Source organism: Camellia sinensis, chromosome 9 (assembly GCF_055761805.1).
Source record: "Camellia sinensis isolate YWXY chromosome 9, ASM5576180v1, whole genome shotgun sequence".
In the NCBI taxonomy this organism is placed as follows: Eukaryota; Viridiplantae; Streptophyta; class Magnoliopsida; order Ericales; family Theaceae; genus Camellia; species Camellia sinensis.
Window position 1 is genome coordinate 192,061,228 of NC_138969.1, and position 72,089 is coordinate 192,133,316.

The following is a 72,089-nucleotide window of genomic DNA, read 5'->3' on the forward strand; positions in this document are numbered from 1 at the left end:
ATCATCATTCTATATGCAAAACATAAACAAATAACAGTCCAAACAAGACCATTTTTTCTTTTATTTCATGTTAGTTCTCACCGAATCACTCCATCCAAACAGACTGTCAGTGTAAAAACTAATGTTTAGCAGTAGAATACAAGGAAAATATGCTCATTAAAATTTACAATTAGCACCTGCCAAGCAACATTTTAGACAAAAGCACAACTTTCTATGGTTTAGAAATTTCTCTGCTTCAAATATGACTTGGTCTATGTTGGGTAGACTTTCAATCTTCATACATAAGGACACTACTGGATACATGCTTTGATGTTTTGGGGCTCCAATATGACATTCAAAATTTTACTGGAAACATAAATTTTCTTTCTAATATTTCTACTGTCCAAATACTTGGAGAGTTTTTGATCGATTGAAGCCAGTTGGAAAGCGTCGTCCTCTATACATGTTTCTTCAACCTGTATTGTGTGACTACCCTAACCTTCAAACTAGTACATTTTATAATTTAAATGAATTTAATTGCATGATCATGTGCTTAATTGTGTGAATACATGTTTAATTCTATAATTATCTGTTGATATATGGAATATCTGTTTAAATTGACAACTTAGAGTCGGAAATTGAAAGCCTAAATGGCTTCAGAAACTGAAATTAACTAGCCCAATAGGCTAATTAGAATATTTAGAATTTTATGGAAACTTTAATTGATATCTGATTTGGATAAAAAATAATTAGAATAAACTGATTGAATTAGTTAGAATTAAGCCTAATTAATCAATCTTAATCACATTTGATTAGGCTAACTTAATCACGCCCTATATAAGGCCCTAATTAAGCTCATAGGCTCATTTTTATAACTCTTAGCTGAGAAAGAGAGAAGGGAGGAGAGCTCAACATATTAAAAAGAAAAAAAAAAAAAGAGCTTGTAGAGAATTGTGGAAGCTTGAAGGGTTGGAGCTATAATACACTTGAATTCACACATTAGATATGAGATTCATCCTAAATTCTTAGAATTGAATCATGTAGAAACTACGTTCATGGAGTTATAGGATCATTTGGTTGAATTTGAATAGGTTGAGCATGAGTTGTTATGAATAGGATGAATTGGAGTTGAATTATACACATGCATGCATAATTTGAGTTAGAATTCATGAAATTCCTACATGCATCACACATTTACACCTTAATTTGGAAAATCCTTCATGTTTTCATGCTTCTCATGTCACTTGATCATATTTTGAACATGTTTTGAAGAAATGTACACTCAAATTGAGTTAAACTTATTTTATAAATTGAGGTTGGAGTCATTGGTTGGGAAATTACCATGATTTTGAATAAATGGGTTCAAATTGGAAGTGTTTTCTTGTTATATAGTGACTCTCCATGTTTTTATACCAAAAACACAAGATTTGAAGCTTTGAGTACCATGTTTGAACTTCAAACACAGTTCTGGAAATTTCAAAATCCATGCTGTCCGCTCGAGCGAGGGAAGCTACGCTCGAGCGTGGAATTCGGGCTCCCAGAAGTTTGTGAAATTTTACAGTCCGCTCGAGCGACCAAAGTGGCACTCGAGCGAGGGCCCCTTTTTCTCAGTCTTCCGCTCGAGCGACCATCAAGCGGGAACTTCATGTAACCAGTATTTTTACAGACCGCTCGAGCGACAGAAGTTACGCTCGAGCGACCACCTTTGTTTTTGAACCTCTGCTCGAGCGTAGGAAGTTGTGCTCGAGTAGAGAATTTATTTTCAGCAAAATTTTACCAACTCTTTTAAGTGCATATTTGCATCCTCATGCCACTCCAAGCATTCTTAGGCACTATTTGGACTTCGATAATCATACAATAAGTTAGAGATACATAAAGAGAATTGAATTAAAATGAAATGGAGTTTCATTTGTACTTTGTTATGTGCTTTGTTTAGGTGGACGTCCGAGGCTTAGTGTCACCGCGAACCACTGTGAGTAATAACCTTATAAAGATATGTTCACATTATCTTTACTTTCGAAAATGTTATTGTTATCAAAATGGATATGTGATTGCTTGAATGAATTCTTAAAATAATTTGATAATTGACAGCATGACTTATTGAAATGTTATGTCCTTTAATGAATGAAGTTCTGTTTTGAAACGGTATTGTGGCATCCATTGAATATAGGCCGTTGCTTGGGGGTAACAATAAGATGGCTAGGCCCTTGCCTGGGGGTAACAATGCCATGGCCAGTATGATCCGTTATCATTGGAATATTATTGTCACTTCATGGATGTACCACATATAATGTTACAAATGGATTTTGTTACTGTAAAGAGATGCTATTATTGCTAATCAAAATGTTTTGTTGTGAATTTGATCTAATATGGCAAATGCCTCCCTTTAAAAATGATTTAAGATTCATTTCGAAATTGTAAGGCATGTTTTTGTACTATTGTCGAACTTCATTCATTTAACCTCTTTATTCTGTTATTACTCATTGGGCTCTAGCTCACTATTTATTTATATATGTAAATGCAGGTGGGCAAGCTGAACATCAGAGTTAGATAGCCTCGAGTTTACCCAAGTTAGCCTTTTGTGGAGCTTCCAAGTGAAGCAATCAGGCTCGGGTGGAGCCATGCTTGTCAACCCCCCCTTTTGTGTGGTTTAATGGTTTTGTATTTGTATATAGTTGGGGTTGTATTTTATAAGACATGAATTTGTACTTTTGTTGGATGTAACTTTGAAACAAAAACCTTGCTTAACATATTCGCTCTCCTCATATATGTACGGCTTAATGGATGAATTCTATGACATTTTAGACTTCTGCTAAGCCCCGCACACTACATTAAAGGTTTATTTGTATGGAGGCCGTAGGTAATCTATGATTTCTGGTCGTTCATGACGCTAAACCTATAGGGGCGGGTTTGGGTCGTGACATATTGTACCCCTCGTTTTCCCATTAATTTGAAATAAGCAGGATCATCCTACAAAGTCTCGTAATAAATGATAGAAAATTCATTAATTAAGTTCGACAGAAAATGAGTAAATTCTTCATAGCCTAAACAAATCTATCCTCTTCTTTTAATAATAAAAATAAATAAATTAAAAAAAAGAAGAAGAAAAAAGAAGATGAATTTCAAGTTCTAATAACTGACCAAGATCCCAGCCAAAACCATATATAAAAAGATACAAAATAGCTGGCAAGTTTTTGCATTAATTTGGAGATACAAGTGGTGTCTCCTCATCACTCCAACTTCTATACATTCAAGCCATACGTGCAGAAACTTGCCAAAACTGTCACGACCCAAACCCGGTACCCAAAGGTTTAATGTCGTAACAAGATAAATAAAATAAAATAAAGTGATTCGGATAATTCTGTAGTTACAGCGCAAGCGGATAAATTAAATAAATTAAAATAAATAACTGGGTACCAACCGTTTACTTAAAAGGTAATAAAACATAGTCATTGGAGCTTCACTGTATTACAAGAGTTTAATAATAGAAGACAGAAATCTTAAAAAATAAAAAATAAATAAAAATAAAATAACATAGCGATTCATTTTCTATCTTGATCCCGCTAAACCTCGTCACCTAAAAGGGGTAACAGCTATAAGCACATAACAGAGTGAGAAATATTATACTATGAGGGCACAAAATGGCCATGGATATTTATTTAAACTAAAACATTATAAATTGAGTTGAGTTGAATACACAATTTAATTAAGTGCCAGAAACTGAAATAATCATTATAACCACGGTACATCACTAAGTGACTAGCGCTATACTGGTCAATGGATCCATGACAAACATTGGGCCACAGAGTGGTCAATCACTAAGTCAATGGTTATTTAAGTCCCCCAAGGCATGGGACTCCCGTGGTGGTATTCACAAAACATATTTTCACATAAGGTTATAGCCAATTATTCTTTAAAATAAAAACAAACATATCCATGGGTTTCCTTTTAAGCAAATAGTGTTTAGAAATAAAACCACGTAACTGAAACTTTTATAAAACATAACTTTTATTAATATACTAATAAAATATAACTTGTATAAAATAGATTTTGGTAAGTCAAAACATAAATAAAATACATTTTGGTAACTCAAGGTATAATATAACTCACCTTAATAGTGACCCTTAGCCTTACTCCACTAACCCAACTTATTTATGTACCTCTCCCTCTCTCTTTTCTTTCCTTTTCTTTCTTTTCTTTTTCCTTTCTTTCCTCACTGATTTCCAATCATTCTTATGCTTCTGTTTAGCTCTTACCAATTTATAGCGAAGTAGAAATGCCCCGAGGCCGACGCGTGGCGATCTAATCCAATTTCATAATCCACTCCAATCTCCTTCATTAAAACTTAGATTGTCACTTATCCATTAAATATATATATATATATATATATATATATATATAAGATATTTACATTTTAGCCCAGATTCTTAATATTACTATATAATTAAATTAATTCTTAATTAAATTACATTCTATCATATATCAATAGAAAATTAAATATTTATTTTACTACCACACTCATTATTATTATAATATTATTATTTATTCCCTTTTTTTTTAAACTTTAATTTGTATTATAAATTTTATATTTGTGTTAATTTAGCCTTAAATAATAATCCATAATTAATAACCCAACGCCATTTTAGATTTATACATTTATTCATTTAATAATCTATCATCACGTGCAACCATAATTATATATAAATAAAAATATTTATTTAGACTTGACTAAACGTTCGGGGTGTCGCATTTCTCCCCTTCCAAACAGAAGTTTGTTCTCAAACTTGACGTACCTTAACCTTCGAAGAGGTGCGGGTATTTAGCTCGTATTTGTGCTTCAGTTTCCCACGTAGCTTCTTCGATATGATGATTTTGCCATAAGACCTTTACTAATGGTATGGTCTTATTTCGGAGAACTTGATTACGATGATCGAGAATTTGCACTGGTTGTTCTTCATAGGTGAGATCTTCTCGAACCTCCAAGTTCTCATAATCGATGACATGTTCTGGATCTTGGAGATACCGTCGGAGCATTGAAACGTGAAACACGTTGTGGATATTAGATAGCTCAGGAGGTAGTGCAAGGCGATAGGCTACAAGACCAATTCTTTCCAGTATCTCGATTGGCCCGATGTAACGTGGGTTTAGTTTCCCGCGTTTTCCGAACCGGATTACTCCTCTTGTTGGGGAGATTTTGAGAAACACATGGTCCTCTACTTGAAATTCCAAGTCTCGTCTCCGAGTATCTGCATAACTTTTCTGGCGGCTCTGAGCGGTGCGAATTCGCTATTGAATGAGTTGGATTTTCTCACTAGTGACTTGCACGATTTCGGGGCCTAACAATTTCCTGTCCCCGACCTCCATCCAGCACAGAGGTGATCGACATCTTCTCTCATATAGAGCTTCGTACGGCGCCATTCCAATGCTTGCCTGGTAACTGTTGTTATAGGCGAATTCCACCAAAGGTAGGTGCTCATCCCAGTTACCCTTGAGGTCCAACACGCATACACGTAACATGTCTTTCAACGTTTGGATTGTTCTTTCAGATTGCCCATCGGTTTGTGGATGATAGGCCGTGCTGAATTTCAGTGTAGTTCCCAAAGCTTCTTGTAATCTATTCCAGAAAGGAGACACGAAACGAGGATCTCGGTCAGACACGATTGATACTGGGATACCATGCAACCGAACAATGTCCTTGATATATAAAGTGGCAAACTTATTTAGAGGGTACATGATTTTGATTGGTAGAAAGGGTGCTGACTTTGTTAATCGGTCTACTATAGCCCATATTGCATCATTCTTTGAAAAAGATTGTGGTAGCCCGACCACGAAGTCCATAGTAATGTGTTCCCACTTCCATTCAGGAATCGGGAGTGGTTGCAACATTCCTGCAGGTCTCTGATGTTCCGCTTTAACTTGTTGACAACGCAGGCATTTGGAGACATGGCTTGCTATGTCTTTCTTCATTCCAGTCCACCAGAAGTATTCCTTCAGATCGTGATACATCTTCGTATTGCCAGGATGGATTGCAACCCTCGAGTTATGAGCTTCTACCAATATCCTTTTCTTGAGTTCTGGAAGGTCGGGTACGCAAATTCGATTTCGAAATTTTAGTATCCCATTGCTAATTGTAAACTCAGGATTAGGTGTGTTTCCTTGTTCCTCGTACTTTTTCTTCAAAAGTTTGTCTTTACATTGGCGGGCTCTAATTTCTTCCATCAACTCGGGTTCCACGATTATGTTGGCGAGCAATCCATGGATCTTGCGGGGAACGAGTGTACATACCAAACTTTTGGTCATTTTTCGACTTAGTGCGTCTGCTACTACATTAGCTTTGCCGGGATGATGATGAATCTCTATATCGTAGTCCTTCATGAATTCTAGCCATCGTCGTTGCCTCATATTCAATTCCTTCTGTGTAAACAGATATTTGAGACTTTTGTGATCAGTGTAGATTTTGCAGGCTACTCCACAGAGATAATGACGCCAGATTTTGAGGGCGAAGATCACCGCAGCCAATTCTAGATCATGAGTTGGATAGTTCCTTTCGTGAGTTTTTAGTTGGCGAGAGGCATAAGCAATGACCTTCCCGTTTTGCATAAGAACGCAACCCAAACCATTGTATGAGGCATCGCTGTAAATTATAAACCCTTCTGCTTCCATGAGGAGCGCTAGTATTGGAGCCGTCACGAGTCTGTCCTTCAATTCTTGGAAGCAACGTTCCTGCTTGTCCGTCCATTGAAAGGGTGTGTTCTTTTGAGTTAGCTGGGTCAATGGTGAAGCTATCTTCGAGAAGTCTTGCACAAAGCGCCGGTAGTAGCTGGCTAGGCCCAAGAAACTTCGAATCTCGGATACGTTAGTAGGTCGTGGCCAATCCATGATTGCTGTAACCTTTTGGGGATCAACTGAAATGCCATCTTTGTTAATGACGTGACAGAGGAAGCGTACACTAGTGATCCAGAATTCGCATTTCTTCAACTTGGCATAAAGTTTGTGATCACGTAATGTCTGTAGAACTTTTCGCAAGTGGTGTTCATGATCTTCTGGCGATTTAGAGTATATGAGAATGTCGTCTATGAAGACAATGATGAACTCGTCAAGATAGGGTTTGAACACTCGATTCATGAGATCCATAAAGGCCACTGGAGCATTGGTGACGCCAAATGACATGACAAGGAACTCGTAGTGCCCATAACGGGTCTTAAAGGCAGTCTTTTCGATGCTTTCCGTTTTGACTTTTAGTTTATGGTAACCAGAACGCAAATCAATTTTTGAGAACACTTGGGCGCCTTGCAGTTGATCAAACAAGTCGTCGATTCGTGGCAAGGGGTACCGATTTTTGATGGTGACTTTATTTAGCTCTCGGTAGTCGATACATAACCTCATTGTACCATCCTTTTTCTTTACGAACAGCACCGGAGCTCCCCATGGTGAAGTACTTGGTCGGATGAAGCCTTTATTCAGTAATTCTTGGAGTTGAGTTTTTAGTTCTTTCAATTCTGCCATGGACATGCGGTAAAGGGTCTTTGAGATTGGTTGGGTACCAGGTTGAGTTTCAATGGTGAACTCGATTTCCCGATCAACTAGGGTGCCAGGCAGGTCTTCAGGAAACATGTTCGGAAATTCTCGAACTACGGGGATCGCATCAAGTGTGGGGGTCTCTTATTGAGTATCAATCACATAACAGATACAACCACAACAACCCTTTCCTAACAGTCGTTGGGCTGTTATGAAGGATATAATACAAGGAGAGGGAAAGGCTCTAGTTCCTTCGAAGACAAGCTCGAGTTGGTTTGGTGACTTGAGGAACACCTTTTTGGCTTTACAATCGATAGAGGCACGATTAGCAGCTAGCCAATCCATTCCAAAGATTACATCAAAGGTACTAATGCCAAGGGGTATCAAGTCTACGTGTAAGGTTTCACCTTTTAAGGATACAGTGCAAGATTTGTACACATTAGTACTAAAGGTGGAATTTCCAGAGGGAAAAGACACAGATAGTATGTATCCTAAGGGTTCGGGTATTGGCGTTAACTTGGTAGCAAAGTGTGGTGTAACAAAAGAATGGGTTAAACCAGAGTCAAAGAGAACATGGGCTAAGTGACCACAAATAGAGAGTGTACCTGACACAACATTTTCAGTAACTTCTGGGTTTCCAGGCACCAGGGCAAAAGCTCTTCCTTGGCGTTTTTGGTCTTTTCTCGCTCTTTCAGGTGCTGCGGGTTTTCGGATTGGTTCCAAAGGGCGGACGAGCTTTGGACAATTTCTTAGTAAATGGCTGTCACGACCCAAACCCGGCCCTATGGGTTTAGCACCGTAACCGGCCAGTAATCCGAGATTACCGAAGGCCTGCAGAACAGTTGAATAATAAAACAGAGTACAGGGCCTGGCGGAAGCCAATACAGTAAATAAATAATGTCCATTGAGCTGTGACAGTCTGCATGCCAAAAAGATTTTTCATGCATTCATACATACAACAGTACAGTCTATACAATAATTTACAGTCACACAGTACAGGGACCTAATCCCTTGATAACAGTACAGTAAACATTCAGTCTATACAGAACAGTAGACGGTACAGAAGGGGGAATTGTAAAACACCCCGAAGCCTGAACACGATAGGCTCGGAACCTCGCAGTGAGGCACAAAGGCTGGCTTGACAAAACTGGAGTCTAACCCGCGCTCCTAGCTCCGATCTGGTGGCTGAGCACTTACATATATATATATAAACAGTGAGCTAAAGCCTAGTGAATAACATGATGCGTAAAGGGTTTAAGAATGAATGTCCTTACAGTAATGAAAACAGTCCATTAAATCAGTATTTCAGTCAGTACAGTCATATGTGGTACATCCATTAGCATAACAGTACAGTAAACAGTAGGTCTTAAAAGACCAAACAGTAAATGATGGCCATCAATCAGTAAACAGTAGTGGTTCCACGAGGGAACCGACAGAGATCTCTGTAACAGTAACAGTAACAGTCAGTAACGGTAGTTGCTAAGGATGCCACAATACAGTTCAGAATAGAGGACATACATTCATTCAATTAACAGTAACAGTTCAGAAAGCAGTGCAGTTCAATTGTTCAGAAGATAATCATTTTGAACATATCTTTACACAGTTGTTACTCACAGAGTTTGGGTTACAGTATGCTAGAGCGTGCCTCTCCAGTCGCCAACCCTACACAGTTAACAGATTGAACACACACTAAGCTACACAGTTGGGAGATAACATAATTTAACCCCTAATGCCTCGGTGTGTTCTACATCTATCCTCAACAGGATGTCTTAAACTAGGCCTAAGAATGCCTAGAATAGAATGAGGATGTACAGATGTGATCAGAAGACTGTTTCAAGATTTTCAGAAAACAGGGTCCCGCTCGAGCGCAGGTTTCCCCGCTCGAGCGGTCATGTGACAAAGGTGCACGCTCGAGCGTCAACTTTCCCGCTCGAGCGTATTGTAAAAGTACTGGATGGGTGAAATCTCCGCTCGACGCCCGCTCGAGCTTGAGACATGACTCCGCTCGAGCTCCCAATCCTCCGCTCGAGCGGACTGTAAAACAGTGCAGAGATACTGGATGCTCGGATTCCACGCTCGCGGCGCTTCCCCCGCTCGAGCGGAAGTGCAGAATCTGGGAATTTCAGATTGCACTTCCAAGCTCAAACTCGCATTCAAATGCATCAAAACCAATCCTCTTGGGCCCATTTTCTGGAAAACATTTATAAACACATAGAATAACATGTTTCAAAGCTCAATTTTAAGAAATCAAAGCCCAAAAGCCATTTTTCAAGCACAAGATGAACATGCAAACATGCATGAATTCAAACCATTTTGAAGCTCCAATTTGATGCTCTAAGGAGCCAATTGATCCAAAAACAAGTTGAAAACATGGACCATTACAAAATTATGGACATGCATGCACCATTTTGCCATGAACTCAACTCCAAATTCAACCAAGAACACATGCAAGCATGAATTATGCTCTATATCAACATGTATGAACTAAAACATGACTTAGCTCTACAATTTAACATAGACCATGCAAGAATTAGTTCAAACACAAGAATGAGAAGGTGAAATTCATACCTAAGTTCCTTGAATGCAAGTCTAGGGGTTCAATATAGCAATCCACACTTCAATTAGCAAGCAATACACCAAGCAATTCAAGCCAATTCAACAAAATGAACTCAATTCTCTCCTCTAGTCTCTCTCTCTAGTCGGCAAGGCAAGGAAGAAGGCTGAGGTACACGTTTTTGGCTCAAGTGTAATGAACTCAAAAGTGTATAGGTAATGGCCCACTCAAGGGCAAGGTTGTAATTAAGGCCAACTCTGTATTTTATCAATATTTAATCTAATTTAATCATACCTAATCAGTTTTCAAATAATTATACCATAAAATCACATTAATTATGACGATCATAGGACACCAATCGGTTTCTAATTCGGCCGTCAATAAGGCCTTCAATTAGCGGTTTAAATACAAAGACATGAACAGATAATTAATCAATCAAACAGATAGAATATGTAACACAATAGATATACTTGGCTAATTCAGTTTCAATTTCAGTCAGTCGGTTCAGTACTTTTAATCAGTTCAATCATCAGTCATAATCATTCCAGTTTAACGGTAATCGGCGGTTATTCGGTAAACAGTAACGAGGGTTGTTACAGTCTTCCCTCCTTATAAAGAGTTTAGTCCTCTAAACTCGAGTTACCTTCATTCTGGAAGAAAACAGGATTCAGTGGAAACAGTTCAGGGTATCTTTTGGCCATGCCATCTTCCCTTTCCCAAGTGGCATACACGCCACCATGGTTCTGCCAGTCGACTTTCACCAACGGGATCTCTTTGTTTCTCAACTTCTTGATTCGTCTATTTACAATCTGTATAGGCCGTTCCTCGTAAGTGTAGTCATCACTCAACACTACTCGAGTAGGCTCAATCACATGGAAGGGATCCCGAAGATAATCTCTCAACATCGAAATGTGGAAAACATTATGCATGTGCTCCATTTCAGGAGGAAGCGCGACTTGATACGCCACCGGATTAATTTTCTCAATAATCTCATATGGTCCGACGTATCTTGGCGCTAACTTGCCTTTGACTCCAAAACGAGTCTGGCCCTTCATTGGTGTCACTTTCACAAAAACGTGATCACCCACTTCATACTCTCTGTCCCGTCTTCTGACATCCGCATAACTTTTCTGACGGCTCTGTGCAATTTTTAATCTCTGTTGTATCAGTTTCACTTTCTCAGTTGTTTCATAAACAATCTCGGGCCCAAGCAAAGGCCCATCTCCAACTTCTGCCCAGCAAATCGGAGATCTACACTTTCTGCCATACAATGCCTCGAAAGGCGCCATACCAATACTCGAATAGTAACTGTTGTTGTAGGCGAATTCAACTAAAGGCAGATGACTTTCCCAATCTCCCTGAAAATCAAGGACACATATTCTCAGTAAATCCTCCAGAGTTTGGATGGTCCTTTCTGACTGTCCATCTGTCTGAGGATGATAGGCACTACTTAGCCTCAATTCAGTACCCAATGCGGTCTGTAGACTTTGCCAAAACCTCGATGTAAACTTCGAATCCCTGTCAGAAACAATAGACACAGGCACTCCATGCAGTCTCACAATTTCATCAATATAGATAACGGCCAATTTGTCCGCATTATAGATTGTTTTGACAGGTAAGAAGTGAGCAGATTTGGTCAGTCTATCAACAATAACCCAAATTGAATCCATACCTTTTCTGGAGCGAGGTAACCCAACGATAAAATCCATCGTGATACGCTCCCATTTCCACTCTGGTATGGGTAGAGGTTGCAATAATCTGGCAGGTCATTGATGTTCAGCTTTGACCTGTTGGCAATGAAGACATTTGGACACAAAGTCGACAATTTCTTTCTTCATCCCCGGCCACCAGAAATTTTGTTTCAGATCTTGGTACATTTTCGTATTCCCCGGGTGGATAGACAATTTCGAATTGTGGCCTTCTTGTAGAACTCTTCTTTTCAGTTCAGTATCATTTGGTGCACACAGTCTTTCATGAAATTTCAGTACATTGTTCTCAAATTTGAATCCCGGTCTCGGTTTAGATTCTCTTTCTTCGATGATCTTCTTCAAGAAGTCATCCAGTTGCTGTTTCTCTTTAAGCTCTTCAATCAGTGCCGGTTGGGCAGAAATAGCAGCTAAGGTTCCACCTTGTTCTCGTAAAACAATTTCGAATTCAGATTTTTCAAGGTCACCAAGCAACTCTTTCTGTCCGGTAAGCAAACATGCCACGTTTCCAATTGATTTCCGACTCAATGCATCGGCAACGGTATTGGCTTTTCCCGGATGGTACAAAATCTGCAGGTCATAGTCTTTAATCAGTTCTAGCCATCTCCGCTGTCTCATGTTCAGTTCTTTCTGTGTGAAGAAATATTTTAAACTCTTGTGGTCGGTATATACTTCACATGTCACCCCATACAGATAGTGACGCCAGATTTTCAGTGCAAATACTACTGCAGCAAGTTCCAGATCATGGGTCGGGTAGTTCTTTTCATGTGGTCTCAACTGTCGGGAAGCATAAGCAATAACTCTCCCATTCTGCATTAAAACACATCCCAAACCCTTATGAGAAGCATCACTAAATACAGTATAACCATCCGTACCTGAGGGTAAGGTAAGAACCGGTGCAGTCATTAATTGAGTTTTCAACTCTTGGAAAGCAGATTCTCTTTGGTCAGTCCAGTCAAATGGTATCCCCTTCTGAGTCAATTGAGTCAACGGTAAAGCAATCTTGGAGAAATCTTTGACAAATCTTCTGTAATATCCAGCCAATCCCAAAAAGCTTCGGACTTCAGTCACGTTTGTTGGTCTAGGCCAGTTCACTACAGCTTCAATTTTCTGCGGATCAACAGAAATTCCATCTTTGCTAACAACATGCCCCAAAAACATAACATGGTCAAGCCAAAATTCACATTTAGACAGTTTAGCATACAGTTTCTGTTCTCTTAAGGTTTGTAGGGCAAGTTTCAGGTGATATTCATGTTCTTCTATGCTCTTGGAGTAAATCAATATGTCATCAATAAATACAACAATAAAATTGTCAAGGTATGGTTTAAAAATTCTGTTTATAAGGTCCATAAATGCAGCAGGGACATTCGTGACTCCGAATGGCATAACTAAAAATTCATAATGGCCATACCTTGTTCTAAAAGCAGTTTTATCAATGTCCTCTGATTTAACTTTCAACTGATGGTATCCCGATCTGAGATCTATCTTAGAAAACACTTGAGCACCCTGCAACTGATCAAATAAGTCATCAATGCGCGGTAATGGGTATTTATTTTTCACAGTTACCTTGTTCAGTTCACGGTAATCTATACACAATCTCAATGAGCCATCTTTCTTCTTTACAAACAAAACAGGAGCGCCCCACGGTGAAGTGCTAGGCCTGATAAACTTCTTATCCAGCAGTTCCTGCAGTTGCACTTTCAATTCTTTCAGTTCAGTTGGAGCCATTCTGTAAGGAGCTTTTGATATCGGCTGTGTACCCGGAATCACATCAACGGTAAATTCAATCTCCCTGTTAATCAAATCCCCTGGCAGATCATTTGGAAATACATCTGGGAATTCCCTGACTATAGGAATGCAATTCACATCAGTTTTAACACTATCGTCAGTAGACACAGTCAACACAGAACACAGATATCCTTTGCACCCCTTTCTAATTAATTTAACAGCTTTCACCGACGAAATCAAATACGGAGGAGGTACTACTCTACTCCCATTAAACACGAATTCAGGCAAACCAGGTGGACGGAAAACAACTTGCTTGGTCACACAATCAATAGTGGCATGATATTGTTGTAACCAATCCATCCCCAATATTACATCAAAATGATCAATGTTCAATGGTAGTAAATCAATAAACAGATGCATATCCCCAACAATGATTTCACATGCGGGGTACATATAAGCACATGTCATGGATCCTCCTACGGGTGATGATACGGCTAGCAGATAGTTCATGGGTTCTAAGGGTCTATTCAATTTCCGTGAGAAAGCATGCGATACATAAGAATGTGTAGACCCTGAATCAATCAATACATATGCATTTTGTGTACAAATAGAGAGGATACCTGACACAACGGTCTCTGTATTTTGCACGTCTCCCGGTACTAGGGCGAACACTCTGCCCTGCCTCATGGGCTCTTTCCCAGTAGCTTTGGGGTTAGGCTTTGGTGCTACAGTTGATACTGCTGCGCTTGGTGCAGCTTTACTACTGGCTTGTGGCGCAGAGGGGCAGTCTTTAACCATGTGGCCCACCTTGCCACACCTGTAGCAGGCTCCAGATATTTTGTAGCAGACCCCTTTGTGCTTCTTGCCACACTCAGAACAGGGTGGTATGAAACCACTCCCTTGGCTGGGGCTAGTTGTTGACCCCGTATTCTGTTTCTTGTTGGCCGGGTTGTGCTTGCCTTTCTTGAATTTGAAACCTTGCCTCTTACTACGCCATTCCGACGTTGGTGTTTTAGTTTTCAGTGCTTCAATGTTTGATTCAGCCATCAAGGCTCGGTCAAGAACACCCACAAAAGTCGGTAGTTTCAAAACATTTATTCGGTCAAGTATTGCAACATTAAGGCCACCCTCAAATTTTCTGGCCTTCTTGTAGTCAGTGTCCACCATGTGTGGTGCATATCTGGCAAGTTCGGTAAATTTTGTTTCATATTCCGCAATGGACATCGTGCCCTGTTTCAGCTGTTCAAATTCAGTCACTTTTCTATCCCTGACACACTGAGGGAAATACTTTTCAAAGAAGGACTCCTTGAACTGAGCCCAAGTCATAACAGTATTTGTATCGCGGATCAACATCCACCACCTTCTAGCTTCTTCTTGTAGGGTGAAGGTAGCTAGCAATACTTTATTCGCTTCTGAGCACGGGAACACCTCAAATAGTTTTTCTGTTTCAAGCACCCAAGCTTCAGCCTTTAGCGGTTCCAGTCCTCCCTGAAAGGACGGCGGTTTCATTTTGCTGAATTTATGGGTGAGAGCAATAATATCCCCATCATTCATATTCGCATTAGGTTCCGGCTGTACCGGAGGAGGAGGAGGTGGGGGCTGTTGGTTCTGTTGTTGTTCAAGTCTAGCGGTTATCAGTTCCATCATTCTTTCCATTTTTCCACTCTTGCCTCAGTAGATGAGGATTCAGGTTCATTTGCATTGTCCATTTCACTATAAGCAGTTATAACAGTTATAAATTGTAACATAAACAGTTGTATATTTAGACAGTTATCACATTAACATGTATTCAGTCATAACATAGCCACACACTTTTCAAGTTCATGAGATGCCCTAATTACCTTTCTAGGACACCCTATAGCTCATTTGGACACGTGTGTGCGGTATAACTCGTGGTTAACTATCGCTCTGATACCACTCTGTCACGACCCAAACCCGGCCCTATGGGTTTAGCACCGTAACCGGCCAGTAATCCGAGATTACCGAAGGCCTGCAGAACAGTAGAATAATAAAACAAAGTACAGGGCCTGGCGGAAGCCAATACAGTAAATAAATAATGTCCATTGAGCTGTGACAGTCTGCATGCCAAAAAGATTTTTCATGCATTCATACATACAACAGTACAGTCTATACAATAATTTACAGTCACACAGTACAGGGACCTAATCCCTTGATAACAGTACAGTAAACATTCAGTCTATACAGAACAGTAGACGGTACAGAAGGGGGAATTGTAAAACACCCCGAAGCCTGAACACGATAGGCTCGGAACCTCGCAGTGAGGCACAAAGGCTGGCTTGACAAAACTGGAGTCTAACCCGCGCTCCTAGCTCCGATCTGGTGGCTGAGCACCTACATATATATATAAACAGTGAGCTAAAGCCCAGTGAATAACATGATGCGTAAAGGGTTTAAGAATGAATGTCCTTACAGTAATGAAAACAGTCCATTAAATCAGTATTTCAGTTAGTACAGTCATATGTGGTACATCCATTAGCATAACAGTACAGTAAACAGTAGGTCTTAAAAGACCAAACAGTAAATGATGGCCATCAATCAGTAAACAGTAGTGGTTCCACGAGGGAACAGACAGAGATCTCTGTAACAGTAACAGTAACAGTCAGTAACAGTAGTTGCTAAGGATGCCACAATACAGTTCAGAATAGAGGACATACATTCATTCAATTAACAGTAACAGTTCAGAAAGCAGTGCAGTTCAATTGTTCAGAAGATAATCATTTTGAACATATCTTTACACAGTTGTTACTCACAGAGTTTGGGTTACAGTATGCTAGAGCGTGCCTCTCCAGTCGCCAACCCTACACAGTTAACAGATTGAACACACACTAAACTACACAGTTGGGAGATAACATAATTTAACCCCTAATGCCTCGGTGTGTTCTACATCTATCCTTAACAGGATGTCTTAAACTAGGCCTAAGAATGCCTAGAATGGAATGAGGATGCAAAGATGTGATCAGAAGACTGTTTCAAGATTTTCAGAAAACAGGGTCCCGCTCGAGCGCAGGTTTCCCCGCTCGAGTGGTCATGTGACAAAGGTGCACGCTCGAGCGTCAACTTTCCCGCTCGAGCGTACTGTAAAAGTACTGGATGGGTGAAATCTCCGCTCGACGCCCGCTCGAGCTTGAGACATGACTCCGCTCGAGCTCCCAATCCTCCGCTCGAGCGGACTGTAAAACAGTGCAGAGATACTGGATGCTCGGATTCCACGCTCGAGCGGCACTTCCCCCGCTCGAGCGGAAGTGCAGAATCTGGGAATTCCAGATTGCACCTCCAAGCTCAAACTCGTATTCAAATGCATCAAAATCGATCCTCTTGGGCCCATTTTCTGGAAAACATTTATAAACACATAGAATAACATGTTTCAAAGCTCAATTTTAAGAAATCAAAGCCCAAGGGTGTTTAATTCAAACTCAATTTAAACCATTTTTCAAGCACAAGATGAACATGCAAACATGCATGAATTCAAACCATTTTGAAGCTCCAATTTGATGCTCTAAGGAGCCAATTGATCCAAAAACAAGTTGAAAACATGGACCATTACAAAATTATGGACATGCATGCACCATTTTGCCATGAACTCAACTCCAAATTCAACCAAGAACACATGCAAGCATGAATTATGCTCTATATCAACATGTATGAACTAAAACATGACTTAGCTCTACAATTTAACATGGACCATGCAAGAATTAGTTCAAACACAAGAATGAGAAGGTGAAATTCATACCTAAGTTCCTTGAATGCAAGTCTAGGGGTTCAATATAGCAATCCACACTTCAATTAGCAAGCAATACACCAAGCAATTCAAGCCAATTCAACAAAATGAACTCAATTCTCTCCTCTAGTCTCTCTCTCTAGTCGGCAAGGCAAGGAAGAAGGCTGAGGTACACGTTTTTGGCTCAAGTGTAATGAACTCAAAAGTGTATAGGTAGTGGCCCACTCAAGGGCAAGGTTGTAATTAAGGCCAACTCTGTATTTTATCAATATTTAATCTAATTTAATCATACCTAATCAGTTTTCAAATAATTATACCATAAAATCACATTAATTATGACGATCATAGGACACCAATCGGTTTCTAATTCGGTCGTCAATAAGGCCTTCAATTAGCGGTTTAAATACAAAGACATGAACAGATAATTAATCAATCAAACAGATAGAATATGCAACACAATAGATATACTTGGCTAATTCAGTTTCAATTTCAGTCAGTCGGTTCAGTACTTTTAATCAGTTCAATCATCAGTCATAATCAGTCCAGTTTAACGGTAATCGGCGGTTATTCGGTAAACAGTAACGAGGGTTGTTACAATGGCCAACTTGGCCACATCTAAAGCATGCTCTCGTATCTTGACGGCATGGTCCCCAATGAGTCCTTCCACAGGTAGAGCAAGCTGGAATGATGCCACCTTTAAGGTCTGTAGGACTTTGATTGCTTGGACCGGTTGAACTGGTTGTGCTTGTATTTATTCTCTTGGGAGGTGCGACACTGGGCCTTCTGTTATCTCTTTTCCAAAATCACTTCCTCTGACTTGGCTCCCCAGATCGCAAAGCTTTAATTCCTTTTTCCGCAATGTACGCTCGATCTACCACCGCCGCGTAGGTTGGTAGTTTTAGAACCTCCAGCCTGTCCTTAATTTCAGGATCCAACCCTGCTTCAAATTTCCTGGCTTTTTGGGCTTCGGTGGGAATGACATATGTCGCGAACCGTGCCAGCTGTGTGAACTTACTTTCATATTCGGCCATTGTCATGGTTCCTTGCCTTAGATGTATGAATTCTGACGCTTTTTGTTCCGTAGTGAATCTGGAAAGTACTTTTCATAGAATACTTCTAAAAACCTCGCGCAAGTCACAATATCTTCCTTTTCCAAGGTAAGGAGCCACCATTCCTGTGCATCGTCTTTGAAGGTGAAGGTGGCAAAAGTCACCTTCTGTCTTTCTGTGCAAGGTAGTGCGCGGAAGATTTTCTCCATGTTCTTGACCCAAGCCTCTGCTACTAGTGGGTTTGGACTGCCGATAAACGTGGTGGGTTTCAGATCTTGAAATTGTTTGATCGTAGTTGATCCTTCTCGTCTTTCTACTGTCCCATTGGTTATGCTGCTTTGCAAGGCCTGTAAAAAGTTGGTGACTGCCCTTTCCATGATCTGTTCCGTTGGGATGGTACCGCTGACTGATGATCTGTTTTCATTTCCTTCGTTGGCCATTACTACAAGGTAAAATGATGTAAGCGTGATATCATATTGAAACAATTTTGATACAACGTCATATGTAACATATTAGTTCTATTATTACCACATTTGTATACATCATATTAGTTTTGCTATTAATATCACCACTTTCATATATAATATAATAACTTTACCATCATGTTAACATTACCACATATACATCACATTAATACCAGATACATCATTGTTACCATATATAAGGTGTCAGTCTGGCGGTCACAAATCAATGTCTAATCCTACTAATACAAAAAGATTAGACTACTCATGGTCAGCTCACAAAAAGGGTCTTCTGGTCAGATATCTAAAATGACCCATTAGGCCACTAGGAGAACTGGCCTCGGAGAACTGGTCCATGAAACAACCCCGGAAACTCACTTTGCATGATGGACTCAAACTCCCACCCACTAAGCTCAACTCCGAAGCAGCTCCATACTATCTGAACCACGTAAACAGGAGCACCGTGATCATAACCCCATAATTCCCGTCCAGTAATCCGTATCGGTGTCTCCAGGTATGATGCACCGTCGGTAAAGTCCACAGCTAGGGTATAAACAATGTGCTGGGGAGGTGGTGTCGTGGTGCGAAGGTGGCTACTAGGATATGCAGGTCCCCTCCTCTCTGCAAAGCCTACGGGTAGAGGTGCGACTAGAAAATGTGGTGGTTCTATATCTGGAGCAAGACCAACAACGTGGGTTGGTCCTATGTACCTTTCGCGGTTGCTATCTCGGCTAAGTCTCCAGAATAATAAGTCCTCATCAGGGTCAGCCTGTAAGTAAACGGATCTTTCCATGAGATGGTCAAGTGTTGGATGGGCTTGCTTGACCAGACTCTCTGAGTCACCTCAGCCCTCTAACTGGTTCGGGAGGAGATGAGCTTCTGGGGGCTCATACCAGAATAGCTCCAATAGGTTTGCCATGTCCTACAACACAAGAAAACTTAGCCTAGACATATATATAACATGACTTATATGCGTTAGACATATCACATAATAATGCAAGTTTAATACATTTTTTTTTTGGAAAATTATATAAAATTTTAAAAACTTGTACTATATATATATATATATATATATATATATATATATTTTATTTATTTATTTTATTTTTTTAAAACAAACATTGCTCTGATACCACTTTTTGTCACGACCCAAACCCGGTACCCAAAGGTTTAATGTCATAACAAGATAAATAAAATAAAATAAAGTGATTCGGATAATTCTGTAGTTACAACGCAAGCAGATAAATTAAATAAATTAAATAAATAACTGGATACCAACCGTTTACTTAAAAGGTAATAAAACATAGTCATTGGAGCTTCACTGTATTACAAGAGTTTAATAATAGAAGACAGAAATCTTAAAAAATAATAAAAAAAAAAATAACATAGCGATTCATTTTCCATCTTGATCCCGCTAAACCTCGTCACCTGAAAGGGGTAACAGCTATAAGCACATAGCAGAGTGAGAAATATTATACTATGAGGGCACAAAATGGCCATGGATATTTATTTAAACTAAAACATTATAAATTGAGTTGAGTTGAATACACAATTTAATTAAGTGTCAGAAACTGAAATAATCACTATAACCACGGTACATCACCAAGTGACTAGCACTATACTGGTCAATGGATCCATGACAAACACTGGGCCACAGAGTGGTCAATCACTAAGCCAATGGTTATTTAAGTCCCCCAAGGCATGAGACTCCCGTGGTGGTATTCACAAAACATATTTTCACATAAGGTTATAGCCAATTATTCTTTAAAATAAAAACAAACATATTCATGGGTTTCCTTTTAAGCAAATAGTGTTTAGAAATAAAACCACGTAACTGAAACTTTTATAAAACATAACTTTTATTAATATACTAATAAAATATAACTTGTATAAAATAGATTTTGGTAAGTCAAAACATAAATAAAATACATTTTGGTAACTCAAGGTATAATATAACTCACCTTAATAGTGACCCTTAGCCTTACTCCACTAACCCAACTTATTTACGTACCTCTCCCTCTCTCTTTTCTTTCCTTTTCTTTTTCCTTTCTTTCCTCACTGATTTCCAATCATTCTTATGCTTCTGTTCAGCTCTTACCAATTTATAACGAAGTAGAAATGCCCCGAGGAAGACGCGTGGCGATCTAATCCAATTTCATAATCCACTTCGATCTCCTTCATTAAAACTTAGATATATAAGATATTTACATTTTAGCCCAGATTCTTAATATTACTATATAATTAAATTAATTCTTAATTAAATTACATTCTATCATATATCAATAGAAAATTAAATATTTATTTTACTACCACACTCATTATTATTATTATTATTATAATATTATTATTTATTCCCTTTTTTTTTTTAACTTTAATTTGTATTATAAATTTTATATTTGTGTTAATTTAGCCTTAAATAATAATCCATAATTAATAACCCAACGCCATTTTAGATTTATACATTTATTCATTTAATAATCTATCATCACGTGCAACCATAATTATATATAAATAAAAATATTTATTTAGACTTGACTAAACGTTCGGGGTGTCACAAAAACAATCAAAAAACTTGATCTTTCATGAAATTGAGGTAAATGTGACTTGTGTGCAACTTTCTAGATTCACTCTAATTTCATCTTGACAGATGTTTAAGAACTCAAAATACAAATCTTTTTCAGCTCGTGGTCTGGAATATGGAATGAAACAGTAATATTTTATGACTTTGAACATACTTGATCTTTCAAGATAAAATTGAAGTAAATGTGACTTGTGTGCAACTTTATAGATTCACTCTAATTTCATCTTGACAGATGTTTAAGAACTCAAAATACAAATCTTTTTCAGCTCGTGGTCTGCAATATCGAATAAAACAGTATGTTTTATGACACATAAGCATAGTCAATCTTTCTACCCAGACAAGCAGCAAGGGGACATAGTCATTCTTTCCACCCACCCACCCATGCGCGCACATGCGCACACTCACACAGAGATTTACTTGATGCGAAAGATGAACCACACACAATGTTAAATTCAAGAAAAATAGAAGCCTGTACCTTTGGAAAAGGCTCGTATGCCAATGAATTTGAGTGTCCTAGGCAAGACCAAAGCTCCTCAGCTATGTGAGGAGCATATGGTGAAAGCAATAACAAATGGTTTAATGGCTGACCTTGGAAGTTTATCCCACTACAGATGCGAAAATGCATAAAACTGATTAGATAATTTACCAAAAAAATTATATAATTAATGGACAAATAAAACATAATTCAGGCCATTAAATAATGTGAACAAATCAAACATATGGTAGAGCACACCAAGACTACCAAACAAGCAACTAGTTCACATGTAGACGATGCTTTCTTTCTCAAAATGTGTGTACTCAATGAAGAAGACTCCCGCTTACAGGGAAAGGTAATAAGTAGCCTTACTCTCACTTTCTTTTGACTTTTTTAATTTTTTTTTTTTTTTTTTGGGTTCCTTGGGTTGGGAGGTGAAGTGTCAAGTTGAATTGCATGTTTCAAAAGGGTATTGTTGTGAACAAGAGCAATAAGACTGAGAACCCAAACTCTTTCATTTCAGCGATCACTTTCACCTACTTCTTCATTTTTTATTTTGCTTTTGCGCTTCTAGAATAATTTAAATGCGCATAAGAAGCATGGACACTTCTAAGAATGTGACGTATCCGTGTCGGACACCGACACTCTTTGGACACGTGTCCGACACTCTTCAAAACGTGTCCTAGTTTTAATTTTTTTTAAAGACCCAAACACTCTTTGGACACTTGGAAGGCACACGTGTCAATCGTTTAAACACACGTGTCTATCGATCAGACACATGTGAAACTAATTATAAGTTTGAACAAAACAACTTAAGATACAATAATAAAACAAAACTCATATAAATTTATAGGAATTAGTATCATATTGCATTTTTTATTATCTTTAAATGATATATTTATATATTTCATGCGTGTCCCCCACGTGTTGTGTCCTGCATTTTTTGAAATTAACGTGTCAGCGTGTCCATGTCGCATCCGTATCGTGTCACGTGTCCGTGTCCATGGTTTTTAGAATGCCCCATATTCCTGATGCGAAGTGTCTCACACCTTCAAGCAAACAAACCTTCCAGTACAACTAATTTATCAATGGGATGCTACTAAAAGTGTAAAACAAGTTACTGTATCAATATCCCAACATATTACCAACCACCTAGGGAAAGTACCAATTGCAGTAAATCACATGCCCATATCAAGAAGAAGAAGAGCTTGTTAAGGAGCCAAATGACAGAGATAGATAATAGAGACCTTATATGCTGCATTAATGAACTCCATCATTGCAGAGATTCCAGTGTTGAACCATGTCCCTTCAATCTCTTCTGTGACCTACAAGTCAAACCAACTAATTGTTCAAAGCTTCATATTATGTTCAAACTACAACACCTAGGGGCGTGACGACATCTAACAGACGTATTTGCATTAGAAATGCACCAAACACTAAATTGAAAGCACTTGTATAAACTGTCTTACTTTTCATTTCTCCATTTAAACATCAAAATCCGCTTTGGTAACATAATAATAATTATTATTATTTTAAATCTTTGCTCCCCTTCACACATATTACGCGTTTTGTATCATGCAGCTCTTTAATTTCAATTTCCAAAAATTCAAAATTTTCAAATTTGATTAGTCTCACGCATAGTTGTCAAATCAGGATTTGAATCGTGAATAGTAAAGATTCAATTACTTTTTCTAAATTACTTAGAAAATATAACTATACACTTTGATGTTAAATATATCTTATGAATATGAAATATTTAGACTTAAATTAACGAAAATGTTGTTTTGAATGATGACTACATAGTTTAATAGTCAAGAAATTAATAAAGGTTCCTATGATCATCATCTTACCTTCCTTTTTTTAGATATTTCTTATCAATCATTTTTAATAAAGACAGTAAATATAGATAAACCCTCAATTTCTAAAGTAATAATAATTTAACAACCATATTGATATTTGGACAATAAGCATACATACTTTCCCAATTAACAATGACCAAATAATAAGAAAAAATTATTTAGGATATTTTATTTAAAGCCTAAAACATTATAAAAAGTATAACTAACCTCACTCATATAATATTCAACTATATTTAATTTAATAAAATAGTAATAGATAATTTATGGTGTAAATTACTTTAATCTTAAACATCTTTAGAAGATATATTATCATTTTTTAAGGAAAAAACTGAGAAAAAAAGTTAAAAACATGTTGGGTCTGACTGAATCTGATTGGATCCTATTAAAAACACCATGATCAGTAGAATAACAACAGAACATGTATTTATATTAGTTATTTTGGTATAAAATGCTATTAGAAGTTGTATTATGTCATTTTCACTACGAAGATGGAGAAAAAAAAGAGACAAAAATATGTCGGATACAATAGTTTTAAGAATTGCATGAATTGTAAAAAGTGAATCGAATCGTGAATCGATTGTGAATCGCGCGATTCACTAGAGATTCGCTTCCAAAATAGATTCACCCATAGATTCGTATTGATTTTGCAAAAATTGCGAATCAAATCGCAAATTGTAAGATTCTGATAACAGAGGTCTGACACTATAGACCCACCTCAAATTTTACCACCCTTACCCATGCCAATACAACATGTTAATATGCATTGGTAAACAGTGTCCATTAGCATGGCTAAAAAGGGGTGACCCAGTGCTTGAGGCTCCGGCTAATGTGGGGCTTGGGTAGAGCATGCAGCATGGCTGCCAGATAGAAATTTGATTACAGAATTTAAAAAAATAATAATAAATAAAAAATAAAATTTTGTGCTCTCAACAAGATTATAGTAGCAAAGTTCTATAATAAACTTAAAGTCAAATATCAGAAACTTAACAAATATACAGAACTGTTCTCAAGATCACAAGCATGAAGTTATCTGAATAGAGATTAACAAAAAGTAACTAGCTTTGCAATGATCACCTTAACATGGCAATTCACTGTATCCCCAGAATTATGCTCGGGTCAAAAACTAGGTGTGACCCACGGACAGCAGCCAAACCAGTTATAACACTACAACATCTCATGGTAAGAAACTAGGGCATGCAGCCAATGAGAATGGGAAGGAACAAATATTGTGGCCGCTGTACAAATGGGATTTAAAAAAATTTTGAAGAGAGAGAGAGAGAGAGAGCAACAAACTACAATGCAAAAAATGGATAACTAGATCACTAGCTTGGTGAGTTGTGACAGCAATGACCAAAATGGATGTAAATAATAAGCTTATTATTTTTAACTTTAACATTAAAAGGCCACGCACAAAATCTAAAAATAGCTCCCTTCTAAATTTAGAAAATAATACACACTGCTATATATATTATTTTGTTTTAACATTGACTGCTTCCTTTATTTTATAAAAACGACATGATGTATATATGAGCAGCTTCTTTCCGTAATTTTTTTTTAAATTTTTATTTCAATTAATTATTTGTAGACTTAAAAAACATGGTTCCTATATCTTCAGATATGGTGGTTAGGTGACTTTAGATGTAGAACCATACAAATCTTCGACATTGATGAGAGACATCACTTAGGATAAACAAGCTTCAACAATATTACACAGCCTTTAGAGAGCATCTTTTAAACATGTTAACAGAGACCCCTCTTCTCCCCTGTTTTGGCTCTTCTTCTCTATTTTCTGCAGAAAAAATCAGATCAGATTTTGTGTGTTTTAGATTGATTCCTTTGCAATTTAAACACACATTTGCTTCCAAAACACCCAACATAAAGTGGTATCAGAGCCTAGTTTGAAGTGGAAGCTTGGATTCGAAAAAGAGGGCTGAAAATAGAAGGTGTGTGAAGAAGAAAAATGGGTTTTGCAGAAAATCTCCATGGTTGACTCAAGCAATCAAAGTATAGGTATCCAACAACCATCTATCCCATTTTTGCTGGAGAAAATTATGATTATTGGTGTGTGAGGATGAAGACCTTATTTCAGTCCCAAGGTTTATGGAATTTGATACAAAATGGGTATGATGAACCCGATTCAACAACTACATTAACCTCAGCACAAGAGCAACAGCTAGAGGAAACCAGGAAAAAGGAAGCTAAAGCACTCTTCTTCATCCAACAAGCACTCTCTGATGAGTTGTTTCCAAGAATCATTGAAGCCAAGAAATCAAACGAAGCATGGGACATTTTACAACAAGAATTTCAAGGAGACAAAAAGGTAAGAATCATCAAACTCCAAACTCTTAGAAGGGAGTTAAAATATTTGAAGATGAAAGAATCTGAAACTTTAACTGATTATTTCTCTAAACTAATGGAGATTGTCAATCAAATGAAATCATATGGTGAAAGAGTTGAACAAAAGAGAATTGTTGAGAAAATTCTGGTTAGTTTACCAGAAAAATATAACACAATGGTGGGAATAATTGAAGAGACAAAGGATATCTCTGAAATGAGTGTCCAAGAATTGATGGGTTCTTTGAAAGCTCATGAACAAAGGTTATTAAAACAATTGGAGAAGCCTTTGGAGAGTGCATTCCAATCAAAAGTTAATTTAAATTCTAAAAGTCATGGAGAATCATCAAGTAATGAACAAACAAGAGGGGAATCATCAAGAGGTGGTAGACAAGGAAGATGAAGATGTAGAGGAAGAAACTCATCAAGGGGAAGAGGTAGAAGCAGCATTCATAGAAGTTCAAGTGTGGAAGAAAATACAAGAAAGTGCAGAATTTGTGAAAAGGGAAATCATCTAGAGAAGGATTGTTGGTTCCGAGGGAAACCACAATGTTATAAATGCAAGAATTTTGGCCACCTCCAAAAGGATTACAAAGCCAAGAGCAATCAACAAGCTAATTTTTCAGAGGAGAAAGATGGAGAAGGAAATTTATTTTACGCTTGTCAAGCAGCTTTAGAACAAAAAAAATGATGTTTGGTACCTTGATAGTGGGTGTAGTTATCATATTACAAGTGATAAGTCTATTTTCTTGGACATGGACACTTCAATTTGCTCTCAAGTTAAAATGGAAAATGGAGTGTTGTAAATACAAAGGGAAAAGGAACAATAAGAGTTGAAACAAAGAAGGGGACTAAGTTTATTCATGATGTGTTGCTTGTTCCAGACTTGGAGCAAAATTTGCTAAATGTTAGACAATTTGTGGAACATGGATATGCAGTCCATTTTGAAGTTAACAGCTGCACCATTCATGATATAAATGCAAAGCAAGTGGTAGCAAAAATTCAAATGGAAATGAATTGAAGCTTCCTACTCACATTCAACTATGCTAGAAATGTTGCTTTGAAAGCTCATACGAATGATGAGTCATGGTTGTGGCATAGAAAACTTGGGCATTTGAATTTTCATAGTCTTAAGGTGCTTCACCAAAAGAATATGGTCCGTGGACTTCTAAGTATTGAAGAAATACATGATGTTTGTGAGGGGTGTGCACTTTGAAATGATCATCGACAACCTTTTCCTAAAGGAGTTGCATGGAGAGCCAAAGAAATGTCAGAGTACTCCTTCCCATGCCCAAAACAAGTACTTTATTCTCTTTATTGATGACTATACAAGGATGACATGGGTGTATTTCATAAGGGAAAGATCCAAAGTGTTCACTATTTTCAAGAGATTCAAGAGGATGGTGGAAAAGCAAAGTGGGCACTACATAAAGACTTTGAGAAGTGATAATGGAAAAGAATACAACTCTAAGGAGTTTGACAAATTTTGTGAAAATGAAGGTGTAGAAAGGCAACTAATAGTGGGTTATACTCTACAACAAAATGGAGTATCTGAAAGAAAAAATCAAACCGTGATGGAAATGGCCAAATCTATGATGCATGAAAAGGGGCTACCAAAGAGTTTTTGGGTTGAAGCTGTTTACACAGCAGTGTACTTGATAAATAGGTGTCCTACCAAAGCCGTTTGGAACGAAACTCCCATAGAAGCTTGGAGTGGGAGAAAGCCATCAGTAAAGCATCTCAAAGTATTTGGATGTGTTTGCTATGCTCAAACTCCAAAGGAAAGAAGAAGCAAATTAGATGAAACAAGTGAGAAATGTATCTTTGTGGGATATAGCAGCAAATCCAAGGGTTATCAATTGTATAGCTTGAATAAAAATTAGATAATAATCAGCCGGGATGTGTTATTTGATGAGAATGCTTCATGGAATTGGAAAGAAGGTAAAATTGAGAAGCAATCTGTCCTAGTTGATGAGGAGCAAGAAAATTCAACACATGAATATGAAAATGATGAAGATTCACACCAATTCTCACCAAGGACAGGTTCATCATCATCTTCCAGCTCTTCTCCAAGTTCAAGCTCAAATTCTACTTCATCCTCACCTAGCTCAACTCCAAAAAATTAAGGAGTTTGAGTGATGTGTATGCTAGATGCAATTTTTGTGTAGTGGAACCTGGAAGTTTTGAAGAAGTAATTAAAGAGGAAGCATAGAAGAAAGCAATGGAAGAAAAAATTGAAGTCATTGAGAAGAACAACACATGGGAATTGGTTGAAAGATCACATGGCAAGGAAATCATTGGGGTGAAGTGAATTTATAAAGTAAAGTTAAATTCGGATGGTTCATTCCAAAGAAACAAGGCAAGACTGGTCATAAAAGGGTACACACAACAGCCTGGAATCGATTTTCAAGAAACATTTGCATCGGTTGCACGACTTGACACCATTCAAGCTCTCATTGCTTTAGCATCCCCAAAAGGTTGGTCATTGTATCAACTTGATGTTAAATTTGTGTTTTAAATGGAGAATTGAAAGAGGAAGTATATGTTGAATAATCCAAAGGGTTTTTAATGAAAGGAGATGAAGACAAGGTGTATAAATTGAAGAAAGCATTGTATGGGCTAAAGCAAGCTCCAAGAGCATGGTATAGCCAAATTGATTTCTATTTCATCAACAAGGGTTTCAAGAAGAGCAAGAGTGAGCTAATCTTATATGTGAAAAATCAAGGTATGTCAATTCTTATTGTTGCTTTGTATGATGATGATTTGTTATTTTCCGGTAATGATGAGATAATGATTGAAGAATTCAGAAATGACATGATGAGAAGATATGAAATGAGTGACATGGGTTTGTTGAATCATTTTCTTGGAATTGAAATCTATCAAGTTGAAGATGGAGTATTTATTTCTCAAAAGAAATATGCTAAAAATATTTTAATGAAATTTGGAATGAGTGGTTGTAAGCTCATGGCCACACCACTAGTTGTGAATGAAAAACTTACAAAGGAAGATGGTGAGAAAAAAGTCGACGGTTCGTTGTATAGAAGCTTGGTTGGAAATTTGTTGTATCTTATAGCTACAAGGCCGGATATAATGTATGCTGTAAGTTTGTTTTCTAGATTTATGAATAATCCTAGCCAAAATCATCTTGGTGCTGCAAAACGAGTTTTGAGATATGTTTGAGGCACAACCAGCTATGATATCAAGTATTGCAAAGATTCAACTGTGAAATTGTTTGGTTTTTGTGATAGTGATTGGGGTGGCTGTACTGATGATATGAAAAGCACCTCCGAGTATGCATTTTCCTTGGGTTCTAGAGTATTTTCTTAGGCATCAAAGAAGCAACAGAGTGTGGCACAATCATCTGCAGAAGCTGAATATGTTTCAGTGGGTTTGGCAACTTTCTAAGCAATTTGGTTAAGGAGAATACTTGAAGATGTTTGCGAAAAGCAAGAAGATAGTACAAAAATTTTTTGTGACAACAAATCAGCCATTGCAATGGCTAAGAATCCTGTATTTCACATTTGTACCAGTCATATTGCAATTAAACATCATTTTATTCAGGAAACAATTAAAGGAGGTGAAGTACAGCTCAAATTTTGCAGGCCAGATCAACAAATTGCAAATATATTCACTAAGGCTCTTCCCAAAGAAAAGTTCTAGCATTTCAGAGAGTTACTTGGAGTTATGGAGCAGCACATTAGGGGGGAGCAATGTTGATATGATGTGCTTGTTTAATTTTGTATCCAAACAATCACTTATGCTTATTTAATTCTAGTTATGTTTTGGGTTGGGTTGGGTTTTGTTAATTAGAGTTAATGTATGTGGCAATTTGTCCAGATGATTTATTGGTACTTGGGTTGATATAATTTTATATATAAAGCTTGTAAGGGAAGCTAAAAAGTTAATAGAAAAATCTGCAAAAGGGGCTGTTAACAGAGACCCCTCTTCTCCCCTGTTTTGGCTCTTCTTCTTCTCTATTTTCTGCAGAAAAAATCAGATCAAATTTTGTGTGTTTTAGATTGATTCCTTTGTAGTTTAAACACACATTTGCTTCCAAAACACCGAACAAAACACACACGCGCGCACACTTTCACACGCATAATGTAATAAACAAAACACACTAGTCGTGAGCTTTATTGTTTATTCTTTTGTTTGGTTATAAAATTGCTTATTTACCCAAAATAAATAAATAAACAATTCAAAAATTCATAACATATAGGCGCACTATTGCATTCCAATTTCTAACTAAACTAGACCTCAAAAGAGTAGAAGAGGCAAGGAAGAAAAACTAATAGCATAAAAAAATTGAAAAATAATAATAATAATACCTTATCAATGCATTTATAGAGAGAACGAAGTTGTTCCAATAAAGGCTCATTGTCAATTGCCACTGTTCCATCTCTGAATGTGTAGGGGGGGTTCAAGGTTAGAGAGGTGATTAGAGAAGCTAAACTATGTTAATGGTCCAACAGTGATGGAAGTGGCTGAAGAATGAATGCCAGCAACTGTATGGGAATTGAAGAGTGTGTAGCTGGGTGAAGGTGAAGCAAGTAGCTCAAGGAGAAGTGTATGGCAGTGCCAAAATGGGCAACATCTCCCCCAATCCCCAAAATTCCTCCTGTTGAACCTTGGGAAATGAGTCCTATTTATAGGCTTTTCCTTGGTGCCAAGAGGACACCAAGTGACCAAATAGAGAGAAGACATGTGTCCCAGATGATCACATGGAATATTCTGCCTTGAGCCACCAGGCTGAAGGTGCCACGTGTCCCTTTGCATGTACTGTGTACTATTTGTTTGCCTCCGCAACTACCTTTTTGAGCCTTAGCAAGTGTAGTTGTGACGGGAGTGTTTGGTGCTGTAACTCCCTTTTGAGCCTTAGCAAGTGCAGTTGCAGCAGGAATGTTTACCTTTATACTTGCCTTCTCAGCTTGAACCTCAACAAGTGCACTTGCAGCGGTGAACCTTGTCGTTGCACTTGCCTTTTCAGTTCTATTTGGCCAGTACATGCATTCTCTCGACTCCATTAGTTTGCTATCGACTACATTCATGCTCACCTCAGCGAAACCTCCACCCATAGCCACCTAACCACAAACTCCCCAACTTCCCAGGGCGAAAGCCACAGCCCAGCCTGCTATTGGCCATGCTGTGCCTTAATACCAAGCCCAAAGGGGCTTCCTTAGTCTTACCTGTGTGACTAAGGCAGGTCCATGACCTGGGTAAATAGGAGAGGAGTCCCTTATGTTCGGGCTACCCTGCTCCCATCTTCGCGGGATTGTCGCGGTAAATTGGTATCTCTAGGCCTGCTATCAGCTCCAACCAATAAACTTTGGGGCCTGCTATTAGCCCTAGGCTAGTAATGTCTTGGGACCTGCTATCAGCGCCAAGCATCAGCCTCTACTTGCAGAGGGAAGCCTCTCTCAAAGGCTGCTATCACCTTGGTAGAACATCCCCTCTGCAACTTAGTTCCTGTGGTAGTAGTTGCTGCGGTAGCCATTTCCCGTGGCAAGTTCAGATGGTAGAACCGAAGATATTAGAGATGGCGGCGCCGACAGAATGCCTCTGCAACTTGGGCGCTGCAAGTATTGCCTTTGCAACTTTGTTGTTTTGGCTTTCTCTTTTCCTCAACAACTCCAGATGGTTATGGCACCGACATTACTTGTAATGGCAGCGGCACCGAAGATACTTGGAATGGCGGCGCTGAGACAAAGTGCCTCCACAACTTCGCCGTCGCAAGTGTTGCCTCTATAACTTAGTTGCGTCGACTTTCTCTTTCCCTCAGCAACTTCTGATGGCGGCGAAACTGAAGATATTGGGAATGGCGGTGCTGAGGCATTTACCACTGCACATGTTCCCTTGGCAACTTCATCGCTGCAGGTGTTGCCTCTGCAACTTGACTTGGGCATTTTTCTTCGCGGAGTCTATCTGGAGCCCTGGTGGGTCAGACTTGCCTTGGCCCACTTGTTGGCCCACTTCCCTTGGGCTTTGGCCCATGCTCCTTTCTTATCCTTGGTCGCCTCTTTGGGGCGATCTCAGTGCTTAGGTCCATACTTAGTTTGGGGTTTAATTTCTGACCCTCTACATTTTTTCTAGCGACTCCGTTGGGGAGGCTACTTTGTTGATGGTTCATACCCGCAGTGGCTTATACACTTCGCTAGAAAAGATGGCAGAAGATGAAGTTAAACAACCTTCACGGCAACAAGGCTCTTCCAACGGCGGAGCAGCATATGCAGAGGACCATGACCATAATGTTGTGATTGAGGCAGTTCAGTCACTCTAGGATACGCAGAGGGAGATTCTGGCAACTTTGCAAACTCTCACTGAGGCTATTATGGCCATGGCTTCTAGGCCAACTCTAGTGCAAGCACCTTCGCCTGTAGCAATCCCAAACCCAGTGCCTAACTTATTCCCTAAGGTTCGGGCGTAGATTTAGGTGCCTCTGGTGGTACCTCAGGCGAACGGTACGGCTGCTGGTTCAGTTACTCAGGAGTAGATTGGACCATTCCAGCCCACTCACGTTGTTACTCTAGCTGATGTACAAGCTATGCTGAAGCAAGAGCGTAGCAAGAAACAACTGCTATCTCTCCCAGACCCAGATGTGAAGCCCCTATACTCTCAGGAGATATTAACCATGCCATACCCAACTGGATATACAGTGCCCAAGTTTATTAAGTTTGATGGTAAACAAGGCAATACCAGAGAACATGTGGTGAGGTTCATTGAAATTCTTGGCGTTCATGGCAGTGACCACTCTCTACGCCTTTCGGGAGTTCTCCAAATCACTTACTAAAAGGGTTTATAGCTGGTATGTGAACTTGGCTCCCAACTCGATCAAGAGTTAGGAGGAGATGGTGAACAAGTTCCACACGAAGTTCTTCCAAGTCCAAGAGAAAGTTACAACCCTCACACTTGGGCGAGATGTCCAAAAAGAAGGTGAAAATATACTGGACTATGTTAAGCGGCTCGAAGATAAGGCTATTGACTGTCATGAACCTGTAGATGTGGCTCACTTAGTCAGCATATGTGTGGAGGGTGCCATACGAGACTACAAAATTTTCTTGGTGAACCATAATCTACCTACCTTTTTAGCCTTGGTTGAGGCAGCTAGGAACCTCAGTACCACTGGTCTCTTACACAGATCTCGTGATAGCCATCCCTACTCCTGCAGTAGTATAGTTGTTGCAGTAGCCTCTACAGGAGGGAGCCGCTCGTAAGCAGAGGCCTCGTCCTCTTGAAAGAGAAAGAGTTATGAGGACAAAAATCCATATCCTTGTAGCCTTGAGAATGTTAAGGCCTTGGTTAAAGAATGGGTCACTGATGGTGAACTTATTTTACCTCCAGTTGATGTCACTCCAACCAAGAAGGACAAAGAAAGCCCAGATTACTGTGCCTATCACAGAACCACCAGACATCCTACTAGGGACTGTTAGACGTTGAAAAGTATCTTCAAGAAGAAAGTTGACGCAAACGAGCTGAAGTTCAAAGATGCCGGTAATCGTGATGTAAGGAAGGACCCCTATCCTAATCATAAACAGAAGAAAAGAACGTATACATGATTGGTTATCTTGGGCCTATGCGCGATCAAGTGCACATGGCGTCCTACTATGATGAGTTAGAAGAAATCGCAACTAGCCAGCTCCCTGAAACAGTACTTGCAGAGGCAAAATTCGCAAAGGATACTCATGCTTAAGCCTTGCAAAACTCTGTTAAGTTTCGCACCTTCTTTGACCAACTGGGGTTGAGCCAAGTCGCCAGGATGGAAGCAACAAAGGCCCTCTCCGAAGTGCACCATGCTGAAGTTGCTGAGGCTAAGGAGTTTGCGCCTTGGCGCATCCAGGAAGATTATGGGGCCATTACTTTTTCAAAAGCAGACAGAGCATACCCATTTCCTCATAATCGTCCTCTTTTTGTCACAACTTACATCAATGACGTAGAGTTCAAGCGTGCTTTCCTTGATGGTGGGGCATCCATAAACATCATTACCGCCGACACCTTTGCAAAGGCTGGTATCCTAGAGTCCAGAATCGTTCGCCAACCCATTACTGTAACGAGTTTTGGTGATGAGAAAAAAGTAACTAAGGGCCATGTTGTAGTGGACTTAGCAGTTGGCGAGATCCGTTCCGCGACTAAGTTCCATGTGATTGAAGCAGATACAAATTACCACATGATACTTGCCAGAGCTTGGATGCACCGATATGGGGCTATCCCGTCCAGTTATCATCAATGTGTGAAGTCAAAGTTGGGAAAGCGCACAGTTACCATAAATGCATCTGAAAAGCCATTCGGAGTGGAAGAGGCACACTATTCGGATACAGTTTTCTTTACTAAGTTGTCAACGGATGAAACTCCAAGGACTGGTAAAATTGCAAGGGTAAAATTACAGAAGTGGAAAGCCATTCAAGATGCAGAGGCTGCTCCAAAAAGTAGTGGACAAAAAAGGAGCATCAAATCCACAAGTCCTCCGCCCAAGATTGTCAAGGTGAGTGAGGGCGGCAAGATAGTTTACTACCTATGACGGTCTTGGGGGCCAGACTTCATACCTTGGGAGGATGGCCCCGAGACGAATAAATGTGACGATGATGAGTCCCAAGAAGGGTTGGTGGAGACACCTGAGCCCACCCCTAAATGCATGCAAGATAAGCCCAAACCCCAGCAGGAGGTACTTGCTGAGGTCAACCTCAGTGACTTACCTAGGCAGAGTAAGCCGACGTTTGTCAGTGATATAATGGCTCCGGCAGCTAAGGCAGAATTGATAACACTACTAAAGAAATATAGTGATGTCTTTGCTTGGACATATGACGAGATGCCTAGTCTTGACCCATCCCTTGTCACTCATCATCTGGATAATTTTCCCAACTCTAAACCAATCAAGCAGTACGCTCGAAAGTATCACCCTGATCTTGAAGCAAAGATTAAAGTAGAGGTAGAAAAGTTGTAGAGGGCCAAGTTCATTGAGCCTATATAGTACCCAACTTGGCTAGCAAATATTGTTCCGTGCAGAAGAAGAACAGTCATATCAGGGTGTGCGTAGACTTTCACGACCTGAAAAAGGCCTGCCCAAAAGATGAGTTTCCATTACCCCATATTGATACACTTGTCGATTCAACTGCGGGCCATCAGATGTTCTCCTTCATGGATGGGTTCAGTGGTTATAACCAGATCAAAATGGCACCTGAAGATGCAGAAAAAACGGCTTCCAGAACGCCCTTGGGAAATTTTTTCTACACGGTGATGCCTTTCAGTTTGAAAAAGGCGGGGGTAACCTACCAATGAGCTATGAATGCAGTGTTCCACGACATGTTGTATCATGAAGTGGAAGTATATGTGGATGATCTAGTGGTCAAGTCTATTAAGGCAAACCGCTACCTTTGGGACTTGGAAAAAGTTTTTCGGCGTTGCCGCAAATTCTGCCTCAAGATGAATCCTCTCAAGTGTGCCTTTGGAGTTACCGCCAGCAAGTTCCTTTGCTTCCTTGTACACCAGCGTGGGATTGAAGTAGATGAGGATAAGATCAAGTCAATCATGGAGATGCCACCGCAACACTCTCAAAAGGCTTTGAAGAAATTCCTAGGTAAAGTGTCATACGTCAGGAGGTTTATTCCAGCCCTTGCTGAGATAACTTTTTCCGTTAGGACACTGTTAAAAGGGAATCACAAGTTTGAATGGTTGCAAGAACACTAACAGGCATTCGATATGGTGAAGAAAACACTTACCTCACCACTTACAATGATTGCCCCACAACCTGAAAAACCTCTGCTATTGTACCTGACCTCTACTCCTTGGTCTATTGGAGCCCTACTTGTCCAAGACATAGATGGAATTGAGAAGCCAGTCTATTACATCAGTCGCAAAGTCAATGGTGCCGAGTCGCGATATACTCCATTTGAGAGGCATTGTTTAGCCTTAATCTTCACAATGCAGAAGTTGCGTCACTACTTTTTGGCACATTCGATCCAGGTTGTGACTTGGAGTGATCCAGTTCGTTACCTGCTGAGCAAGCCCGTTCTGACTGGGCGGATGGCAAGATGACTCTTGACTCTAGCAGAATATGATATCACTTGTGTTACTCCAAAGGCTATTAAGAGCCAAGTACTTACAGACTTACTGGCCCAGTTCCCATTTGGTGAACATGAACTCGTAGAGGTACCTCTACCAGGTGAAGTCCATGTTTCAGTAGCTGCAATTGAGACTTATTGGGACTTCAAGTTTGATGGAGCTTCCGGAGCTGGGAAAGGTGGAGCTGGTGTAACACTAACCAGTCAAGAAGGAGAGAAGTTTCATCTATCATATAAGCTTGACTTTGAGTGTTCAAACAACGAGGCTGAATATGAGGCCTTGATATTGGGTCTAATAGTTGCCCAAAAGAAGGGCCTCCGCAAGTTGAAAATCTGGGCGACTCCAAGTTAGTTATCAAGCAAACAATGGGTGATTTAGCCTTGAAAAAGCCTCTGTTAGCCCCATATCACACTGTAGTCCAAAGGTTGCTTACTCAGTTTGATGATGTCCAAATTCAGCATACTCCTCGTACACACAATCGTTTCCTCGATGCCTTGGCTACATTGGAGGTAAAGGTGGTGGAGATACCAGATGATAGTATAGCCATCGTCATCGAGAAAAGAATAACACCCGCAGTGCTAGCCGACGAACATGCAGAGCGAGATGCTGAGGGATGGAAAGCAGATATAATCCAACAGTTGAAAACTGGTCAGGGAATAATCAAACTAGCAGAACTTGCATAATTTCTGCTCCTCAGAGGAGAGTTGTATTTTTGTCGTCCCAACAAACTGCTGGCAAGGTTCGTTGGTAAACAAGAAGCAATCTATAGACTTAAGCAAATCCATGCTAAGTCTTGTGGAGATGGAGATATCAGTCTATACAGACGGATACAGAGGCAAGGGTACTACTGGCCAGAGATAGAAAAGGAAAGTACTGAGTTGCAGAGGCAATGTGCATAGTGTCTGTCCCATCCTAAAGAAGAGGAAGCCTATTTCTTAAGCAGTGAAGAATGGAGGTAGCTATATATCGACTACCTTGGGAATGGCACACTGCCTGAGAACAAAGCTGATACAATCAGAGTCAAGAGGCGAGCCCTCCACTTCTTCCTTGACCAAGGCAAGCTATACCGAAGAAGCATTGAGGGGGAACCTTTAGCGTGCTTATCAAAAAATGAGGCAAATGAGGTGCTGAGGGAAGCCCACAAGACAGATCATCAAGGAGGGCAGCGATTATATGGACATCTCATTCACCTCGGCTACTACTGGCCAACAATGGAAGAAGATGCTAAAAACTTTGTGAGGAGATGTCAATCCTGCCAGAAGTTTGGGAATTTGATACATGCACCGACAGTTGAACTGCACAACATCAAGACTCCTTATCCGTACCATACTTGGGCATTTGACTTGGTAGGTCCTATAGCGTAGCAATCCAAAGGCTACAGATAGATACTTGCAGCAACCGAAGTTAGCACCAAATGGGTAGAGGCTATACCAATGAGGAAGACAGATGAGGCAGGAGTAGCCAACTTCATCAGAGCAAACATAATCTGTAGGTTTGGCATACCCAAAGTGATGTTGTCTGACAACGGAACTCCTTTTGTAAATCGCCATGTTGGAAGACTGCTAGATGCTTACCAGATCAAGTACCACAAGTCTAGTCCACACTACCCCCAAGGGAACGGACAAGCTGAAGCGACCAACAAAACCCTCATTCGAATACTGAGTAAAATGATGGATGAAGCAGGGGGCACATGGTCTGAACAACTCCCCGTAGCACTCTGGGCATATAGAATGGCAAAGAGAAAGCCAACTCAGGCAACCACATTTTCCCTAGTGTATGGGTCCGAAGCTATGTTACCAGTTGAATTGGCAATACCCTCAGCAAGAATGGCTATGTCATCACACTTAGTTCCAGACAGCAGGAAGAATGACATAGAGGCAGCTAAAGAAAGAAGAGATTAGGCCTTGCGGACAATGGAAAAGTATCATCAATCCATAGCCCGTGCTTACAATCAATCTATTCAACACAAAAAGTTCAAGGAAGGGGACTTAGTATGGAAAACAGTGGATGCAATCATGCGGGGGCAGCCAATTCTCAAGTTCTCACCCAGATGGGAAGGCCCTTACAAAGTTACTGAGGCAAGAAGCAGTGGATACTACAAGTTGACAAGAGTAGACGATGGATTCAGGACAGGTCTTGTTAATGCCAAGTATGTCAAAGAGTATTTTCCTTAGTTTCTTTTGTTCAGGAAAAAGAGTTGTAAAGGGTCTTTGTTAATGTTTCCAAAGCAAAGTGTAAAGAAAAAGTCATACACTTAGGGTCTGTTTGGTAACGTTTACGTTTTCAGTTTATATTTATAAAAATTTTATAAACTGGTTTTGTTTATTTTTAGAAAAGCATAAACTACAAACGCATTTGGTAATTGACAAAAAGTTTAAAAAATTTTAAAAATATAAAAAAGAGTGAGAAATGGCAAGTTGTGGCAAGTGGCGGCGGAAGACGGTGGTGGAAAGTGGTGACGATGGGTGGTGGGTAGCGGGTAGTGGTGGGTGGTGGTGGGTGGGTGGGTAACGGTGGCAGGTGGTGGGTGATAGCAAGTGGGTGGTGGCGGGTGGTGGGTGGTGGTGGCAGGTGGGTGGCGGATGATGGGTGGTGGCGGGTGGTGGTGGTGGGTGGGTGGGTGACTGTGGCAGATGGTGGGTGGTAGCGAGTGGGTGGTGGTGGTGGTGGTGGCGGGTGGTGGTGGCAGGCGAATGGCGGATGGTGGGTGGTGGCGGGTGGTGATGGTGGGTGTGTGGGTGGGTGGGTGACGGTGGTGGGTGGTGGTGGCGGCTAGGTGGCAGGTGGTGGGTGGGTGGGTGGTAGCGAGTAGGTGGTGGGTGGTGGTGGCAGGTGGGTGGTGGGTGGTGGTAGTGGCTGGGTGGCAGGTGGTTGGTGGTGGTGGGTGGCTGGTGGTGGCGGGTGGTGAATGGTGGTGGCAGGTGGGTGGTGAGTGGTGGTGGCGGGTAGGTGACGGGTGGTGGTGGTGGTGGGCGGTGGATGGTAGTGACGGTTGGTGGCGGGTGGATGGCAGGTGGGTGGTGGGTGGTGGTGGTGGTGGTGGTGGCGAGTGGGTGGCAAGTGGGCGGTGGCTGGTGGTGGTTAGTGGGTGGCAGGTGGATTGTGGTGGGGGGTGGTCGGTTGTAGTGGCGGGTGGGTGGTGAGTGGTGGTGGTGGGGGGTGGGTGGTGGGTGGTGGTGGAAAATAGTGGCGGGTCGTGGCTAGTGTTGGGTGGTAAAAAAAAAAAACTCAAAACTCAAAACAGAAACACATTTTTTGAGTTTACATTTTTTTGGCCAAATTTATAAACTGAGACCACTGATTTATAAATAAAAAATTTACCAAACAAGTTTTTATTTGAGTTTTTTAAATTTTTGTAAATATAAACAGAAAACTGAAAACGTAAGTGTCACCAAACGGTACCTTAGTAAACCTCTTTTGCTCTTATATTCACTTAGTTTGAGGAAAGTTTTCCATACTTAGTGAAATTTTACACTTATAAAGGCTTAGTCATGATGAAGTTTGTTCACTGCAAGAGCTTTGCTTATCTTTAGAAGTCATGTAAAAGCAATGTAAAGAAAGCAATGAAATGAAATCCAAAAGTACTACCAAAACGTCCATGCTTTCCATTAAGGTCAAACTTCCAGAACATTGATTACAATGTTTGAAAAGTAGTTATGAGAGAGAAAAAGAAAAGAAAAGGCGCACCAAGCGCGATGAAACAACAAAATAAAGAAGAGAAAATAGAAGAAATCATAACAAAGTCACAGAGTTACACCAAATCAAATCAAACCCTTCAAGAGGGAGTCCATCAAAGTCACATCTTGAGGCAATTGGGCAACCAATGCAAAGTCCTTCTCTTTAAATTGAGCCAGGTTCTGCCGGTGCTGCTCTAGGGCACCTTCGTACTCCTTGATAGTCTCCTCCAAGGACGCAATTATCACCACATTGTCGGCGTGCTCAAGGAAACTATCAACCGCCTGAAGCCTGTCCCTTATCTATGATAGGTTCAAACCATTCCTCTCAAAGCCGCTCAAATTGGCCTCGACACTCTCCACGAACTTACTAGGAGTCGTCACGATCTGCTTGGAAGTAAGGTCGCGAATAAAGCTGGCAAGTGACTCCAGCAACCCCGTCTGTACTATAGATCCAGGAACATTAAAGGCAATAAAGGTGTCCGGATGTAGTGCTTCGGTACGAGCAAGAGTGGAAGCAGTTTCGGAAGAGACCCAGTAACTTAGGAAGGAAACTTTCTCTGAGGACTGGGGGGACTCTCTCACACCACCGCCAATTTCAATCATTGGTGGGAGACTGATGGAGCGACCAAAGGACTGAGGGCGGCGCACTTCTCTTGAAAATGATTGCCCAGCAACATTAGAGTGAGTAGATGTTGGCTAGCGACGGGGTGAACTACCCTGACGAGAAAGGCCAAAACTGCATGCACCGTTGTGTCGCTCTGAAAAAAGGTCATCCATCTGATAATCTCCAACATTCAGATTTGGAACAACAATGGTATGCATCCTAGTATAAAAATCCCAGGACAGCCCAAGGTCAGCTGGCACTTTTGGGAAGTGAGTGGGGTACAAGTCTGCCAGTTGTTCAGAGGTTGTCGAAGCAACTGGGTCAGAGGTTCCAGCGACAACAGTAACAGTGTGGGCAGCTAAGGTGATAACTACCTCTGCAAGTTGGTCCAAATTTAGGGGGGCCACAGCAGGAACAGTGGCAGCAGCCGCTACATCTACACTCCTCTCAGCCACTTTGACGTCAGGAAGTGGAGTCTGCTGATTTAATGGAGACTCGGTAGACTAGGAGGAACCGCCAGATGCAACTTTGAGAGGAGGTGGTACAACTTCGAGCGGCTCTCTCATGCTACGATCTTCCCTAAGGGTCTCAGGTATGAAATCATCTCCGCCAACAGAGGAGCAGCTGGAGTGCACAGAGTCAGAAGGGTGTGAAGGCTCTAAACCCTCAGCAGCTATATCACCTGCTGCAACTTCCACAGGAGGGGGAACTTGTGCATTGCCTACAGCCTCTACAACTAGCTTTGCCTCAGCAACTGGCTCGACCTTAGTAGCCGGTTCGGCTCTCACTTGGTTCCTCTTCAACGTCTGTAAGAACTATTCTGCTGGTCCTGAACCTTTTGACTCTAGTAGCAATGGGAAGGTTGTCATCGTTGTCTGAGTCTAAAGAAATGCCAATGGCAGTAGAAGAACCTCCTAGACCAGAGGGCAGTATGGTCTGTGGTTCCTAAAAAGAAGAAGAAGATATGCGATTATTAAAGTAAATATATATAATAAGCATAAGGAAGTAATACAAAATATTTTCTAAGTATGGATACCCTTCGGAGTCTCTTCCTACTGGGTGGGGCATGTGCCTCAGGAACTGAGGCTGCTGCTACTTGGGCTGCCCTTAGCTTGGAACGGGTCATGCGTACTGTTGCACTCACTTTGGGAGGAGCAATCTGCAAGGGTCGAACAGACATTGCCGCAGACGGACAAAGCTCCTCCACAACGGGCAAGGATAGAAGCTTAAAGTGGCAGAAGATACTGGATTGTTTCCCTCGGCTAGAAAGCAGACGAAGGGATAAGTCAAGCCATGGGATGGGTTCCATTGTAGGGATAATCGGAGCACTGTTGCAAAAATTAAAGAAAGAATTGAGATTGCGGTGCCAAAATAACCTATTATTAGGAGTACAGGCACCCTCTCTCCCAAGTGAGGGAAGCTCCATGACTCCTAAGCCCTCCACAAGTAGAGCGGTATAGTCACGGGTAAATCCTTGAAAACTCTGGTGGAAATCAGTTTGAGGCGGGGGAGCGTATGGGATGCCCTGATCCATCCCGAATTGCATAAGTACCCTGTCTGACCAATAGACGACACTGGACATGCCTTCTTCATTCCATAGGGGAAGAAATCCGGGGCGAATCATGGCAGCAACAAGGAGAGAATTAGCTTGGACACTTTCGAGAGAAAAATCAACATGACGGGCCTTTAAAAAATAAAATGGGACAACAAAAATGCCTGGGAGAGGCTGAGTAAAAGGGCGGAACATGCACTCCTCCATACGGTTAACATAGTTTGAAAAGGGCCTATTGATGCCAAGGCCAGACCACCGAGAGATGTGAGGGGGGGATTGACGCACTTGCCTCGTGATAGGCCAGCCCTCTGTATCTAGAACAGGGTGGCCCTCTGCATTAAAGAGTTCATCAGTGAAGAAGGGCTAGTGTTTCTTAGGGATGGGGCCCATGGCAGGAAATCTCTCATAGAAAAAGGCAGTCAGGAACTGAGTATGTACAAAGCTCCACACGTCATAGCAGTCCATGGATCGCTCCATGTTCGAATGGATAAGGTCAAGGCAGAAATATAAGTTACCCAGGAAGAGAGAAGCCAGAGGAATTTGATTGCCATTGCAAAGCTTGACAGTTAAAGGAAATACCAAGGGATTAATGCTCTCGGCAGGGTTACTAGGTAGGACAAAGAAGGAGATGAAATAACTGACGAACGCGGCCAAGTACAAGTCACTTCGGTAGCCCATACCAACTACGGAGTCACGGCCCTCCTCAGTAATGTCAACTACAATTGGTTGCAGGTCTTTAAAGAAATGCTTCAACCAAGAAAGATAGGTAGTCTTATCCCTTTTAGGCCTCCCCTGGAGCAGTTCCCCAGTTCTAAGATCATACCAGGAACCAAACTTCCGCGCCTCCCGAAAGACGGTTTGAAGAGCAGTGACGGCAACTTGCTTTGCAGGGGTCAGAGACACTAGGTTAAAGGGGTGATCTCCACGGGGGCTGAGGCGTAGGAGGACAACAACATCTTCCAGGGTTGGGGATATCTCTCCCCATGCCAAGGCAAAAGTGTGAGTGTCACGGCTCCAATGGAAGACAATCATATCAGTGTTAGTCTACACTTTACGCACTGATAACTTCCTTGAGATCAAAATGGCATTGAAAAGACGGACATCACATAGGCGTTGCTCGAAATCGCCATTTAAAATGATGTCATCAACCCGAAGGGACCAATTTGCTGAAGGGCCCGAATGAGTGCGATAGTAGATATAAGAATGTGGAAAGTCACCACGTTCCACGCGAAACCGCAGCACTGAGACTGGGTTCACCATATTTGCGTCATGCAATGTGGCCTCCCCAAAAGGAAGCAGAGGCTCCTCCAGAGGAAGGGCATCCGGAATAAAGGAGTCAACCGTCTTCTAGAAGAGGTCATCTAGTCCTCCGAAGTATCGGGCCCTCCTCCACTCTGTAGAGGGTGGGGCAGCCCTGTCGGGAAAAAACCTCGTGCTGGCCATGAAGGAGAATAAAGAATGGTGAAAAGGCTTTGGAAGGTGGGAACAAGGAAGAGAAGAAGACAAAGGGGACAAAAGGTGTGTTAGGAAGAAGTGGGGGACCAGTGGACCCAAGGGCGTTATTTATAAAGAAAAAATCAGCAAAGAGCGCCCATACACTTCCCTAGGCCATTATGACTTGGCAGTCAAAGAGGCACCTTTTCAGAGCCGATGCAACTTCTGACCCAATTGACGCAACCCTTGGGTTGCTTGTTGATGTCATACATGCACGGGAAACAGAGAACGTGTCCCCCACACTCGCAGGGGGCAAAATGTAGAGGGTCAAAAATTAAACCCCAAACTAAGTATGAACCTAAGCACTGAGATCGCCCCAAAGAGGCGACCAGGGATAAGAGAGGAGCATGGGCCAAAGCCCAAGGGAAGTGGGCCAACAAGTGGGTCGAGGCAGGTCCTACCCACCAAGGCTCCAGATAGACTCCACAAAGAAAAATGCCCAAGTCAAGTTGCAGAGGCAACACCTGCAGAGGTGAAGTAGCCAAGGGAACATGTGCAGCGGTAAAGTTGCTGAGACACTTTGCCTCAACGCCGCCATTCCCAATATCTTCGGTTCCGCCGCCATCAGAAGTTGCTGAGGGAAAGAGAAAGCCAACGTAACTAAGTTGCAGAGGCAACACTTGCAACGATCAAGTTGCGGAGGCACTTTGTCTCAGCGCCGCCATTCCAAGTATCTTCGGCGCCACTGCCATTACAAGTAATGTCGGTGCCACAACCATCTAGAGTTGCTGAGGAAAAGAGAAAGCTGAAGCAACTAAGTTGCAGAGGCAATACTTGCAGCGCCCAAGTTGCAAAGGCATTCCGTTGGCGCTGTCATCTCTAATATCTTCGGTCCTATCGTCTGAACTTTCCACGGGAAATGGCTACCGCAACAACTAAGTTGTAGAGGGGATATCCTACCAAGGTGATAGCAGCCTTTGAGAGAGGCTTCCCTCTGCAAGTAGAGGATGATGCTTGGTGCTGTGGGCTCGTCTTTTTCTCGCGCCCCCCTGTCTTTCGGAAAAGGGGTTTGAAAAGAAAGGCCTCACATTTGGGACTCCCATGGTTCTGAATCTAGTCTCACAAGTGCAATATGAAACTGATAAACACCAAAGAGTCCAATCCGACAAACCTTTTTGGAAAATCGATTTTAAATCAAATAATGCCAAAATTGGACTGCTTTGCCAGATTATAGAGTCGCCACCTAAATATTTTATTTTGGGAAAATTTAGGAAACCCTGACTCGTGCCAAAGGCCACGTGTCCGTTAACACCAAAGTTGTCTCGGCTCAGGAACTTAGGTACAAGGGGGGAAGGTCATGAATTGAGCAGCCCCACTCGCCCGATCAAAGGATCAGCCTCTACTAATCATGATATGTTCTTTTATAAACCTTATATGTTCTTGAACCGATTATTAATCTAACTTTACTATGTGATGCGCACAAGCAAGTATAGACTAAGATTGCAAGAATTGGAACAATTCAAATCATGTTTGTTTTTCGAAAATAGTTTGAATTTGCCATTCTCAAGTGGGCTTACAAGATGCGGATTTGTCACCTCAAGTGGGCTTAAAACATGATTCGCCACTTCGCAAAGTGGGCTTAAAACTCACATTCATTAAATTGTTCCAATTCAAACCACAAAACCTTCATCCACAGGCATTCATGCAGTTTAGCAAATAAGCACATAGCCTCAAGGCAAGTATGCAAAACATGGCAACATGGCAATCACACTCATGCAAGCATGCTAAAGCGTAAAAGCTTACCAAGTACTCCGAGCCAAAACAAAAGCTAGTTAGAAAAATGCATGATCCTAACTATACAAGATGACTAATGTAACACATGAAATATGCTATTAATAGGCTCGGCTACTAATATGGCATTTGATTTGATTCAATTTGATAACATGCTTTAAAACACGTATTCAAAGAAGATATTGAAATTGCAATGCAGTTTGAATGATGCGCCGAGCCTCGGTGCATGTAAGACAAATGAATGGATTCAAACATGCGAGCATAAGGTATGCTAATTGAAATATGATCCCTAATCTAATCATCAAAAGTGATTAAATAAAGGGAGAAAGACGTGGGGTTGGAAGACATGCACACACGCATGCACACTTATTACAACATTGTGCCCTCACGAAGGAGGGTCCGAATGAATAAGCTAACTAACTAGCTACGCTAATTAAGCTAAGCTATCACAAACCCAAAACTAATTAACTATTATAGCTAATTATTACAACAATTGAAATGAATTAACTAACTATTCCAAGCTAGCTAAATATTACAAACTGAATTAAGCTAATTAATTACAAAACGAATTAATTAACTAAATAATTACAACATTTGAATTAACTAGCTATTCTAAGCTAACTAAAACAATTAAATGGCCTCGAGGGCGAGGGACGCATGCATGCTCGATTGCTCCACCCGAAAATACCACCGCCTTGCCATCGTATGCCTCTGTTTGCACTCGTTTGATCTTTGAAATTTGGACCAACTTCTAGAATGCTTCTGCCCTAACTCAGGAACACACTGGTGCAAAATTCATTTATGTCTGGTTGGCTACCATTGGTGGCCAGTCGGCTGCTGCTGGTGGCTGGTCGACCACTTCTCGTGGCCGGCCGGCCACTGCTTTCCTAGACTTCTCTTTTTTGTTGCAACAGAGAGCAAACAGAGGCAAAACAGTGTATTCTGAAGGAGTGTATGTACTGCTACCTTCCTTATCATCACATAAGCTTAAAGGAGTGTAACTCTTGGCTCTCAAACCATCAACCAAGCAATTTTCATGCATGATGGCCAAAGAACCAAGCTTGTACAAGTTTAATGAGTGTAAAACAATACTTAACAAAACCACAACCCTATCATGCATGATCAAGGGTGATGGTGACAAAAAAATGACACATTTCGTCCCTTTGAGTATGAAACATCCCATTTTTCTCGTGTTCGAATTAATGTCCGATCCGAACACATGCAATGCAACATAAAGATGGTTAATCTTGCCTCTTTTACTTCATTCATTTTGTTTACACATTTAAGTTACCAATCCATTCTTTAATTGATTAGTCCAAAAGGTGAGTGTCCTCTAATGGAAAAATGGCTTAAACCACAAGTACCTTGAGCATGAAAGAGGCCTCATGCTGTTAGTAATGAACTCCCGAAGGAATTAAACCATTAGGCATGAGGGTCTCAATTCCACACTCAAGCCAACAATGGGTTCAAAGCCACTTTCAAAATAAATGAAAGAGTGAAGAATAAAGGGAGATTGCAGAGATTTCAGTGTTGAAATGGAGTGCAAAGTGACACTAAAACATACAAGCAACTCATGCAATTCATGCTAAAAGCCTAAAACATTAAGCTAGTGAAGCCTCTTTACACTACAACCACACAATACAAGCCTTAAAGGACCAAACCAGCTCAAAACAGAGTGGAAGCTAGTCAAAACAGTAGCAAAAACATGTTGAGATTAAGGTACAAAATGCTAGAAAAACATGCTTAGATGTTAAGCTATCTACTCTTGCAAATAAGACACAAGGAGGGGAGACTACCCCCTCCAATTTTGGACTTTAAAATGAGGTTTTTACCACTGAAATAACTCTGAATTTCAGTGGTTTAAAGGCCCAAAAAGTTTGATTTAAATATGCTAAAAGATAGTGCAAAAGCTTACACAATTAAGCAATAAGAAGGGTAGACTACCCCTTAACACAAAATGACCTCAAACCACCATGTTAAGCCTAAAAAATAGAGTTTTTTTGTAGTTGAAAACCAGGCCAAAAACAGTACAAAAAGATGGCAAAACAAGTGGTCAAAACAAAGCTTACAAGGTGAGTCTTATACCTCTTGAAGCACATCATAAAATAGGTACAAATTCCAGCTCAAACCTCTTTCAAGAGCTCAAACTAAACCCCAAAGAACCTCAGCTCCAAGGTGAGAGTGTTTGGTTAAGGCTCTATGTGCAAAAGTGTAGAGAAATCTAACTATAAGACACAAAATAAGAAGAGAGAGAGAGAATTCTAGAGAGAGAGAGAGAGCATTTTGATCCAAATTTTCTAACCCTAAAAAATGGGGGAGAACACCCCCTATATATAGAAAATCAAGGTTTAGGCTTGAAATCATCCTACCATACACGTGTATGGAGATGCACTTCAGTGAACAACAGTTGGCACAGCTGGCAAATAAATATCTGAAAAAGGAGAAAAATGGCTGCTGGCCATCATTGGTGGCTGACTGGCCATCAAAGTAGCCAACCGGCCACCATTGATGGCCAATAGGCTCAAGTCATGGCCGACAGGCCATGGGGCTGGCCGACAAGTCACCATCTCCTCCAGATTTGAAACAACAAGCTCTTGGTCCACAACCAAGCACAAAATAGATAGGTTTAGAGGCTCAAAGACAAGGCGCTCCGCCGAGAACTTCGGATACTCAAAACGAACACGATCATACAAAATCATCGAGTGTCAAACGATGACGTCCAAGTCTTGAGGACGGTAAAAAATAGGGTGTCTACAGGCACTGATAGCAGGCCCCAAGACATTACTAGCCTAGGGCTGATAGCAAGCCTCAAAGTTTACTGGTTGGAGCTGATAGCAGGCCCAGAGATACCAGTTTATCACAGCAATCCCATGAAGATGGGAGTAGGGTAGCCCGAACATAAGGGACTCCCTTCCCATTTACCCAGGTCATGGACCTACCTTAGTTACACAGGCAGGACTAAGGAAGCTCCCTTGGGCTTGGAATTAAGGCACAACATGGCCGATAGCAGGCTTGGCTATGGCCTTCACCTTGGGAAACTGGGGAGTTTGTGGTTAGGTGGCTAAAGGTGGAGGCTTCGTTGAGGTGAGCACGAACGTAGTCGATAGTAGACTAATGAAGTCCTGAGAATGCATGTACTGGCCAAATAGAACTGAAAAGGCAAGTGTAGCGGCAAGGTTCACCACTACAAGTGCACTTACTGAGGTTCAAGCTGAGAAGGCAAGTCTAGAAGCAAACACTCCTGCTGTAACTGCACTTGCTGAGGCTCAAAAGGGAGTTACAGTGCCAAACACTGCCATCGCAACTACACTTGCTGAGGCTCAAAAAGGTAGTTGCGGAGGCAAACAGATAGTACACAGTACATGCAGAGGGACACGTGGCACCTTCAACCTGGTGGCTCAAGGCAGAATATTCCATGTGATCCTCTGGGACCCATGTTCTCTCTATTTGGCCACTTGGTGTCCTCTTGGCACCAAGGAAAAGCCTGTAAATAGGACCCATTTCCCAAGGTTCAACAGGAGGATTTTGGGGATTTGAGGGAGATGCTGCCCATTTTGGCATGCCATACACTTCTCCTTGAGCTACTTGCTCCACCCTCACCCAGCTACACACTCTCCAATTCCTATACAGTTGCTGCCACTCATTCTTCAGCCACTTCCACCACTGTTGGACCATCAACATAGTTTTGCCTCTCTAATCAACTCTCTAACCTTGAACCCCCCTACAGAATGTACCATTGGGTAAAGATAAACCAACTATCAATCTCCAAACTCTCCCAAAAAATCGATGAACGCCTTCAATACCACCAGTATTCCAAGCTTTTGAGTCTCCAGAACAAGAAAGGTCATGGAAGAAAGGAGCAGATATAAAAAGTGAGCTTGAGTTTAAAAATTGCAAGACATGTTCTCAAGTTTAGAAATAATAATAATTATAAGACACTTATTTTAACAGAAACCTACCTAAATGGGCCCATGAACATCTCATATAAGCGAAGAGAGTCTGCACCATACTCAATTGGTATTAATACAATTTTTGTCATTGTATTGTCAATTGGTATTAATATTATTCACACACCCATATAATATTGAATGGTGAATACATTTTCATTGTATTCATTACCATTGTAATAAAGGTAATGTTAAGGTTCACATCAGCATTGCATCAAATTACACAACCACAAGCCTCAACTTTCATTTTGAATACAAACATGATGTGAATGTTCACACTAAAACATACGAATGTGAATGTTCACATGAATTCTAGAATATAGATTATTGATGTGAATATTAATATCACGAATAAAACATCAAATAAATTAATTTAGTCACATTAAACCAATAGTTATGTGAACATAATTATAAAACAACATAAACAAATATGAATATTATTATTGACTTTGTAGTAACATATCATTGAATCTTATTAAGCACAATCAAAATAATTAATTATGGTTCTTTTATCCAATGTATTCTAATGTTTACAAAATCGCAAAGAATGTAAGATTCATATTCATCTTTTTCTCGCCAATGTAAAATGTGTCTTTGGATGCCTTGTAGTTCCCTAGCACATATACGACAACATCATTAAACTTCATGCATTTGTCGAGGTCAACTTTACCGTTACACAACACATCAAACAACTGCCAAAATGACGTTTCCTTCAAACAATCTAGCTAAGGATTTGAGAACTTGGTGCTCATCATTAGTTTTACTAACCCAATGATGTTAGATCGGTAATTGACCTTTTTCGTGTTCACCTTTTGGAGGGCTGCCTATTTGTTCAAGTTTGTCTTTGACATGGAACTGTTCTCTTTTTCTTTTGCCATGAAATCTATAAGCAACATCTGTTTGTTCAATTGGAAACAAATTTACTATTAATGGTTACAAATGGTAAATGATAACATGCACAAACTATATGTCATGTGAATAGTGAAATGATAATGGTGAATATGGATGTGACTAGTCGATGTAAACATTCACATGGGGACATTACAAATCATGGATAAACAAGAAGTTAAGTACATGGTGCAAACATTCACATAATATAAGTCTAATGTGAATGTTCACAGCAACAAATTATAATTTAATTCACATTGAACCAAATAGAAGGGGACAATAATTGAGGGTTCTAATTATTTCTTTCCAAATGCACATTGAACCAAAAAGATAGTGGGTAATATGATTGTTTATATAAACACATTATCGCACATGATAAAACAACAATGGACAAAGTTAGATACTTGTCACTTGGGTTGTTACTCAACAACAATGATAACCAGATGATGTAAATATTTACATGGTCTGTGTAGAAATTCACATTGAACCAAAAGATGAAGGAAAATAATCAGAAATTTGGAGGTTATGATTATTTGATCACTATCAATAATTAATAAGACCAACAAATCCAACATTGACAGAATGGGGAAAATAGAGAGCTTGTTACAAAACAATAGCAAATGATAAAAAATAAAAAAAAATAAAAAAAAACTAATAACAATAACCAGATGATGTACATGTTTACATCTGTTAGGTACTTGATGTGAATGTTCACATCAGGGTTACTCAATAACAAATATAACCAGATGATGTAAAAAGAATTCACATTGAACCAAAAGATGGGGAAAAATAATAAGAAATTGGGGGGGGGGGGGGTTCTAATTATTTGATCACCATCAACAATCAATAAGACCAACAAGTCCAATATTGACAGAAGGGAGAAAATATGGAGCTTATTGCAAAACAATAGCATATGATAACAAAAAAACCAACAATAATAACAGATCATGTAAATGTTTACATTAGTTAGGTACATAATGTAAATGTTGACGTTGGTCGTTACTCAACAACAATGGTAACCAGATGATGCATCATCTATGTAGGAATTCACATTGAACCAAAAGATGGGGGAGAAAACATCAAAAAATGGGAGTTTTAATTATTTGATCACCATCAACAATCAACAACACCAAAATTCATAAAAGCGGGAAAAATAGGGAGTTTATTACAAAACAATAGCATATGACAACAAAAAATAACAATAATAACTAGGTAATGCAAATGCTTACATTAGTTATTTAGATTCAATTAAAAGAAAAATAGAGGGTGGAAGGATGGATGCTTACATTTGCTTCTCATTGTGGCTGGCCACGAACGAACCACAGTTGGTAATATTGAATCAATGTAAAAGTTCCTAGTGGTGGATCGAAATGAAATACCAGCTGCCAGCGACTGTGGGTGATGGTGGTGAAACAATATGAAACCTAGGGTTAGGGTTTGGGAGTTTTTGCTACAACAATGACAATTTTGGGAAGGAATGATTTGGAGAGTGAAATATGGAACGACGTTGGAATATGATCAGTTTTGATTTCAGAATATAATAGGGGCAAGAGAGATAGAAGGTGTTTTGGTCTTCTTACCTCAAATAGGACCTAATGAAATAGTTAAAAAGAATATGAGTTAGATAGAATAAAACTCTTAGAAAGAGGATTTATTAAAAAAAATCTTTCAAAAATTAAAACTAAATAAGGCGAATATTTTTTTGTATCTATTAAATTTTTTTGTAAATTTTTTCACAAATATTGTAGTATGGAGAGAGATTGATTGTAGCGTCGGGTGAGAATTGAGGTGAATAAGTGTGAGAGAGAGAGAGAGAGAATATGAAAGGTTTGGAAGAAAGAGATAAAGAACATGAGGATTGAGATGAAATTGGGAGGCGAGAAAAAAGGTGAAAGGTCAAATCTTAAGACCTCTGCATTTAACAACATTAAATGCTTTATAACTGTTATAAAGGCAGTGTCATCATTTGATTAATATTACTACTACCTAGCAACAGAGAGTGTACTCCTTGATATAAATGAGATTTATTGCTTACAGTTTCTTCACAATCCCTCCACTTCTCTTGGACTTTCGGTCACTGATGTGCCTTTGGCACAACAGTGACTATTGTGCCTCATTTTGAAATGTATTATGGGCTTATTTTTATGATCTGAACCGTTCATTTTATAGGATTTGTTGAGTACTTCAAATCTACCAAAAATCATATTAATCGGATATCAATAACTATATGATCGAATTGCATATTTTTATACTATTTTTCAAAAGAAAAAAATTCTTGTTTATTTTTTTGGTTATCAATCATACAGTTATTGGTATCCGATTAATATGATTTTTGGTAGGCATGAAGTACTCAACAAACCTTACAACATGACGGTTCAGATTATAAAAATAAATCCATAATGCACTACAAAATAAGGCACAACAGTCACTGCTGTGCCAAACACACATCAGTGGCCCCAATTCCACTTCTCTTACCATATTTACAGGGTATTTGGCGTATTTTAACACATTATTTTATTTGAGTCATAATTATTTTATTTTAGTGTCATATTTTTTTTGTTATATCATTTCAAATTTAATTTATATTTTATATTTTTTTTTATAAAAAATAAAAAATATATTCATTTAAATCATCCCAAATATCTCTTTACTTTCCCTTCTCTCTACTCATTTATTATAATTTATATTTATATATTATTATTATTATTATTATTATTATTATTACAAAACGTTGTTATCTTATCAAGGTTGGAAGTTATAATTTTCTTTTCATTTTTTTGATTTTATTTAAAATTTAAAATTTAGATATTTTCTTAAATTATGTTATCATAATTGAAATGAGATCAATATTTATTCTTTAATTATAAAATAAAATTTTAAATTTAAATATTTCTTAAATTATATTACTATAATTAGAATGAGATAAATATTCACATTTATTATAATGATGTGTAATAATATTATTGGTCTAACATGATATGTTATTATACATATTCAAATTATTAATCGCTATTAAAAGTTTATATATATATATATATATATATATATTTGTTGTTTTTTGCTTATATTTTTATTTTATTTTTGTCATTTTTGGTTTTAAATTTTATAATTTTTTTTATATCCTTCTAAATTATAAGGACTTGAACAATAATTTTTTTTAATACAAATATATATATATATATATATATATATATTAACAAAAGTCAAAAACATTAAGAAAGTGAATGACTTTTTAACACTTGTCCAACATGATAGATTCTGTTAAATTTTTTAATATCAATTTTTAATTAAACAAATTAAAATTAAAAAATGAGAAAATTTGACTTAAATAGTTAAGAAGTGACTTTTGCTAAAATCAAATAGGAACAAACATTAATTTTCTATTAAAAGTGATGGTTAATGAAACTTATTTTTTTATGAATAAAGATTGGAACCCCCTTTCCCCCACCCCTTTTGACCCCCTTTCTTTTTTGATTGGTCACTTTTTCTTTTTCTTTTTCTTTTTCTTTTTATTTTTTTTCTCCTCCTCCGATCACCACCCGCCACGTGTGTGTGGGGGTGGTAGGGGTTGAAGTTTGAGGGGGTCTAAATCACTGTTGTTTTTTTTATATATAACAAAAAAAATGATGGCTACATTTGCAATGCTACAAACCCACACTTTCACCAACAAATGATGTAGCAAAGTTGGGACCTATGTCATTGAGTGTATAGCAAATCAAAAGTTAATTGGTTAATGTATAAGTGATATGATTGATTGATGATTAGAGAAAATATGAGAGAGGGGGAGAGAGAGAGAGAGAGAGAGAGAGTGTGTGTGTTATCTTAAATGTTCTAATTAATTGCCAGATTATTAAGTTTGGTCTAATTTTGGTCTTCAATAACAATGCTCAAGAAATGAAAACTTGTTCACACTATAAAAACATGTGAACACATTCATTTTTCTTTTTAATGAGCATTTCAATATACTTTCAAAAGCATAATATGACATAATAAACATATCTCAATCCAAAAAGGAGACTATGTCGACACATATTTAAAATTACTTAAGAGATGAAAACTAAGATAGGCATTAGCCCAAAATGGGCTTTACATAAACCACTTGTCTTACTACCATAACAACAATAATAAAAAGTCAAAATACATTACATAACCGTTGTACTACAACAACAAGCATACATAAGTTATAATAAATAAATAAGTAAGTAAAACATTAAAAATAAATTGTTCAACAAATTCACAAATTTTTTTTTGTTGTACCCAAAACAAACAAACAAACAAACAAACAAAAATCACAAAATCAAAAACTAGTATTAAAAAAGTCATGCAGAGTCTTCAAACAAGAACTGAGTCCAGATCCTCTGCCATGGTTTCCTACCATGGTCCCTGCCGTGGTGCCAAAACGACGTTATTTTGGTGTTAAATTCACAATTTTTTTTTGTCTCGTTTTTCCCCTTTCTCCCTTAATCGTTAAGGCAGCCCTAACCCTGAAGAGAGAGGTGAACTCGAACGATTCCTCCAACGCAAAGGAGGGTGGGCAACGACGACTCTAGAGGCAACAAAGGTTGCAGCTAGGCGAGGTGAGGTGATGATGAGGTCTCTCCTCTTCCATCTTCATTCTCATGTGGTGCTTAAATATGTTTGTATATATATGTATATGATTTCTTTTTGATTTCTTAATGGGTTTTGTTTAAGTGGTTTGATTTCTTGTTGATTTCGTAAATGGGTTTAATTTCTAGGGGTTTTTCGCCCCATCTTTTCCCCTTTACGATTTCTCCTTCCAAAAAATAAGAATCCAAAGATCAAATAGTATGTATGATTTTTCATCTGAGCATATCAATTTTTGATTCTCCAAATCACTCTGTATCTATAAAAAAATTTGAGATTTCCTCTATTACATTGTTTGAACAAGAGGGACCTGATTGGGACTTGTTAAAGCAAAATATAATATGTTTTTCCTGTAATATTTTTCATATATGATTTGTAATTTTCGAAGTTCCTAGTTTCACTGTAACCGTACTTCTGTTTTTGCTTATACAATGACAAAGGTAATCCATGATTATTAATTTCTAGATTTTGTGGATTTTGAGATTGAACAACAATTGGTTGTGGATGTGCATGATGTCTCAAGTTAGGACCTATTGAAAAGATTTTGCTAAACTTTGAAGTAATTGGATATCTTACTTTGATGACTTGAAAGAACATAAATTTTTTGTGAAGATGATAATACGGTAATTGTGTTCAATTAGGATTGAATTGGAATTCTTTTTTGTAACGCTCTAAAAAAAAAGACTTAAAACAATCTTTCATAAGATCCATAAACATGCTAGAGAAGATATATTTCATTCATCAGGGTTCTCCTTACAAAAGTTGTTACATGTAACTCTAACTACTATTAACAAAATGGGTGCCCTACGGGCTTACATCTTTCCAAGTATAACTTGGTTACAACAAAAGAGGGTCAGAAGCCCTTTACAATTTAAAGCCCTTGGCTTGGAAAGAAAAAACATATAAACGTCAAATAAAATAACAAAACAGAGACTTTAGTCCCACGACCTCCCAAGCTATGACCATTGAGGCGGCATGTCACTTGTACCTGAAAATGGTGTCCCAAATAAGGTGAGCCAAAGCCCAGTAGAGATACGCTAAACATTTTATGAGAATTAACTAAAATATTAGCATTCGATAAATGTTTAATACTTATAAACCATCTCAAACCTTTTCCATAATCAATCAACATTGGTACCCATATTTCAATTCACTTCCAGTTATTACCCAAGTCAATTCATTGACATAATTCATTATCATATAAACAAGTCAAAATGAGACTACAACTCATTTATCAACACTTCAATCATAAACATCATTCATACACTTCTATATCTTTGCCATTTTACAGATCTACGTTCGAGGGAACTGGCACCCAAATAAATAAGATTTCGAGACTTTCACCCAGGACACTCTGGCCAACTTAATTATCAATGGAGTCCATCCCCTATCTCCTCCCAAACAATGGAGTACATCCCCTATCTCCTCCCACACAAACATACATATACAATGTATTTAAACATGTTGGCATATACAATGACCCAACAATTCACATATTCAATATTTATATCCAACCGTCATATTCAATGACATCAACCAAGTGATTAGTTTCAATTCAACTAATCATCATGCAGTTTCTACAACAATCATGGCTATCCTCCACCGATAGCCCAAAACAGTTATTTCTAAACAGATAAATAAATTTATCAAACTGATGATTTATCAACTTTCCCATGGGTGAGTGATTTATCAACTTTCCCATGGGTGAGTGATTTATCAATCCAACTACACCACTTAATCACAATTTCCCCCAATTCCTTGATTCCCAAATCAATTTCACATTTCCATGATTTACTTCATTAATTATACAAATGATTTATTCAATTCAAATTAGGGCATTAATCCCCCTTTCTCAAATATTGCATCCAAGGCCAAATTTCATCAATTATACACAAATAACCCCATTTCAAGACCTCATATACTCAATGGAGCCGAAAAATAGAAAACCCCTCTTTCATAATTTCAAACTCAAAACCCTAACTTTCACCAAACCTCCTAATCCCACCATTTATACAAATGACCAACATTTATGTTAAAACTCATAATAAAGAGTAATAGTTTATCCCTACATCAAATAAAGAAGCTCAAAGGAGAAGAAGGAAAAAACTCAAGATGCTCTAAACTTGAATTTTTTCGGATCAAAATGAAGCCCACGCAATGCTCTACCTTTTTTTTACAAAAGAAGTAGGGTAGAGACACTCTAGATCAAGTGTATTTGTAGAGAGAGAGAAAGTGTAGAGAGAGAGACAGCCGGATTCAGGGTTTGGAGTGAAAAATGAGGTGAAAATGTGGTAAAAATCCCACTGCTGCAAATTGATATAAGCAAGTCTCGCTCGAGCGAAGGAGTGGTCACTCGAGCGACCAAACACAAAAGAACCTCGCTCGAGTGCAATAAGCATCGCTCGAGCGAACAATGTAAAGCTTCAGGTTTGCAACGCAGAAGCATGCTCAAGCACAAGAGTTCTCGCTCGAGCGAAGGAACACACAACACAAGGCTCGCTCGAGCGCAAGAATGCTCGCTCGAGCGAAGAATACCAACCTTCAGGTCTTACATAAATGCAGACGCACGCTCGAGCGCAAGAGTTCTCACTCGAGCGGAGAGACACACAACACAAAGCTCGCTCGAGCGAAGAAGCAAACACCCAAGGCTCGCTCGAGCACAAAAAGCCTTGCTCGAGCGAAGAAGGAAAAACCTAGGCAGCAACCATTTGTTTCAACTCACAACCAACCTATTCCAAACTTACCTAACACATCCCACAACTCAAATACAAGGAATTAAAGGATGGAAGCAAGATGTAGACAACAACAACCAACCATGGAACCCGAGTCCGGAATACAATAAATGACAGGGAAAAATCGGGATCGCTATAACCTCCCCCCTTAAAGAATTTCATCCCCAAAATTTTATACAAGTTTCAAAATTGTGATTATCCAATTCTCAACAAGATTATAATTCAACTTTCACCAACGTGACCCACCACCGATCATTCCATCTCTTCTCAAGAGAACAATGCACAATATAACTCGGCATGCATCATCAACATGCATCCTTTTGAAATTCAAGTAAGTTTAACACATATATCTCATGCTTTTCAAAACATATTCAATGTTCATAATCATGTTTGCATTTCTAAAACATATTCAACATATACAATGTTCCATAATCTCAAACATATACAATGTTCTTAGAGTTCATCAACAAAACAAAATTTCAACATAAACTCAAACATTAACAAATAGGTTCGGATATTTCTCTTGGACTTCTAATTCACGTTCCCAAGTGGCTTCCTCAACCCCGTGATGTTTCCACAATACTTTGACCAGGGGAATTGTCTTGCCTCGCAAGACTTGGTCCTGTCTATCTAAGATCCTTACCGGTCTCTCCTCATACGAAGCATCCTCATCTATCTCTAAGTCGGTCCAATCCAATACATGTGATGGATCCGGCTCATATTTCCGAAGCATACTAATATGAAACACGTTATGCACTCCGAACAGTTACGACGGCAATGCTAAATGGTAGGCAACCTCCCCAATCCGCTCAAGGATCTCGAAAGGGCCAATAAACCGAGGGGACAACTTCCCACTCTTCCCAAACCTCATCAAACCCCATCTAGGTAATATTTTTAGAAAGACGTGATCACCCACCTCGAACAACAAAGGCCTCTTCCTACGGTCGGCATAGCTCTTTTGGCGGCTCTGGGCTGTAACTAACCTCTTACGGATAAGTGCCACTTTCTCCGTCGTTTCTTGCACCAACTCTGGGCCCAACAAAGGTGCATCACCCACCTCAGCCCAACACACTGGAGATCTACATGGTCGGCCATACAAGGCCTTAAACGGTGCCATGCCAATACTCGATTGGAAACTGTTATTGTAGGCAAACTCCACTAAGGGTAGGTGTCTCTTCCACGACCCCTTAAAGTCAAGGACACAGCCTCGAAGTATATCCTCAAGGATCAGAATAGTGCGCTCGGACTGCCCGTCAGTCTGAGGATGGTAAGCCGTGCTAAAAGTCAATATAGTGCCTAAGGCACTCTGCAAACTCTGCCACAACCTAGCAGTAAAACGCGGATCTCTATCTGAGACAATCGACACTAAGACCCCATGCAACCTCACTATGTCCCGAATATACAAGTCGGCAAGGTAATCTACCAAATCTCTTGCACGCATAAGAATAAAGTGCGCCGACTTAGTCAACTGGTCAACTACTACCCAAATGGCATCACTACCCCGTTAAGTCCTTGGAAGACCCACGACAAAATCCATCGTGACGTACTCTCATTTCCACTCCAATATAGGCAAGGGTTGCAACAAACCCACTGGCCTCTGATGTTCGACCTTCACTTGCTGATAAGTAAGGCACTTTGACACAAACACCGCCACATATTTCTTCATACCTCTCCACCAAAACTGGCGACTCAAATCATAATACATCATTGTGCCTCCCGGATGCACCGCAAGGCGTGAATGGTGAAACTCTTGGAGTACTTCCTCTCGGCAAGACTCCGGCACAAACAAACGGTCTCGGTACCTCACACTCAGGTCGGGATACACAGTCTAACCCTTTTCTACCTTTCCACTGGATATCTTCCCTCGAAGAGATTCTACCTCAAGGTCATCCTTCTGCGCTTCTAACACTTGATTCATAAGTGTAGGCTATGCAACTACGGAAAACAAAGTCGCAGACTCAACAGACTTGCCCAGTCGCAAGTCAAACTCGCCAAGAGCACCCAACATCTCCCATTCCCAGATAACAATACAAGCTACATCAATAATGGACTTCCTACTAAGGGCATCGGCCACAACATTGGCCTTTCCCGGATGATAATGCAACTCAAAATCGTAATCTTCTATGAACTTCGTCCACCTTCTCTGCCTCAAATTCAAGTCCTCTTGCGTAAACAGATACTTCATACTCTTATGATCAGAAAATACCTCAAATCTTTTATCGTACAGACAGTGCCTCCAAATCTTCAAGCCAAAAATCACGACTGCTAACTCTAGGTCGTGAGTAGGGTAGTTCCTCTCATGTGTTTTCAATTGTCGTGAGCCATAGGCTACTACTTTCCCCTCTTGTATCAATACACAACCCAAACCCTCTCGTGAGGCATCACAATACACTGCATAACCCAAACCCCTCTCCAGAATAATCAAGGCTGGAGCGGTGGTAAGTCTAACCTTAAGTTCTTGGAACGACTTTTCACAAGTCTCACTCCACACAAACTTGATCCCTTTCCACGTCAATCGAGTCAAAGACGAAGTTAGCCTGGAGAAATCCTTCACAAACTGACTGTAATACCTGGCCAACCCTAAGAAACTATGGATCTCGAAGACATTCTTAAGTTGTGCCCAATCTTGCACTACCTCTATCTTGGATGAATCTACAGTCACCCATTCCCCGGATACCACATGGCCTAAGAACTTAACCTCTCTTAGCTAGAACTCACACTTCCCAAACTTAGCATACAGTTTATGGGCTCTAAGCAACTCAAGCACCACTCGCAAGTGTTCCTCGTGCTCCTCCTCAGAAAGTGAATAAATCAGAATGTCGTCCACAAAGACGACTACGAAACAGTCTAAGAACTCTCGAAAAATTTGGTTCATCAAGTCTATAAACACAGGCAGTGCATTGGTAAGCCCAAAAGGCATCACCAGAAACTCATAATGGCCATACCGCGTACGGAATGCCGTCTTCGGGATATCCTCCTCCCTGACCCTCAACTGATGGTAACCCGATCTTAAGTCTATCTTAGAGAAACAACGGGATCCCTTCAACTAATCAAACAAATCATCTATACGAGGCATAGGGTACTTGTTCTTAACCGTAACCCGGTTCAACTTTCTGTAATCAATGCAAAGTCTCAAAGCCCCATCTTTCTTTTTAGCAATGAGGGTCGGTGCTCCCCACGGCGAAGTACTAGGGTGAATAAAACCCTTATCTAGCAACTCCTGGAGTTGAATCTTCAACTCACTCAACTCGACTGGGGCAAAACGATATGGTGCCATGGAAATCGGTGCCGTGCCAAGCACTAAGTCAATAGAGAACTCAATCTCTCGATGGAGTGGTAAACTAATAAGGTCCTTGAGAAAGACGTCCGAGTACTCACAAACCACTCTTGGTAACTCAGTCCGGGTCTTATCACACTCACTGCTCGTAAAGCCAGCGAGAAGACAACTAAGCTTACTCCACCCTCGTGGATCATACACCGATGGTAAAACCCTACCAACCCTATCTCCTAAGAAATGGAAACAATCACCGCTCAAGGTACATACAGTAACCCACTGACGGTAGCAATCTATAACAGCCCAGTATAACGATAACCAGTCCATACCCAAAATGACATCAAAACCAGAAAATGCCATCAATACAAAAGAAAATGGAAGTCAACGATCGGCGACCTCTATATCACAACCCCGACACCCTTGTTTCAAAACCATCTCCCCCCCAACAGGTGATACTACACAAATAAGAGACACTAACTACGCCAACTCTAACCCCAAAATATATGCAAATGCAGAAGATATAAACGAATGGTATGCACCCATATCAATTAACACATTAGCAACCGAGATACAAAACAAAAAGGTACCTCTCACTACTGATGGAGCAGGTACAAGATTCGGTGTTGTAACAGCATACACACGCCCCGTTGGCCTCTGATCCACCTGCTCACCTCTCGGAGCATAAGACTGCTGCACAGACAGAGCCGAAGAGGCTCCCTGATTGGCCCTCGAGGCCTGAACTGACTGCGCTGGTTGGTGACTCTGTGTCTGCCTCGAACCAGACGCACCAGGTATGCCACCCAATTGCAGGCAAAGCCTCTTCAGGTGCCCCGCCTGCCCACATTGATAACAAGTGAGCGACTGGCCTCTACCTTGACTCTGGCCCTGAGAACGGGCCGAAGATGATACTGCTCGCTGCCCTCCTCCCCTTTGTGGGCAAGCTGGAGACTTGTGGCCCAACTGTCCACATTTGTAACAAGTGATGTCTCCCTGACTACCTCTTCCAGAACCCGAACTCGATATTAGAAAGGTAGATCTCAAATGCGCTTCCTGGGACTGCTGAGGGTTAGAACCCCTCTGCTTCTTACCGTCCCCCTGACCATCTTGACTCCTCTTGAAGCCCCTCATCCTCTCCTCATCTATATGCATAATGATCTCAAGATGGGCTGCAGCTTCCACGAGGCACCAAAAATCCCTAATCACGAACCCGACAACTCGAAACATAAGTCCGGTCCTCAACTTCTTCGCGAACTCCAAACACCTACGCTCTTCAGTCGCTACCAACTCCGGTGCAAACCTAGACAAGCTAGTAAAAGTGACCTCGAACTCTACCACTGGTGTATTCAACTACTTAAACTGAGAAAACTGATCCCTTAACTTTTCCCTCACTGTAGCCGGCAAATACTTGTCCTGGAAAGTTTCAACAAAGGTTTCCCATACTTCCACCACTGACCCGGTCTCCCTTCAGCTGGAAGGACGCCAAGGTCATTCACAAAACCCCGTCTTCGATGCCAAGCCTCTCAAATGTCTTCGTCATCTGCTCAAGCCACTCATTAGCCTTCAGTGGATCCTTAAGGTCACCCAAAAACTCATCTGGATTCGACCGAAAGAACTCCCTCTTCAGGAATGACGGCCCTGCCTCAGCTACTTGGGCTTGGACTTGATTCTCAGCTTGGAGAATGTCTATAGACTCCCTCAATACTCCTGTCATTTCACGGACTAAGGCACCCATGGCCTGCTGACCTATTGGCTCGACCACGTTAGCCTGACCAACTCCTTCCTCCTGTGTTGGAATTTCATCCATTATAGGCACCTCCTGCCTCCTAGGCCTACCACGCCTACCACCATGACCTCGTCTTGACATCCTAATAAAGGTAACAGAGACATTAGCACATTCACAAATGTGCCGAAGCTATTTCACTCGCGTCCTTATACTATGGACAACTGTAATTCACTCCACATAAGCACATAACCACATAAACACATACGAATTTTATTTCCGGATAATGACCATCCCGTGGCATTGCTAGAGTTCCAGTTAGAAATGGCAGTGATCAAGTGCCTTTCCAACAAGACTCCCAGAAACCCATAGACCCGATCAACATCCTAGAAACTAAGTTCCATACCCATATAATCACATAAGCATATTATCACATATGCACATAATATCATACATAAGTCTCTAACAAGCGAAACGAACCCATTGTGGTACTAACCACTTCCCACGTACCCAAAGTATTCAAAACCGGTACTCTCTGATACCAAGTTGTAACGCCCTCAAAAAAAAGACTTAAAACAATCTTTCATAAGATCCATAAACATGCTAGAGAAGATATATTTCATTCATCAGAGTCCTCCTTACAAAAGTTGTTACATGTAACTCTAACTACTATTAAAAAAACGGGTGTCCTACGAGCTTATATCTTTCCAAGTATAACTTGGTTACAACAAAAGAGGGTCGGAAGCCCTTTACAATTTAAAGCCCTCAGCTTGGAAAGAAAAAACATATAAACATCAAATAAAACAACAAAACGTAGACTTTAACCCCACGATCTCCCAAGCTATGACCTTGGAGGCAGCATGTCACCTGTACCTGAAAATGGTGTCCCAAATAGGGTGAGCCAAAGCCTGGTGGAGATACGCTAAACATTATATGAGAATTAACTAAAGCATTAGCATTCGATAAATATTTAATACTTATAAACCATCTCAAACCTTTTCCATAATGAATCAACATTGGTACCCATATTTCAATTCACTTCCAGTTATTACCCAAGTCAATTCATTGACATAATTCATTATCATATAAACAAGTCAAAATAAGACTACAACTCATTTATCAACACTTCAATCATAAACATCATTCATACACTTCCATATCTTTTCCATTTTACGGATCTACGTCCGAGGGAACCGGCACCCAAATAAATAAGATTTCAGGACTTTCACCCAGGACACTCTAGCCAACTTAATTATCAATGGAGTTCATCCCCTATCTCCTCCCAAACAATGGAGTACATCCCCTATCTCCTCCCACACAAACATACATATACAATGTATTTAAACATGTTGGCATATACAATGACCCAACAATTCACATATTCAATATTTATATCCAACCGTCATATTCAATGACATCAACCAAGTGATTAGTTTCAATTCACCTAATCATCATGCAGTTTCTACAACAATCATGGCTATCCTCCACCGATAGCCCAAAACAGTTATTTCTAAACAGATAAATAAATTTATCAAATAGATGATTTATCAACTTTCCCATGGGTGAGTGATTTATCAATCCAACTACACCACTTAATCACAATTTCCCCCAATTCCTTATTTCCCAAATCAATTTCACATTTCCATGATTTACTTCATTAATTATACGAATGATTTATTCAATTCAAATTAGGGCATTAATCCCCCTTTCTCAAATATTGCACCCAAGGCCAAATTTCATCAATTATACACAAATAACCCCATTTCAAGACCTCATATACTCAATGGAGCCCAAAAATAGAAAACCCCTCTTTCATAATTTCAAACTCAAAACCCTAACTTTCACCAAACCTCCCAATCCCACCATTTATACAAATGACCAACATTTATGTTAAAACTCATAATAAAGAGTAGTAGTTTATCCCTACCTCAAATAAAGAAGCTTAAAGGAGAAGAAGGAAAAAGCTCAAGATGCTCTAAACTTGAATTTTTTCAGATCAAAATGAAGCCCACACAATGCTCTACCTTTTTTTACAAAAGAAGTAGGGTAGAGACACTCTAGATCAAGTGTATTTGTAGAGAGAGAGAAAGTGTAGAGAGAGAAACAGCCGGATTTAGGGTTTGGAGTGAAGAATGAGGTGAAAAAGTGACAAAAATCCCACCGCTGCGAATTGATAGAAACAAGTCTCGCTCGAGCGAAGGAGTGGTCGCTCGAGCGACCAGACACAAAAGAACCTCGCTCGAGCAAACAATGCAAAGCTTTAGGCTTGCAATGCAGAAGCAAGCTGAAGCACAAGAGTTCTCGCTCGAGCGAAGGAACACATAACAAAGGGCTCGCTCGAGCACAAGAATGCTCGCTCGAGCAAAAAATACCAACCTTCAGGTCTTATGTAAACGCAGATGCACGCTCGAGCGCAAGAGTTCTCGTTTGAGCAAAAAGACACACAACACAAAGCTCGTTCGAGCACAGAAACCGTCACTCAGGCAAAGAAGCAAACACCCAAGGCTCGCTCGAGCGCAAAAAGCCTCACTCGAGCGAAAAAGGAAAATCCTGGGCAGCAACCATTTGTTTCAACTCACAACCAACCTATTCTAAACTTACCTAACGCATCCCACAACTCAAATACAAGGAATTAAAGGATGGAAGCAAGATGTAGACAACAACAACCAACCATGGAACCTGGGTCTGGAATATAATAGATGACGGGGAAAAATCAGGATCGCTATATTTTTTTTGCCATACAATCTATGTTTTTGCAGGTTAAATCACTGATGTTGCTACAATTCTTTTATCATTTTTGTTGTAATTTCTTTTATCATTTTTATTGAAATTAGGGTTTCCATTTTAATTTAAATCATTGATAATTGAAATCCTTGTGCTTTTGTATGTAATGGAACAATATTGTTAATGAGTTGGACAATTATTGTTGGAAACCAAAATTGGGGATGTTGCTTCCACGTTCTTCTAGGAGTTGATTCAAGATTCAAGTGTTCGTCACTTTGCAATTCAAGACTTGCAAGCCTAAAACAATCCTACTGACAGTCACGTAGATGAAGGTCCTTCAAATGATGCAATGAAAGATACAATGTTTTGGTTTAGTTGGATGTTGTTTTGGTGATTTTAGCCTTATGTTCAAACTAAACGCCTTGATATGAACAATTAATTAATTGAATGTTAATTGATTTCAGCCTTATTATGTTAATTGACAGAATGTTTCGATTTAATTTCCTTGATGTTAATTGACAGAATGATAAACTAAGGATGAAGACTGCTTAAGTTGTTTCTATGGCATTCCATCTATGTATTTGGACAATCATAAAAAAGACTTAATATTTGTCAAGATGGCAAGAACAACACTGACATACATTCCCAACCATTTCAATAATAGCAACAACAACATTTCAAAATTACCAATTTTCAAAATTTCTAAATTCCCAACTATTTCAATAATAGCAACAACATTTTCAAATTTCACAATTTTCAAAAGTTCTACATTCCCAACCATTTCAAAAATCAAACTAGTCAATTACAACATTGAAACATAGTTACTTTTTCATAATTAAAATAACAGCAATTACAAGTAACACCAATTACACATTCAAAAGTTTATTGCTTGTTGCATCTTCATGGTCAAAAATTATTGTTCACTAACACTCTCTGTATCTTACAAGTTCACTTGGTAGTAGCACAACTATCTCTTATAATTCCATCACTTCTTTGTATTGCATTTGTAGGACACATTACTCATTATTGGTATAGAAGTTTCTCTACATTGATAATAATACACTTTGTTGGGCTTCAACCCTGCAAAAAAATAAATAAATAATAAATAAAAGCTCAAATTTACACATCACAGTAAACTCATCAGTATTATGTCTATGGCTTCAACCCTAATGGAAAAAATTGAATTGCTCTATTTTGAGACATATAACAATTTCATTCAATAAAAGCAACAATTGTGAATCAGCTCAATCAAACAGTGAACTAAGAAATGAACATCATACTCACGCAATTCATTAAGGCCTAACTACATACACATCATATGTGCCATTTTGACAACACAAACCATATCTTGACCTTGGGAAGATGGATTACCTCACCCCAATCATTCGTATTTTCTACTATTTTTGTGGATTCAATTTGTGATTGTTTAAAATATTTTGTAACCAAACCCAATTAATAATTTCTAAAAACAGAATCCCCCCATGTATTGATTCCATTTCTTAAAGCTTCTACCCAAACCCAATTCCAATTCATATTCCACATCTATATTTATCTCAACAAATTCAATCAAATGAAGATACAAAAAAAAAAAAAAATACCAATGATCTAAGAGAATCAAACCCTTTAAAATAAAACAAATCAAAACAAGCAATTAAACAATACCCACAAGTCAACAAGTGGCACAAATCAAAAAATCAACACACAAATGGGTTTGAAGCTTCCTTGCAGGTAAGTAAGTAGTTTTGCCTGAAAAGAGCATCGTGAGGCTGCAATCTACAATCTTTGGCAACAAATCTAGACATGGACGCAATAAAAGATTGGATGGAAAGGGAAGACAAAGAATCGATGGAGGGGGTTCAGTTCAGACCATTCCTCTGTTCTTTGAAATTGATTAGGGCTTTGAAACTAATGAGAGAGAAAGGAAAAGATGGGGGGAAAAACCTCTAGAATCAAACCTATTTATGAAATCAACAAGAAATCAAACCCATAAAACCCTAGAAATAAAACCACTTAACAACACCCATTTAAGAAATTAACAAGAAATTCAAATCTAGAAATCATATATATACATACATATTTAAGCACCACATGAGAATGAAGATGGTAGAGGAGACCTCACAGCTGCCTCACCTCATCTAGCTGCAGCTGTTGTCGCCTCCGGAGTCGTCGTTGCCCACCCTCCTCTACGTCGAAGGAATCATTCAAGTTCACCTCTCTTCAAGGTTAGGGCTGCCTTAACAACTGAGGGAGAAAGGGAAAAAAGAGAGAGAAAAAAAAAATTTAACACCAAAACGACATCATTTTGGCACCACAACAGGGACCATGGCAGGAAACCATGGTAGAGGATTTGGACTCATTCCGTTTCATGCAGAGTCTTCCAACCAGAACCATCCCCAATCATTCCCACAATGCTGCATCTTCAATCAGAGCCAAAAGGTGCCTTTATTTCACCCATGTTACTGCGAATGCACATCGATGCATTAAAAATCACACATAAAAGTAGTAGCAGCAACAAGCAATAACAAACTGACCTCTAATGCATATAATCAATATGAGCACAACATGGAAAATCATACAACAAAAATACATAAATGAACATCTAAACCTCACCATGAATTAATGCAATGTTATGATTGACAAAGTCAACTATCTATTTGGCATAACATACTTTATGTAAGAATTTGACAAAATGGTTTTAGAATTTGGATAACATGGATTATAATGACATTATATGTTCATAAACAATAGATAAAAAATGAAAAATGAAGAAAATTACCTAGTTGTGGCAAGCTTAACTTGAACAATCAGCTTGTCAAGTTGTTCCAAATTTTCAAACATCAAATTAATTTAATTTCAGTTCATGAGAAAACAATGCTAAGGAAGAAGCTAAAGAGATGATGAACTTACAGCACTATGCCATCAAAGGAGTTGATAACAATTCCATCAGGGAGATAATATTTGGTAAACAACGGCTTCACACTCAAACCAAGTACTCCTCCCTTGATGCGCTTGGAGACACAGAAATGATGAACAAGAAGCACAGAACGGTGACATCTAGCAGAATATTCATCATTCTCCCATATGAGGCATAACGTTTTATCATGTAAGTAAAAAAAAAGTAGTGGAAAACATGGATCATCACTTAAAACCAACAAAACTTCTTTCAATGTCCAAAAATTGATACGACTGCAAAAATATTTTTTCTCATTGAGATCATACGCGTGAATGATCTCATCTCCAACCCAATAAAGGGTATGACCAGCCAATACTGGATCACAGTATAAAGAATCTATGAGGTCAAATTTTTCATCCACCACATCCCACGAATCTAGACAAACATGATAAGCATACAACTCGTGCTTATACAGTGATCCAACAATAATGATTTTTTCATTATGCATGGGTAACAAAAACAAATACGTATAGGGCACTATAGACACGCTCCCGGGAACTCTCCGATACCCGCGCTCGCGAGGGGCGCGAATCTCGTTTTGTTCTGAGCTACTACAGTTCAGACTCAATGTCACGGTTCTGAATCTAATCTCACAATGTGTGATGTGAGATCGATAAAACACCAAAGAGTCCAAATCTGGCAAATCGTTTTGGAAAACTGATTTTTGTAAAGAAGTGCCAAACATGGACTACTTTGCCAGATACAGAGTCGCCACCTAAATATTTTATTTTGGGGGAATTTAGGAAACCCTGCTCGTGCCTAAGGCCACATGTCCGTCATCACCAAAGTTGCCTCGGCTCGGGAACTTGGATACTAGAGGGGAAGGTCATGCAATGAGCACCCTCGCTCGCCCGATCAAAGATCGGCCTGTACTAAGCATGATATTTTGTTTTTGAAAACATATGTGTTCTTATTCTGGTTAATTCGCAAATCTTACTACGTGATGCGCACATCATACAAGTATAGACTAGATCGCCTAATTTGAAACAAAACATTGCATGCTCATTTGTGAAAATGATTTAAAGTTTATTACTCGCAAGTAAGCTAAAAATGCGGATTTCAATGAGTTGTTCCAATTCAAGCAATCCAACCTTCACCCACAGGCATTTAGGCAGTTATATCAAATAAGCAGTTAGCCTCATGGCGAGCATGCTTTCATGGCAACATTAACACACATGCAACATGCTAAAGCGTAAACACTCACAGTGTACTCCGAGCCAAAACAAAGAACTAGTTAGAAATCATGCATGATCCTAGTTTATGTTAAGATGGCTACTGCAACACATGCGAAATGCAGCTAAGATAGGCTCAGCTATCTAGAATGTCGTGTGAAATGCAACTTGGTAACATGTTGTTAAACACATATTCAAGTAAATGTAGCGAAATACAATGCAGTTTGTATGATGTATCAGTCCGGTGCATGCAAAATAGATGAATGGATGCACACATGCGAAGCATAAGGTATGCTAAAATGAAACATGCCCTAAACTAACCATCGTAAGTGGTTAAGTAAAAGGGAGAAAGAAATGGGGGTTGGAAGACATGCATCACACACATGCATGCTTATTACAACAATTGGCCCTCTCGACGGAGGGTCCGAATAAGAAACTAACTAGCTAATCTAAGCTAATTAAACTAATTATTACAGAATAAAGCTAATTAACTAATCCTAGTTAACTAACTATTACAAAACAATTAAGCAACTAAACGCATTGACTACTTAAATACAAACCAAAGCATAAACTAGCTAATCACATTAGCTAAGTAAAGCAGTAAAACAGGAGCTTCAGAGGGAGAAGAGTGCATGCATGTCCGGTTGCCTCGTTTGGAAATCCGACGCGATGCCCCAACTTGCCTCTGTTTGCAACTATTCTCAGAACCTTACACCAAGCTCTAGAAAGCTTAAACTCCACCGTGGGAACCTGTGGGAGGATGGCCGACCACCAAGGGGTATCACCAGCCATGGCCGACCACCTATCCTTGCTGTGAACCAGAAAGAGTGGTCGGCCAGCTAGTTTTTCTGGTTGGCCGACCAGTTGTTGCTGCCAAACTCTAGTTTTCTGCAGCAGAGAGCAAGAAAGGGCATGGCAATGTATTTGCAAGATATGTGTGCACAACCACCCTCCCTATCATTTCATGAGCTCAAGGGAGTGTGGTTCTCGACCCTTGGCCCACCAATCGCGCATTTCAATGCATGATGGCCGAAAGGCAAAGTTGCACAATTCAGTATGAAATGATTGCACAAGTAAACACATAAGGCCTAAAACTTTATCATGTATGATTAAGAGCGTCGGCGATCGAGAATTAAGGCACGTTTCATCACTTCAAGTATGAAACGTCCCTTGTTTCCCATGTTTGGACTAACACCTATTCCAAACACAATGCAACACAACCATGGCATGCACAATGCTAATGCATGGAGCATGAAAAAATGCAATGCAACACAAGCATGCAAATATGCAATATGTCTTGCGCATGCAAACATGCAATGCAACATGAACAACCTAACAAGGCTAATGACATGCACAATGCTAATACATGCATATTCGATGCAAGACAACATAAGCATGCAACAATATGAATGACAACTAGCATGCATAATGCAAATGAACATTGCATACACAAATGCAATGGACAATATGGCATACTCAATACAATGACTACCATGGCATACTCAAAGCGAATCAAGAGCATGGCATGCGCAATGCAAACAATAACATAATATGCACGATGCGATGTAACATGGCATACATAATGCTCAATGGGCTTAAACTGAATGGGGTAGACTTCAGCCATGCCAAAACAGAGGCCATAACACCAAAATAAAGGCACAAAATACAAAGCATGCATGCACAATGCATTGGCCAACCAAGTAGGCCTAAGAGCACAACCCTCAAGAAGGCTCAAGGAGTGATAAATACGGAAGTGTAACAACACTAAATGCACTAAACTTAAGTAAGAAATGATGCCAAATCATTCAAACAAACACAAGTATAGCATGCAAAGGTCTTAAAGCATGAAAACTAATAAAGAGGACTACAAAGGAGGCATGCAATACATGGAAAATATGCATGAACCAACCACAAACAGAGCTCAAGTAGGTTAAAACATGGACCAAATCATGCTAAGATGGAGGCTCGAAGGCCTAGGCAAGATGGCATACATGCTAGGCTATAAGTAAGGCAACAATGCACAACACTCAAAGGCATTCAAAGCATGAAAGAAGTGGGAACATGACAATGCTATAAGCTCTGAAATGAAGTATTAAATGATGCCAAATCATCTAAATAGCTCAAAGATAACATGCATGAGTCAACAAAACACAAAGCTAGCAAGGCCAATTGCACTATAGCTATACAAAGCATGAAGGATATGGCAAAGGCAACCCAAAACAGTCCTAGAATATGTTAAAATGATACTAAAACATGCATGGAAGGAAGCCAAAACAAGCTAGCATGAAGGGCATAAGGCATGATGCATACAAGGCAAATAAGGTGGATTACACTACACCTATTATGACCAAGCATGTAATGACTTAACCAACAAAAATCAAAGTTATATCATGGCAAAATAACCCCAAAAACACATTGAAATGATGGCTCGCAAGCTTAGGCATGAAGGCATATGCAATGGCTCATGTTAAGGCATAAAGGGGCACACCCTCCAACGCATTGAAAGAGTGATAAGCGCAAGTGCATGAACATGAAGCATGGACTAAAATCACATTACAAATGATGCCAAATTATTCAAATAGTCCAAGTAATGTATGCTAGTGGACTTGATACACAAAGCTAACAAGCTAAACTGAACCATGGCTATACAAAGCAAGTCATGCAAGGCCAAAACAACCAAAATTAGAGCTAGAGCATGCTAAAACATGGACAAAAGCTTCTTGAAGTTAAGCCAAAATATGCTAAAATGACATGTTAAAGCATGATGCATGTTAGGCTAAATTATGGAATTGCACTACAAGTGCATGAAGCATGCAAGTGCCAACCAAACCAAACCTTAACAGAGGTATGACATGGTAGAACATCACTAAAAACATGCTGAAATGGACTTAACATAAGCTAGAAAGACATGCTACTTCATGAAGCATACAAGATTAGTTTATGAAATTTACACTACAAGTGTATAAGGCATGCAAGAGCC

At 39.7% G+C, this 72,089-nt stretch overlaps 1 protein-coding gene across 1 annotated transcript; it reads left to right on the forward strand.

Moving 5' to 3' along the window:
- Positions 1-35,673: 35,673 nt before the first annotated feature.
- On the forward strand, positions 35,674-36,387 carry LOC114289665 (uncharacterized). The gene is made up of 2 exons (XM_028233434.2): positions 35,674-35,958; positions 36,055-36,387. The coding sequence occupies exons 1-2, from the start codon at positions 35,674-35,676 to the stop codon at positions 36,385-36,387; spliced, it is 618 nt and encodes a 205-aa protein (XP_028089235.2).
- The last annotated feature ends 35,702 nt before the right edge of the window (positions 36,388-72,089 follow it).

Coding starts and splice junctions, on each gene's coding strand:
- LOC114289665 (XM_028233434.2), top strand. CDS start 35,674: ATGGTGAAGAAAACACTTACCTCACCACTTACAATGATTGCCCCACAA. Junction 35,959..36,054: donor TTGTGACTTGGAGTGATCCA/GTTCGTTACCTG, acceptor GTTACTCCAAAG/GCTATTAAGAGCCAAGTACT.